At 42.5% G+C, this 72,089-nt stretch overlaps 3 protein-coding genes across 6 annotated transcripts; 1 reads left to right on the forward strand and 2 right to left on the reverse strand.

The window, feature by feature from the left end:
* Positions 1 to 9,886: 9,886 nt before the first annotated feature.
* SLC2A12 (solute carrier family 2 member 12) lies at positions 9,887 to 25,514 on the forward strand (the record flags this gene model as incomplete). Its single annotated transcript, XM_048505438.1, has 4 exons — positions 9,887 to 11,219; positions 18,442 to 18,564; positions 20,794 to 20,926; positions 24,203 to 25,514. Coding segments are annotated over 4 exons (1,677 nt in total), but the record flags the coding sequence as incomplete, so codon positions are not given.
* Positions 25,515 to 26,847: 1,333 nt separating this feature from the next.
* On the reverse strand, positions 26,848 to 39,965 carry TBPL1 (TATA-box binding protein like 1). 4 transcript variants are annotated; one of them, XM_048490302.1, is made up of 7 exons: positions 39,865 to 39,965; positions 34,823 to 35,008; positions 30,090 to 30,172; positions 29,931 to 29,994; positions 29,258 to 29,361; positions 29,070 to 29,164; positions 26,848 to 28,226 (listed from the first exon to the last, which is right to left on the reverse strand). In XM_048490302.1, the coding sequence occupies exons 2-7, from the start codon at positions 34,955 to 34,957 to the stop codon at positions 28,147 to 28,149; spliced, it is 561 nt and encodes a 186-aa protein (XP_048346259.1). In that variant the 5' UTR covers positions 34,958 to 35,008; positions 39,865 to 39,965; the 3' UTR covers positions 26,848 to 28,146. The 4 variants fall into 4 exon arrangements, with proteins under 4 accessions (XP_048346259.1, XP_048346250.1, XP_048346277.1 ...); XM_048490293.1 differs by having other exon boundaries at positions 39,773 to 39,940; XM_048490320.1 differs by lacking the exon at positions 39,865 to 39,965 and adding an exon at positions 39,688 to 39,706.
* Positions 39,966 to 46,778: 6,813 nt separating this feature from the next.
* TCF21 (transcription factor 21) lies at positions 46,779 to 53,505 on the reverse strand. The gene is made up of 2 exons (XM_048490331.1): positions 52,883 to 53,505; positions 46,779 to 50,560 (listed from the first exon to the last, which is right to left on the reverse strand). Exons 1-2 carry the CDS (start codon positions 53,465 to 53,467, stop codon positions 50,471 to 50,473), a joined length of 675 nt encoding a protein of 224 aa, XP_048346288.1. The 5' UTR covers positions 53,468 to 53,505; the 3' UTR covers positions 46,779 to 50,470.
* Between the last annotated feature and the right edge of the window lie 18,584 nt (positions 53,506 to 72,089).

Consider the following 72,089-nt stretch of genomic DNA (forward strand, 5'->3'; position numbering starts at 1 on the left):
GGGGGGGGGTGGGGGGGGGGGGGGGTGGGGGGGGGGGGGGGTGGGGGGGGGGGGGGGTGGGGGGGGGGGGGGGTGGGGGGGGGGGGGGGTGGGGGGGGGGGGGGGTGGGGGGGGGGGGGGGTGGGGGGGGGGGGGGGTGGGGGGGGGGGGGGGTGGGGGGGGGGGGGGGTGGGGGGGGGGGGGGGTGGGGGGGGGGGGGGGTGGGGGGGGGGGGGGGTGGGGGGGGGGGGGGGTGGGGGGGGGGGGGGGTGGGGGGGGGGGGGGGTGGGGGGGGGGGGGGGTGGGGGGGGGGGGGGGTGGGGGGGGGGGGGGGTGGGGGGGGGGGGGGGTGGGGGGGGGGGGGGGTGGGGGGGGGGGGGGGTGGGGGGGGGGGGGGGTGGGGGGGGGGGGGGGTGGGGGGGGGGGGGGGTGGGGGGGGGGGGGGGTGGGGGGGGGGGGGGGTGGGGGGGGGGGGGGGTGGGGGGGGGGGGGGGTGGGGGGGGGGGGGGGTGGGGGGGGGGGGGGGTGGGGGGGGGGGGGGGTGGGGGGGGGGGGGGGTGGGGGGGGGGGGGGGTGGGGGGGGGGGGGGGTGGGGGGGGGGGGGGGTGGGGGGGGGGGGGGGTGGGGGGGGGGGGGGGTGGGGGGGGGGGGGGGTGGGGGGGGGGGGGGGTGGGGGGGGGGGGGTGTGGGGGGGGGGGGGGGTGGGGGGGGGGGGGGGGGGGGGGGGGGGGGGGTGGGGGGGGGGGGGGGTGGGGGGGGGGGGGCGTTGGGGGGGGGGGGCGTTGGGGTGGGGGGGGGCGGTGGGGGGGGGGGGGTGGGGGGGGGGGGGGGGGGGGGGGGGGGGTTCAGGAGGGGGGGGGGGGGGGTGCCCATCAGCCCCTGCCAGCATGGTCAATTGTCCATGCTGGCAGGGGCTGATGGGAATTGTAGTCCATAACATTTGGAGTGCCAAAGGTTTGCCACCACTGGCTTAGTGGGTCCTCAGTTGTATAGGCCTAACCTAGAAAGAGCAACACAGGAGAGGCTTCCCAGAGGCTTTCTGCTGGTAGCTGTTTATTGTGCCTCAAATAAACTGAAGGAAAGCTGCAGGTTCTTTGCCTTTTTATCTCAACCTGATGAGGAGGTGGTTGCAGGGCCTGTGTCTGGTGGTTAATTTGGGATGCAGTCTGGGAGCTGGATCCATTTTTTCACAAGCTGTGCTGCCTGATGGTTCCCATGTTACTGACTTCAGCATTTTGAGGGGCAGGAATGAGGGGGAAGGACTTCCATATGCATAGTACCCAGTTTTTCTCAAGCAGCAGTTTCTTTTCCCAAGAAAATACTGTATTCTGTGTACAAGTGCTGGATCAACAGAGGCTACAGATGTTCAGAGAAACAGGGGGAAAAAGGGGGAGGGGATTCTGCTTCCTGCCACCTTCCTCTTGCACCATCACATGTACTTGTATCTAATTCTGATCACTGCCCATCACCCCACATTTCTGCTGGGCTGTCTGCTTTGCTTCTGGTTGTTTTCAAAGTGCCTGCGTGGTCACCCAATTAAAAGTTCAGCCATTTATAATTTTTATGGTACTTGTTTTTCTACTTCAGAATTTTCTCTGACAATACATGGGTGACGTAGCTTCATGTCTGACATAAAGGCCAACCCGTTAGCACAGTACACATTTTTTGATGGGTACAGAAGGTAGCTTCACAATGAAGACAAGGACCAGCCAGTTAGCACTGTGCAGAGCCAACTTCTCAAAGCAGAAAAACAGGTTCCCCCTCAGTCTCCTTCTGATCAGAAATTCCATATGTATTGCAAATGAAGTGAAATGTCATACATCTCTACACAGTCTTAGATACATTTTTACCTATTAGAGTAGACTGATCAGGTGTAGGGACAGCAGAATGGGGTGAAAGCTGGGATATGCTGGGATATGCAAGGGGCCAATCAAAATTAGTGGGTGAGGGTGGAAGAAGAGGCTGACCAAGTTCAAGCAAAATGCCAGGAAATCTGCATTGGCCAGCTCAGACCCCTGGGTTGAAGATCTCTTCCATTAAACACATACATGCACAATTTACAGTGCTAAGTATGCTAGCTGAGAGTAATTAAAGTGTATTTAGTAGGAAATTGTTGAGAAGCTCATTCACTGTTACTAGGTCCCAAAGGGAAACAAATGATTAATTAATAAAGAACATACATTTCTATCCTGTTGATTGACGCCTTATGGAAAGTCTGGTTAGGCACAAGATGGTAAAAGTTGATCCAGGATCACATTCTTAAAGAGGAATAAATATTTCTGGTAACCAGTCAAAACTCTGATCCCTAGAGCCTTTGTAGACAAAGCATTCTGTTTTGAACAGCTTGTGTCAACTTTTCACATTAAAAATTAAATTAGTGGCAATGTGGACAGTAAAATTACAGACATTTGTTAATTTTCCTCTTATAAAATAGAAATCCCTTTAAGAATGATATATGTTTGGGGCCACACCTCCCCCTCTATGTAGACTTCCCATCACCCATCAGCTGCTGCTCTACCTCCCTCCTGCCCTCCCACCATGCCCATCACCATTCAACAGCTGTCTGACAGTAACTACAGAGAAGGGGTTAAATGATAGATCCAAGGCTCTGCTTAGATGCAGCTACAGCAGCAAGGTTTACAGTGCCACAAATATTAACTACTGAAAAGGTCTCCACAGCTATTGCAAATAGTAACCTTACTAATTATGCCCATGTCTGGTGGAATTACCAAGTAGGCTTGGTTATCTATCCTAGTATATATTAATACATAATAAACTAAGAAAGAAAATACCACCAAGATTTACACTGTACAATGGGTGCATTGTCTCTAGAGCTCATAAACCAAATCTGTGTGCATGAGTATACTGGGCTGCCATTTCACAACAGAAAATTAGGCTTAAAGTTAGGCAGAGTTAGGCTGCCATTTCACAACAAAAAGGCCAGATCTTCTGCTCCCACTCCTGACTTTACCTGGAATGTATAATGTTAGATTTTAAAGGGATAGTTGATTATTTGAATGCTATTTTGTGGAATAAAAATAATAAAAACCAGCATGCTACGTACTAATGATACTACCTTCTTTTTCTATTTTAACTCTGGGGGATAAAACATGTGTCAATAAGGAAGCATTCTGGTAGGCAAAGATCCTAATCCAGTTTTTGTGATGAAAAAATACTGGAGTTTTTAAAATGTCTATTTCATTATAAACTGTTATTAACCAAGAGGGAACAGGCAGACATCCATACTGACAGTGTCCAGACTGTATTCAGTTAGCACAATACGTAATGATTTGTTTAAACTGTGGTTTGTGCAACAAGTTCCACACACTATTGCTGAAAATGTATTATTCCTGATGGTGGTGGGATGTCATCCCCTTTTTTCTTTTGTGTAGAGCTCTAGCATTACTGCGCAGTTACATTTTCAAGCAACAATTCAAAAATGTTTCAGCTTTTATTTCTAATATGAGAACTACCAACCCCAAAGCAACTCCTGGAGTAGGAACCATTACCTGAAGGTGCCCCCCCCATACACAGAGAACCATATTTTCCAGCCAAATTTTATCTGTAGTAAAGCACAATCATTACTGCAGCAGCCCCTGATTACATGCAGCGATTACTCCTAGTACTCCTTTCAGTCACCCCCAGCTTCAAAATTACTCTTGGCCCTAATGTTACATCTGTAGTTCAATATAAAATTGACAACACTGATCCAATCGACCATGCTAATTTGTATCTCTGCATGAATGTTAAGATCGCATGTTCTATGTCAAATTGAAAAAGCTGATCCAATCAACCATGCTAGTTTGTATCTCTGCTTGAATGTTAAGATCACATCTTCCATGTGAAATTGACCAAACTGATCCAATTGACCATGCTAGTTTGTCTCAACATTACATCACTAATTGAATAAGACAAAGAGAAAAAAAATCCTTTTGAAAATGAAGGAGGAGGGAAAGCAGAATTTTGCTGAGTTTGGGTAACTACACAGGGTGTGGATAAGAGCCAGGTATTTGCACAAATTGGAAGTCAATCCCTGCCCACTGGAGTAGGCACCATAAGTTAAAGATACAGAAACACATGGCACTGCCCCCCCCCCATTTTACAGTCAAATCAGAGCTGCAGTAACACACAGTGGTTACTGTGGCAGTCCCTTGTCAATTTCACTCATTCCTAACTTCAGACAGTATATATTTGTCTTAACGTTACATTGCTAATTCACAATGAAATAGACAAAGTTAATACAATTGACCTGGTGTGTCTGTGCCCTAACATTACATCACTAATACAATATGATAAAGAGATTTTTTTTAAAAAAAACTCCTTTCAAAAATAGAGGGTGAGGGGGAGGAGAAAAATGACTGTTTCGACATGATCGTGCACACATGGGAAGCTAGTTCAGAAATGGATTGAAAAAACATGGTAAAAGTGCTTAAGAAAACAAGCAAAAATGAAGCAAAAATGAAAACAAGGAAAAATGAAGCAAAAATGAACCAAGTGGAGGAAAAAAGCTGTGGAATTAAAAGGAAAAAAAAGTAGCATTTGGTGGCAAGGTACATTATAAACAACTTGTGTGGAAAAGCCTAACTGGGGTTTGATCAGACAGTTTGTTGTGACCTGAATCCATCATGAGTTCTCAAGAAACTATGGTGTGTTCCCACAGTTCTCCAAGCCTGTTTCATGGCAGTTATCTGTTTCTCCTATCCTTACTAGATTTACAATGCCATCCTAAGCAGTTCTACTGAGAATCCTTCTCAAGTCCATTCATGGAGATACTCCCAGTGATCTTACTGGGACTGCTGTGTGATCTTAGGATGGTACTGTTACAGAGTCATGCTAAGTATAATCAGTGGGCTTGGACGACAGCAAATAATCTGAAGTCGCTATATAGTCAAGCTCCTTCCAACTTACAGACTGGCTGTTAGGTATGACTTGCATTTCTAGCAAGCAACATCAGCTGACCACCAGGGTCCATCAGCAAGTATTTTTAAGCTACACAAAGCTATGAGCATTCCTAAAACATCACAGCAAAGTATGCTTTGGAAAAATTGCAGGAATGATGAGGGAACCTGTCTTTTACTCTGTGGGTCATTCCTTAGCTGTTCTTTGATATTGGATTTTAATTGCTGAATTTCTTGTTTTAAACTCTTAAAATCTTCCTTCATATTAAGTTCTTATTGGCTTAATTGTAGCGAGATTGACTGAAGCTGTTTAATCATCTCAATTCCAGTAGGTGGCAGCAACTTATCAGAATAAATGCGGGTTTTCAATTGTACACCAATATTGAAAATCTAAAAGTATGTAATGTACCAGAACAAATAAAAGTTATCAGCAAGACTAGAGAGAATGATTTACATTCCTCCAGACCATATTGGCTCAGGGATCATGGATATTTTTCCACTCTTCCTCTGGGAATAGAGCAGGGTCACTGGGGGTGCAGGGGGGAAAGATAGCAGTGAATTTCCTGCATTGTGCAGTGGGTTGGACTAGATGACCCTTGTGGTAAATTTCAGCTCTATGTTTCTGCGAATATGTGCTTGCATTGTGAGCTGCCTTGAGTTCATGTAGGTCAGTGGTGGCGAACCTATGGCACTCCAGATGTTCATGGACTACAATTCCCATCAGCCCCTGCCAGCATGGCCAATTGGTCATGCTGGCAGGGGCTGATGGGAACTGTAGTCTGTGAACATCTGGAGTGCCATAGGTTTGCCACCACGGATGTAGGTAGAAAGGCAGCCAAATAATTTTTTAAAATAAATAAAATAGTACAACCTGATTACTATGTTTGCCAAGTGCTTATTTATGGTAGACAACTCCTGGCAATTTTGGCTGCTGCTCAGTGATCTCAGCTGGTTGGCAGGTGGAAGCAGAGTGACCAAACATGGGGGGAGGGGGCAGTGATCATAATTGCCACACAATGATGTCACTTCCAGTGTGATACTGACCAAATGTAATGATTACTGCAGAAGACAGCTCTGTGATAGGATAAGTCAAAATGGATGTTGATTCCAGCCAAGCCACTGAAAGGGGCCATGCTGTTATCATTTCTCAAATGTCGTCAGATAGAAAGCCTGATAATAGAAGCAGTTTTTTAAAATTGGTTTTTATTTTCTTCATTTACAGCCAGGATGGCTGTATCCCCACTGACCTTGTCCACTGGCACTCCTGTGGCTAGAAGAGACATCCATACCTTTAAAGAGGAGTGCAAGTTGCACTACTGTCCAGAACAGGGTGACTCCATAAACCCTGAGTGACCTTTTGATCCATGAACTGTACTTCTATTATGCAGCAGTTAAAACATGCTATTGTCTAAGAAAAGGAGATTATTGGATTTGTGGTTTTTACTCTTGTGGCTGAAGAATTTCAGTATTTGCTTCTTAGTTTAATGTGACTCTGCTATGGTTGATGCTGAGTCTGATATTGGCATTATTAAGCCTTTTATAATGTTTTTGCTGTTGCTGTGAGCTGCCTTATGGACCCATTTGGACCAAAAGGGAATGCACAAATATTGTGAATGAATCATGACTATAGCAATTAGGAAATGAAGGTTTCTTTAGCCATAAACTGAGAACCCTTCCTTTTCCCTCTACAGGGTCACAGAAATGTGTTTTTAGGGGGGGGGGGGGTTGGTAGAAAATAAGCAGAAAAAATATGGGTTTTGTCTCTTATTATGGGACACCCAGCAACATGCTGGAAAAACATTTAGGCTGATGGAAAGAGAGGGCCTGGTAATAGTAATCAAAAACTATCCATCAAAGAGTGCACAGTAATAAATAAAAATGAACAGTACAAAGAGTGTACTAGAGGCAGAATGTGAGCAGTTACTTCTGTCTTGTGATAATAAACAGTGTCTGCAGCTGTAGAAGGCTGTGTTTATATTGGCAACTTGGAAATAAAATGGCATGTGTTCTCCATTAGGTCTTTTTCACTGGGTAACTCCTAGAAACAAAGATAGTTAACTAAACGGATTAATAATCAAGAGGGCATATGTAAATTGGTCCAAACATGCACTTTACTTGGTAGGACATTATATAACAGTGCTTAACTATTTGATAGAACTCACTAGCACAAGATAACAACTAGCTGAGATGGTAATACAAGTAACTGGGGAAGTATGTGTGTGTAATGTGCCATCAAAATACTTGTGGTGACCCCAGCAAGGGGATTTCAAGGCAAGTGAGAAGCAGAGATGGTTTGCCATTGCATTCCTCTGCAGAGTTTTCCTTGGTGGTTTTCCTTTTAACTACTCATCCTGCTTAGCTTAGCATAGCTTGCAAGATCTGATGAGATTAAGAACATAAGAACATAAGAACTAGCCTGCTGGATCAGACCAGAGTCCATCTAGTCCAGCATTCTGCTACTCGCAGTGGCCCACCAGGTGCCTTTGGGAGCTCACATGCAGGATGTGAAAGCAATGGCCTTCTGCTGCTGCTCCTCCTAAGCACCTGGTCTGCTAAGGCATTTGCAATCTGAGATCAAGGAGGATCAAGATTGGTAGCCATAGATTGACTTCTCCTCCATAAATCTGTCCAAGCCCTTTTTAAAGCTATCCAGGTTAGTGGCCATCACCACCTCCTGTGGCAGCATATTCCAAACACCAATCACACGTTGCATGAAGAAGTGTTTCCTTTTATTAGTCCTAATTCTTCCCCCCAGCATTTTCAATGTATGCCCTATTCCTGGAAGGCAGGAAGGCAGGAAGGGTGGCATGATTTTGCAGCTCTCCAGGGCTCTAGTATTGTGAGAAAGAGAGAAAAATTCCTCTCTGTCAACATTTTCTACCCCATGCATAATTTTATAGACTTCAATCATATCCCCCCTCAGACGTCTCCTCTCCAAACTAAAGAGTCCCAAACGCTGCAGCCTCTCCTCATAAGGAAGGTGCTCCAGATCCTTCAATCACATCCCTCGTTGCCCTTCTTCTGCACTCCTTTTTCTATCTCTCCGATATCCTTTTTTTGAGGATGTGGCGTACTCAGAAGCCTGAACACAGTACTCAGCAAGTTGCTGCGTCGCACCTAAACTGCTTTATATAAGGGCATGACAATCCTTGCAGTTTTATTATCAACTCCTTTCCTAATTATCCCCAGCATAGAGTTTGCCTTTTTCACAGCTGCCATGCTTTGAGTTGACATTCCCATGGAACTATCAACTAAGACGCCCAAATCCCTTTCCTGGTCTGTGACTGATAGCACTGACCCCTGTAGCGTGTATGTGAAGTAGATTGAGCTGTATCATGCTGCCTTGCCTTACCTGGAGAAGTATATATAGGTCCTCTATAGTCATAGTTAAATCAAAGCTCCTGCTTGAAGTGATGTACCTCTGATGCTTGGAACAAAGAATGGAGAATGACCATCACCATTCTGCTCTCCTAGTGAGCTTCCGGAGGAAAGTGGATGACAAATTTTGGAAACAGAATGGTGGACTGCACCAACTATAGTGTGATCTAAAAAGGCAGTTCTTAGGTTCTTCAGTTTCTCTTTCTGAGAACCTAAACCGCAGAGGGCTAGCTATATAAATGGGGCTTGATCCATGCTTTACACAGCCCTGAGCAAGATGCCTTCCAGTGCCCCATTCACCGCAATCAAAACCACTGGCATTGCTTCATGCTCCTCTTCATTCAAATAACACAATAAAAAACTTGAGGACACACACACACGTATACATAGATGTCATGCCTACCAACTTGCCTCTCTGGGTTTGGTCTTGGGAGGGCTAAGTGCTATTCCATTCCCACCAGTGTCTCTGTGACCAGGAAATGGAAGAATATTCTGGAGGTCAATGTAAAGTTTCAAGGGCTTCTTAGGGAATCTCCCATTTCTTCCTGGGAGGTGGGAATGAAACCTTGACTCTTTGATGCTCTTTTAGTCTTGCCACCACTGAAGTACTAAACTAGCAGGAAATAGTAATACATCATTTCTCCTACATATGCCTGTCTTACTTGGAAATGGTAGAACATCCTATATGTAATATTTCAGAATATTTTTCCATTTCCTGACAAGAGAGGTGCATGGGGCTACTAGCAGAATATAGCTGTGATAGAGAACCATAATTCAGTGCCTCCTACAGATGCCCCCTATCAGGAAATAGGAGGTCATTCATGTAACATCGCAGGTGACTACGTGAAATAGTCTATTTCAAAGTGGGAGAAGATGAAATTAGCATCTCTGATCAGTAATGTGCCAGATGCCATTTTGCTAACTGCTGCTTTATTGCTTGCTGGTGCCAAAAGTGCAGCAAGCGGAAATGGGTGCCTGTGGTGGCATTGTGGTGGTGCACTAATGTCACTTCTGGTGAAAACGGAAAGTGACATCTTGAGATGCTCTAGGATTTGAAAAAACTGTATGGTTCCCATCTTTAAATGCCTGGCAATACCTGACCACACCAACTCGGGGTTGCCAGGCCTGGGTGAGAAATACCTGGAGATTTTGGGAGTGGAGCCTGAGGAAGGGAACGTTTGGGGAAGGAGGGGACTTCAATGGGGTATCATGCTATGGAGTCCATTTTCCAAAGCAACAATTTTTTCCAGGTGAACAGGTCTCCATTACCTGGAGGTCATTTTGCTGGAATAATGCTTGATGCATTTTTAAAGAGAGCGATCTGCTCTGGTGCATGTTATACAGATGTGACAGTGTGGGAGTTTGTTGTTTATTTTTCCTCTGGGAGATTGTAAGGCAAGTTTCCACGTTGAAGTTTTCTTGATTGAAAAATATTGTGTGACTAGATAATGCAGCTATTTTGGTTTTGATTTCTGAAATTTCTTTGGAATAAGTATGTATAAGTAATATAAGGACTTCTGTTGGAAATGATACACCTTGTATTGTCGAAGATGTGGTGGCATCACACAATGTTGGCTCCTGATGATGATAGTAATGGTGAACTAACTTGATTATTTTCATTTCTCTTAATTCCAGGCTGTGGAATGCTTACTTTTCTGTCATCAGCCATTGCTGCTATCAGTGGACTTCTTATGGGTTATGAACTTGGAATTATCTCTGGAGCTCTTCTTCAGCTAACTAGCATATTAGCACTTTCATGTCAACAACAGGAAATGGTTGTAAGTGCTCTTCTAATTGGTGCTTTGCTAGCTTCATTGACCGGTGGGTTCCTGATAGACAAATATGGGAGACGAATTACCATTATGATGGCATCTTGTTTACTTATACTAGGCAGTCTAGCCTTGATATTCTCAAATTCATACGGACTACTTATAATAGGACGGCTTGTGATAGGGGTTTCCATTTCATTCTCCTCAATTGCAACATGTGTGTATATCGCAGAGATTGCACCACCATATAGAAGAGGTTTGCTCGTGTCTTTGAATGAACTCATGATTGTACTGGGTGTTCTTTTTGCTTACATTTCAAATTATGCATTTGCCAGCTTTTACCATGGTTGGAAGTATATGTTTGGCCTTGTTATTCCACTGGGGATTTTGCAGGTCATTGCTCTATACTTCCTTGTGCCCAGTCCTCGATTCCTGGTTATGAAAGGCTTTGATGAAGCTGCTAGCAGAGTACTTGGAAAACTGAGGAGAATCTCGGACACTACTGAAGAACTGGCTTTGATCAAATCTTCCCTGAAAGATGAGCACCAATACTGTTTCTTCGATCTATTCCGTGCAAAAGACAACATGAGGGCCCGGATGCTAATAGGAATCACTCTAGTGTTTTTTGTACAGACAACAGGACAGCCTAACATCTTATTCTATGCATCAACTGTTTTGAGGTCAGCTGGATTTCAGACCAATGAGGCAGCTAGTCTGGCCTCCACTGGGGTTGGAGTGGTCAAAGTGATCAGTACAGTCCCAGCTACTTTTTTTGTGGACCACATAGGAAGCAAGACATTTCTCTGTATTGGTTCATCCCTCATGTCTGTGTCCTTAGTCATCATGGGCATGGTGACACTTAACATACACATGAATTTCACTACAGTTTGTAAAAATCAGTCCTTGGAAGATTCTTCATTCCAGAAGGTACAGAAGCTGATCTTCACAAATCAGACTCTTGAGGACCAATTTGCTGGCATGGCTTCATCTGACAGAATTTCACAATGGAAGGTTGAAATTGCTAATACAAGGGAGAGGAACAGGACAGCTATGGTTGGAAATATGGTCTCTGTTACAAGCCAGGCTGAATCCTTTATAAAAACAGGAGCTGTGGAGGTTCCAATAGCACTGAAATGGCTCTCCTTGGCAAGCTTGCTTGTTTATACTGCTGCTTTCTCTGTAAGCCTCGGTCCAAGTAAGTGTTGCAGATATTATTTCTAATTTACTTTCATAAGTTATTTGACTGTGACGAAGCACTTAACATGATTGTACTGGATTCAACTTTTACATCAAAGTTCAACATTTACATCAAAGCCAAAGCAGAAGCAAAAAAATTATGTAGAAGAAGTGAGTCCAACAACAGCTGTAGTGTAGTCCAATTTTGTAATTTTTTAAAGGGCACTTTAAGAGGCTGAAGGAGTGGGGGAAATGTAGTGCTGCCTTTTTGAAGGTGGACATGAGCTCTGCCCTCTTGCCCATGGTGGCTATAGGTAAGTGTCCACATGGATGCTTCACCCACAACCACTCCACTGTTTACTTTGGAGACGAATGAATTGTATATTTTCTCTGGAGTAAATGGGGAAAAATGGAAGCCTGTTGACAATTCCAGCTTGGCAAGGAAATTAGAGATTTGGGGGCAGTGCCTGGGGAGGGCAGAATGTGAGGAGTGGAGGAAGCTCAGCACAAATAGGATGCCATAAAGTTCACCCTCTGAAATAGCCATATCTTCCAGGGGAATGCATTTCCATCACATAGAAAGCAGTTTAATTCTGGGAAAACTCCATGTCCCATCTGAGGTTAGTAAACCTAGCTGAGTCATGCACTGATTGGGCATGATATCAAGTGGAAATCACCCCCCTTTATTGTGGAGGCTTTTTGCTGTCCATCTAGACCAAAATGCTTGTGGGGTAGCAGCCCAGCAGGTAATACCAGGTTGCTGTGATTTGCTACACAGTTTGGATGGAGCTATTGCCTACATAGTTCTATCATTCCAGCGAACCAGTGCAAAAAAATGTTTTTAGCTCTTTAACTATTAGCTTTGTCCCACAGCACAATCCTCTTTCTGTGTTGAGGTTTCACAGAAGCACGATCATAACTCTAACCTTTTAGTTCAGTTTGTGAAGAGGCATTCCTGATGGAGTTTGTTCACTTAAGAACTCTATAGAATAATGCTGTTCAGTGTTGTCTCCACCACTGGAATCAATGGAATCAGTGCTTAAATATGTGCTCGCCATGCCTTCGTACAAAGCATGGACATGTTCATTCAGTTTGTCATATTCAGCTTTGCGGTGTTTAGAATGGGCTTGTTCATCTGCTGTTAACTGCCTTGTTGGACGTAGCATTTACAAATGTATATGTCTGTTAAGAGTGTCTGTTAAGAGTGTCAGAAAGACTGTTCAAGAGAAAGCACAGTTTGAGGAGGGGACAGCTCTCAGCAGGCTCTAAAGCTATAGAACCCACCCTCCAAAGCAGCCATTTTCTCCAGGGGAATTGATTTCTGTGGTTTGGAGATCAGTTGTAATTCCAAATCTTCAGGCCCCACCTAAAGGTCAGACCAAAAGACATTTACACTGTGAGACTCACAACAGAAGGCTGTCTAATCTAAATCAATTTACAGAACAAGTCCCAAGAAAATCATAACCAACCTGATATCATCTTCGCTTACTGATTGGTTCCCCACCCTGGGACATGGACAATATATACCCCACTAAAACATTCCCTTCTCACTGGACACAGTGTTTAACAGACTTCCTTCTGTGATACACCTCTGAAGATGCTAGCCACAGATGCAGGCGAAACGTTAGGAACAAGATCTACCAGACCACAGCCACACAGCCTGGAAAACCCACAACAAACACTTTCACAATTGTTTGCAAGTAGATTTTGCAGTTTTGCACAGTAAAATCCATCTGCAAAGTGGATTGAAAGTGCATTATTCTGCATTTGCAAAAGGGGCCGGAGTGCCTCTTCCTCACCTAGCACAGTTGCACAGGCCCTCGTTGTGGAGAAGGCAGCCACTGAAGCTTTCCTGTACTCATGTGCTGGAGCTTCATTGGGGATTGTCTGGGAGTGATGCTGGCTCATCTTTCCAATTGGTCCTCTTGTTAGGCGGCAGCCAGCATGCATGAACTGGCTCATCCACTGAAGCTTTCCACTCTTGTGTGCTGGAGCCTTGTAAGGGATTGGCTGTGATTGCCACACATTCCAAGCTTATTGAATTGTATCTTACTATGTCTAATTCAAGTATATTATTTTTAGAACTTGTACATTTTCCCAATGTGTCTGTGCTTCTTAGGGCTTCAAAGCAGTGGTGGGATTCAAATAATTTAACGACTGGTTGTTTACAAGCACAATTTTAACAACTGGTTCTGCCGAAGTGGTGCGAACCTGCTGAATCCCACCACTGCTTAAAAGCAACACACATTATGCATATGTGAGGCTTAGCTTTAAGAAGCACAGACACACTGGGAAAATGTTGTTGCTTTTGGATGCAGTTTGTTATTCATACATATGTTTTGTAAATTGTGCAATTATGCACATATTCACTTTATTAATTTTGCACTTTAGTGGCTATGCATTGCCCATAGTAGCGGTATAGCAAAAAACACCCTCTCCCAAACTCAGAGCAATTGTCTTTACTTGCACAAATGCCTTCTGGGAGCTTCTCCCTGTGTGTCACTAACAGCCTCGCTAGAGTTATGTATGTGGTCAAGTGAGGAGGACAGTGAGACTGTACCATCCTGCACCAATGAAACTGCTACTAAAGGGGCAAGGTTGGAGGTGAGTGAATGGGCAAGGAGAAAGGGGATCCCCCCATGTTCCCCCTACCCCTAAAGCAGCAGCGCTGGATGCAGTTGGGTGGATAAGAAGAAGGAGCATCTGCCACCCCATCTTCCCACTACCCCAGATGGAGGGAGAAAAGTAGGCAGACAGGCAGGCAGTGAAAATGACAAGGAGGGAAACTCTTGGTGTGAAAAGGGATGGGGGAAAACCCTTGCACTTAACCTGTAGCTGTTGTTTATCAAGTGTCCTCTGTGTGCAGGCACACAAGTGATCTGTGTAGTCGCCATGCAGCACTGTTCTGAAGACATTATGATGAACAGTGAACTATCCAGGAGGATTTGGGCCCAGAATGGGTGGGGGAGGGGGGAGGATGGGATCCTCCACTATGAATCTTGTAGGTCCCACTTATTCAAACATCTTATTTAAGGCATGAATAATGTTCAAATATTGGTTTTATTAAATTGATGATCGCAGGGGGCAGGGTAAGCAAAATTTCTTCTAACTTATGCCACCTACAACCTACAGTAGTTAGTATCTGTGTTGTTCACATGGCCTTGGACAGAGCGATGGGGAAGAAGGTTGACCTGTTCTGTTGCCTCTATTCCCCCTGTTTGTGAGCTCGTCTAGATTTACAGGAGTTTTTTGGGTCACATAGAACTCACTGATGAATTCATAGCACTCTCCTCATTCTTCCTAGCTTCCACACGTATCACCCATTAATTGCCATTCCGGCTTTTTTTTTAAAAGGGACTGGCAGCACTGTCCACTCACTGCTATGTTTTTATGAGAATACCACATAATGGTATAACTTGGCAGTTAAATTCATCTCCTATGATCACTGGCTGCACTGCAAAGAAATGGGGAGTTCCTTGCTGGAATTCCCCAGTATGTCTCCCTTTATTGTTCAAGGCAGAATGGTTAAGTCAGGACATGCCTGTATTCTCTTCCTTTAGTCTGGACCATCCAGGATTTCTTTACAATAATTAAAACTAAATCATAGTGGCTACGAATATAGTACTACTCAGATATACAGAATCTTTGGTGCCTTCAGGAAAGGCACGGAGAAAAACATCAGACGCCAACAGTGCCCAGTAATAAAAGAGTGGTTTCCCCAAAAAAATATTAATTAGAAGTGCAGGGCTGCTTCTTCCCCATCTGCTCTTCTGTGGCAGCTGTGGCTGTTGCAGGTTTTTCTCCAGCTCAGGTCTGCAAGGAAATAATCAATTTCCTCAGTTAAGCCCGGGCCTTCCCTCTCCTGCTGCAGGCCAGATTGACTGAGAGGGATGTTTTAACCATATTTTGAACCATAACATAATTAACAGCCTGGCAAACGCTTTTTATTCTACTAGGGAAAATTCTAATATGCCATTTCTCCCTTGTTGAGCCCACCACATACTGTAAGGAAATAATTCCCTCAGTCAAGCTCTGGGGCGTCTCTCTCTTGCTGTAGGCTGGATTGACTGGAGGAGGGGGGCTCTTGGGAAAAAATATGATCAAGCTTACCAACTGCACATGTTCAGTAAGCTCTTGTTCCCTAGACCCTAGAGGTCAAACATTTCCCCCTCTCCCCCCAAAAAACAAATATTAAAATGACATGGGTCACACAGATACCAACTGTTTTAAAATTTTTTAATGCTTTTGAAGAAGAAGAGTAAACAGGGAGCCATGCACTTTCCCCCTCATGGTTGGAAGTTCTACATTCTTTAATCATGGGTGTCTGACCCAATCAGAAGTAAAGTGAAGGTTATTATTGACCGGGTGGTTGAGAGTCATCATGAACGCCGTAAAAAGATTGACTGTGCCCCCTTTCACACTACCCAGACCCAATCAAGTAAACAAATAACATGATATGATTTGCCCAGCTCCATGGGGCACCAGGATAGGTCAGCCCCTGGAATCCCCTCTCCCACATAGTCATCTTTAGGAACTACTGCTGTCAACTTGCCTGTGACCATAAATGAACTTACTCTAACAGCAACTAGTTGTATCTTCTGAGTTCCTTTCTCGTAGAGCAGTTTTCCAATGTTTGGTTGTTTTAGTTTAATATATTTGGCAGCCCCCAAGACATTGTGCCTTCACTGCTTGAAGGATAATCCCTTCCCTTATTTTCTTTCAACCTTGCATCACTCCTTAATAATCCATTTTTTCATAGGCTTTTATATCACAGACTTCATTCATTTCTGAACTATAAGTCTGTCTAATCTTTTTTTTGTCGCATATCTTTGAAATCCAACAGTTGTTCAAAATCCTTTGAACTCTACTTTTAGAAATCAGCTTCTAATGGGTTGAATTGGCCGTCACATGAAAGCCGGAAAATGGTTAGTTAAGTTAATGTTTACCATATTATTGAGCTCTCATCTGTGGTGCTGAACTTACAGTGACAAGTGATCGAAAAGAGAAGGTCTTAAAAAGATGTCCATAAAGTTTATTCTGTTCAGGAGTCTTGTATCATCCCGTAACAGCTGGTATACATAGCTGAGTCAAATCAGTGGAGATTTTAGCTCAGCAGACATTAGTTCAGTAGCTGGGGTTTAGTCTCTGCTTTGGAGTTAGTTCTCCAAGTCTATGGAGAAGAACAGTTTGCAGTGTGGTGCATAAGAAGAAAGCCAGAAAACTACATGTAAGAACTGGACTAGACCAAGGCTAGTTAATCAGATCAGAAAGGTTAAGTTAGTTTATTTACAATTATTTGTCACAATATTAGTGCAGTGGTTCCATAGCTGCCCCTCTTAGGAAGATACTACATCCCACCCGAGCTTATTTGACCTAGTAAAGCAATCATATCGTGCAAAGCTAACTATTAAACCAAAGCATAGTAATAGATACTTTTTTATTTTGCCATCAAGTCACATCTGACTTATGATGACCCCTGAGATCTGAAGAGGCTAGCCTTGGCTGTCCAGGTCAGGGTAAATAGATACTAATTCATCCCCTAATCCACTTTCCATATGACATTCTGATATATGGTTAAAAGCATGTAATAGATACTAGTAAATGTTTTTAGTCATAGATCAAAATTTCTTATGGGAATGAATCAAAGTTTGTTTAATCTTGTTCTTAAATAGAGCCTCTGGAATGGAGGTGGAAGGCTTAGATATTGTGACACAGACACATCATCTTCTTTTGTTGAGTGGAGAGCCAGAGACTGGTTGATGCATCTTGGTACAATGAAAAAGAATCATGACAATGCCAAGGAAAAAACAAGAAGAATCTTCTGTGACGTCTGAAACATTTGACTGATAAGGCTGGACTACCAGAATATGTTACTTGTGATTTAAAACAAATTGGAATGATGCAACATCTCAGGTAGTATAGAATAGGATAATAATATTGTGTTATGATATGCCAGCAGAGTACTTATTTTATCCTACCCTAAACATTATTTAATGTAGGCTTTGGTAAATATACTACAAGTTAAGGTAGTGCTATTTTGGCAAATATACAGAAAATATAAATATAAACATATGATGTTGCCTTACACCAACTAGATGTCCATCTAACATCTTGTTCTCTACTGTGACTAAGGCCCTTTCCGCACGGGCCTTCGGGCGCTTCCCCACCGGCAGGAATTCTGCCGGTGGAGGGGGTGGGGGCGAGCACCCCCTGCAGAGGCCGGCGCAGGATCTTCCCCGTCCGTCTCCCACTCACCTCGTCGCCGTTGTCGCCCTGCTGGCCTCCTTAGACCCGCCCACGCTGCCCTCCGACCTCCAGGGGTCAGAGGACAGTGAGGGAGGGTCTTAGGAGGCCAGCAGGGCGACGAGGTGAGTGGGAGAGGGATGGGGAAAACAGCGCATTCCCGGCAGTGCCACCGGGAATGCGCTGTTGTTCCAAAAACCTCCCTCCAGGAGGGAGGTTTTTGGAGGCGGCCTGACGCCGCCCTGGGGGAGTGGGAGGGGAGCCAGGTCTGCGCTGCTGCGTTTTGGCAGCGCCGCCTGTGCGAATGGCTCCCTGGGGACGGCATTTTTGCTGTCCCCAGGGCGCCGTTTATGGCCCGTGCGGAAAGGGCCTAACTGTGACTCTTCAAGGTTTCAGGCAATACCCCCCCCCCCCCCGCCTCCAGCCCTGCTTTCTGAAATCCTTCTAACTGCTGATATCGAGGATGGTACCCAGGGTGGTATCTTCTGCATACAAAGCATGTGCCCTGCCAGGGAACTAAAGTCCTGTTACCAGCAAATGCACAAGCAGCCCCTGTAGTTTGGGATGGTTTTACCTCTAACTTTAAAGTTCAACGCTGGCAACAACACAGGATTGGAGAGACATCATGAGTGTAGGTAGGGTTACCAACTGCCTGAAGAAAAATAATGCCCTGTTCTTTTCATACAGGCTGAAGGGGATGTTATTTACCAGATGATGTTATTTGTCTCTATGCCTTGAAAAACTTTGATTGCCCATTACCACACATTAAGCCTTTATTAAAGGAATAGGGCACTTTTTACCAGGCCTGTTGGCAACCCTAAATAGCCAGACACACATCTCTGTCCAGGCCAGACATAAATTCTGACTCCCACTCTCACATGTGATACCAATCCTGCAAGTAGGCCATCCATAATTTAATGGCACAATCTGGTCTTCTGAAGGATAAACTTGGACTCTTATCACTGAATACTCTTAAGATTTTTTTTGTTTAATTTCAGTGTCCTGGCTGGTATTGAGTGAAATATTTCCAGGTGGAATCAGAGGAAGAGCAATTGCTCTAACCTCTAGTGTGAACTGGGGCGTAAATCTCTTAATCTCATCAACTTTTTTGACTATAACAGGTAAGGCTGGCACATTTTATTTGGACTTCATACAGCTGTGGGTGAGCATGATGAACGTTTCCTGCATATAAATAATAATCCTTTAAAATGCAGAAATAGCGGCATTTGAAATATTAAAGAATCTGGAAGAGACAGGCAGTTGACATGGGAAGAAATGGTTTTTGCCTGGTGATGTAATTGCCTGCAGAATACAGTGGTTGCCTAGCAACCATGGCGTGCTCCCTTCCTTCTTCCAGCTGAAGAAGCTAAAAGTAGGGACAGCTCAACATTTGCCAGCCCTCTGTCTCAGCCATGGTGGCATATGTTTCATGGGTCCAACAGACAGACTTACAGCATGCAAACCCAGGCCAGTTCTTCCAGCAATGAGCCTCCTCTTCAGCCACTTTTTTCAGAGTGCTTTGGTCAGGTCACATTTTTATTTACTTAATTTATAATCTGCATTTCTCACTGAGTATATATGTGTACCTACTGCCTCTGAAACAATGCCAAAAGATGTGGTTCCTTTTTGCCAAGTGTTTGAGGAAAGGACATTTGGCAAAAGAAATGCACCCATGCCTCACATGTTCACAGTACATTTGTAAAACATACCAGTATGAAACTGCTCACAGAGAAGGGGCTCATTCCTGGCCCAGAGGCCTTCTAACTGACGACTTTGTGAGCCTAACAGGGGGCTCATTTATATAATATTAATTTATCAACAGATTCTGCCTTTTCCTGCATTGTCATATTATACTTGCTTCAGATATCTCTAGTTCTAGTGCATTGCTTACGAGATATCTCATCTTATTGATCTTATTAATCTGCTTTGAGTGTCAGTGAGAAATGCAGAGTGTGAAATAAAGGAAGAAAACATGATTTGGAACTCTTGTTGTTGTAATAATCTTGCATACACCGATGTGCCTCACACTAAGTCACATCCTTGATCTATCCAGGTCACTACTGTATACTCAGACTGGCAGCCGCTCTCCAGGGTCTCAGGCAGAGGTCTTTCACATCACCCATTACTTGATCCAGTTAACTGGATGGAACCTGGGACCATCTGCATACAAAGGGGATGCTCTAACACTGACCCATGCCTTACCACTTTTGAAACACAGATCCTGATGGGGAAAATGTATTGCAAGGAGAAAAGTTAAACCAAGGAGCAGCAGTGGCGTAGGAGGTTAAGAGCTCATGTATCTAATCTGGAGGAACCGGGTTTGATTCCCAGCTCTGCCGCCTGAGCTGTGGAGGCTTATCTGGGGAATCCCACACACGCCAGCTGGGTGACCTTGGGCTAGTTACAGCTTCTCAGAGCTCTCTCAGCCCCACCTACCTCACAGGGTGTTTGTTGTGAGGGGGGAAGGGCAAGGAGATTGTAAGCCCCTTTGAGTCTCCTGCAGGAGAGAAAGGGGGAATATAAATCCAAACTCCTCCTCCTCCTCCTAATCAAATACACTGGCATATTTTCATTTAAGTCTATCCATGTTATTGGATGGGGGAAAGGAGTGATTTAAAAAGGAAGTTTGACAGGCATCCTGAATTGTTGTTCATGATCTGTGTGTATGTTTAATTGATGTTTAAAAGCAACCTACGGAAAGTTCTGCCTCCACAATCACAGGTTCCAGCCCATGACTAACTACTTTTATACGATGTGGTCTTATCCTATATATCAGTGATGGCGAACCTATGGCACGGGTGCCAGAGGCGGCACTCAGAGCCCTCTCTGTGGGCACACAGAAACAGAGTTCATCATGTGGGGGGGAAATTGCCCCCCCCCCCACATCTAGGTTGGCCTGGGCCGCTGGGCTCAATTATTAGCATTAAACCTAAGACCTAGTTTTGGGGAAGCAGTATAGGTAACACTGTTAAGCGCTGTTAAACCCCACTGATTTTCATGCAAAGAACTAAAGCATGATCCTTTACCCTGGGGAGTAAAGCTCGATTCCTGGCATGCAGTGTGGCTTTGCTTCTGAGTAAAACTCTCCTACCACAGTCGCATTGAATTCACCCGTTCAAAGAGTTGCATGGTTGCTTCAAAGCACCAAGCACCAAGCTTACTCTTGAGTAATGCACGCCTCGGAGGCAACCATTTTTTCTAAACTAAAACCTCAATATTCAGATTAAATTGCTGTGTTGGCACTTTGCAATAAATAAGTGTGTTTTGGGTTGCCTTTTGGGCACTCGGTCTCCAAAAGGTTCACCATCACTGCTATATATCCTTAATGATAACTTTTCTTTTCTTCTTAGATCTAATTGGCTTACCATGGGTATATTTCATTTATGCTCTGATGAGCCTATCATCATTAGCATTTGTCGTTGCCTTTATACCTGAGACAAAGGGGTGTTCCTTAGAGGAAATATCCATACTACTGGCAAAACAGTAAGTACAGGACAATATTTGAATTGGTACTGACACTGCCTTGGGGTCCTAGTAAGAAAGGATTTTGTTCAAATGTATAGAAACTGCCCAGTACAACTTGTGTTGTTATTTGAAGTTGCAGGTGGGTGGGAAGGGAGGAGGATCACAGGTTCAAAACATCCTCATGTCACAGACTTTCTGAACAATTATATGATACAGCAGAGGCTCATTTCCAGTATGGTGTTTCGTGAGTGGAATAATTTCTGCCCATGGAGAATGACTTTTTCCCTTTCCCTCCCATCGCTGACCAAAATGTCCTCCCAAATGTTATTTCTGGAAGCCCCTCTCATCCATTTCAGGGGACATGCGAGGGGGCAGATGTGACAGTAGGTTGCAACTAAGAAAATGCCATGCTGTAGCCAAGCCTGGACCTTCTCACTGACACTCTGGCTTTTCACATTCAGGATCTTTTATACATGTGTCATCAAGGTTGTTACTGAGATGGGGTGCATTGCTTCAAACAAGCACATGGAAACCAGAAATCCCTTTGACTTTTTCTAAAGCAATGTGCTTTAACTGCTAAACTATGAGGCTGCATTAAAAAAAAGATCAATTTTTTCAATGATCATTCAGTGCAGTTATTACTGTTCTGGCTGAAAGAGGTCAGAAGCTTGTTTATTCCAGGTTTTGGAGAAAACTTTGTGTCCCAGCCAATGATCACTCTGTGTTGTCTTTTAAAACATCATACTAGTTACTCTTAATCAAAATAGTCACCCCTTCTCCTACTTGGCCTGCATTTAAAGATAAAATTCAATTTCTGAAATTCTTACACAATTGCATGATTGAGCCCACTAGCACCTTTAAGACCAACTAAGTTTTATTCTTGGTATAAACACAAATGTCCTGCTGCTTCAAACCAACACAGCTACACACCTGAATCTATCTGCATGAGCCTCAAGATGTCCTAAGCAATTATTTAAAGTTAAAATCTGCAACAGGATAGTATTCAAGAATGTAGTCCCTCCAGACACAATGTTTAATTTTCTTCCTCTATTATGAACAATAAAACCCAATGTTAACAAAGAAGCAACTTGGTAGGCATAACCAAAGCATATGTGCAGACAGGCAGAGTGTGATGGTGCAAGCTTATTATTATCAAAAGAAATTTCCTAAAATTTCCTATAAATAAAAAGTTGATGTAGATGTCATTTGAAAAGGGTGAAAAGGAAGAAACAACAACAAAAATGGCAAAAAGTCAGTACACATGGACTGCCCCCACAGTGGGGGAAACAGCCCCCCATGCCCCTCCTCCCCTGCACTGTGTTACTGAACCAAACTGGTAGGCCCCAGAGAACAGCCTGTACTATTTCATAAGAAAATGTCTAAAGTTATATTACGTTTAAAAATACTGCATGTGATATGTACATGTGATCACACAGCACACACTGAATTGGGGATCTGACATTGTCTGAAAACACAGTTCCAATATACAAGGGCTCTGGGGTACCTCAATTGTTCTTAATTGGTCAAGTAAGTTATATTTTCAATGACTGACAACATTTGGCTTGGACATATTGACACAACAATTCTAAACCACACCTTTTGAACCAAACAGTTTATTTCAGTTCAATCTTCACAACAATATGTTTTGAAATGCCATATTCATTTCCATCATAAATGTTTGGTTATAGTCTTTAGATGACAAGAAAAACTTTACTCCACCTCTGAAATTTCAGCTAAAATAGGGCTGCAAGGTCAGTGAGTGGATGGAGCTGTAAAAAAAAGCAAAATCTGCCATCTAGCGGGCAAATTATATAAGACTCTGAAGTGAGGGCAAAGGAAGTCAGGGCTAGCTATAATTCTAACGTGCAGCACTAGCACAAGCAAAATTTAGGATTCAAGCCATGGTTCTGTCTTGCCCATTTTATACTGATAACAACCCAGTGAGCTTTACAACTAAATGAGGATTTGGTCCTTGACCTCCAAGATCTAGTTTGACACTCTGACCCAGACACTCTATGCCTCATAGAGCTACTTTCACATTTCGTCTCAATCAAGATGGTCACATGACTGAAGTATGCTGAGTCCAATTCCACCAAGCACACACATACACACGCTAAGATGTGACTTAATTTTAAGCATGTTACAATCTTTTGTGCCAGGAGTAAGGGTGAAGACATTCCTTTTATGCCTTCTTGCCTCCTTGGTATGAGGCATAGTAGCTCAAACAAAAGAGTGGAGTGAGATTGCCAGGGTGTCCTAAGGAGAGTAAGTTGTCTGTGGAGAAAGGAAATCATCACCACCCTAGTGTGGCCAGCTTACTCTTTCCTTAGGTGGCTGATGCGGGGGGGGGGGGGCTCTTGCTTGTGATCAGCTTTCTCTTCTCCTGACAGCAACCTGGTGCTGAGATTTGAGCACGTAGGCTATGGCAGGGGTCTGCAACCTTCAGCTCTCCAGATGTTCATGGACTACAATTCCCATCAGCCACTGCCACCAATTGGCCATGCTGGCAGGGGCTGATGGAAATTGTAGTCCATGAACATCTGGAGAGCCGCAGGTTGCAGACCCCCGGGCTATGGGGAAGGGTGTTGTCAATGCTGTTGAAAAGGCCTTTACTTCCAACCCTGGTCCACAGATCAGGGAGACTGGCTGCTTACCTGTCCTTCAAGCTTTGCAGTGCTTCCTGGTGGCAACCACAAGCCCTACCATGCAATGGCCATACCTACTGTTCTAAAACATGGGGCAGATTCCACACTGGGGAGCATTCAGAAGAGCCACATATGTCTCCTGAGACATGGAGTATCACTACTGTAACAGAATACATTGGCTCCCTCTCAGCCTGTACTTTGACTAGGACTTTGGAATTTTTACACAGAGATCATCATCATTATAGCACATAGCTCACCACTATGGAGAATATTGCTATAATAAATAGCTTGTACAGGATAGTTTAACAAATCCTCTGTTGAATTGAAAGTTTAACAGTAACCAATGTTTTAGACATATTCTCTGTCACTTTAATAACTGCTTGCCCAGTTCTCCTGGTCATCCCATCTTTGATGATAAGTATACATTTCATTCAAGTTAAATTCTATTCCACTGAATAAATGATAATAGCTACTGGCTCAGACCTATTTAAGGAACTACTACTGTACTTCTTCCTAGTGTTGTCCCACTAATGCAGGGTCCACTGTATTTAAGGAACTACTGTCTGAAGTTATGACTAACATTGTTACCCAAAGGTCAGAAATTGTTTTAGCGAATACATATTACTTTGATATGCTTACTTTTTTCCAGAAAGCATAGAAAGAATACCTTTTGCAGAATGAGCCAGCACCAGGATCAGCTGATGTCTATAGAACTTTCGAACAGAGAACTCCATTAACAATTCTACTAGAGAGTGGCAGATGTACGTAAACAAGGACAGAAGAACTGTTTTCTGAAGAGGACAAAATGGTTCAGAGCTCACATGTACTGTCACTGTGTTCACGTGCTTATCATAAATACGTTTTTTCTGTTTCATTTTACTAGAGGCCTTTTTTTGGTCAGTAGCAATTACAAAAGTACTGTAAACAATGTTTTGCACATCACAGTCAATTATGTTGCAAGTCACAGGCTTGCAACTTGAGTTACCTAAGATGGAGATACTGGGACCTATTCTAAAGTCTTATTCCACCACAGCCTTTTGTACCTCCACAAATCAGAGTGAGTTAAGACTACTATATCTAGCCAAAATGTTGAGGATGGGCTTCACAGTCTACACATTTGAAACATTATGCAAATGTTATGGCTGCAGGAACATTTAGCAGTGCTTTCACAACCAGTAAGATTTCCTGTATTTACCTAACTCATTTGTTCTAAAAATGGTCAGCTATGCTTTTCTTTACTGGCCCCAAAATTACCAATCCTATCAAGTGTTAGATGCTACGTGGGCCATGGGCCCAATTAGTATCTTGGTGGGAAGCAGCTGTGGTGGTGGAGGGGGAAGGAATGTGATGTCCATTAGAAGGACAGACCCACACTTTGGATAGTATAAATATAGCAGGTACACAGTGTGGGTCAGTAACATTTAATGGGGCCTTTGTCCATTGTCACTGCTTACCAGCACTGTATCTCCAGCTGCTTTTCTAGACCATGTTAGTAATATTAATACCTGCAAATCAAATCTAATACAGAAATATTGGCTAGTATCTGTGCATGGAAGGCACAGAGAGATTGTGTGCATTTCTCTCCATTCCAACAACTCTTCCTTCACACCAGCCCTTCTCTCCCACCCACCCACTCTCCCCCCCCAGTATTTCTCTGTGCAAGTCCTATGAATAATATTTCCAGCAGGTGGAAAGGCTACAAGAACAATGAGAAATGCAGAAAAATCCATGCATGGTGTGGAGGAATAGATTTCATTTCCATTATAGCTGCTTATTGACATTTAAACAAGACTTATTTAAAAATGGCACTTTATTCTCAAAAGCTGAAATAACTTTTCTTGAATTTTTGTAATTTTTACTCTCAATTGTCTAATTACACTCAACATACACTTTGACATCATAAATGAACATTCTAGAAAACTGTCAAGCATTCCTAAAATAAAGGTCTTTGTCAAACTATATTTAATTCAGAATGTTATTATTTTTAAAGTTTTACTACACCCATATTATGTAAGAATACATTCAAATTGCCAGCCCCACTGATATTGCACAGAGCTAAGGGGTTTCGAATAGCATTTCCCCCCCCCCCCCCGATTGCCTGAAAAGCTGCTGCAGCTACTAAGGTAGCTATTAATGTGTTCTAAATAAACATACAAAATGTACCAGTAACTTTTCATTTTTTTATTTACTTATTTGCCTTTACTAGCTAACCATGCCCTACCTTTCTATAGCAAGTGCCTACATACTTTCTTTTTCACCCAAACAGCCTCAAGAGTTCTCAGGGCCATGTCTTCATGAAGGTAACATATGGCATGAAACCAAGTGTTAGGCGTAAGGCTTGGACCAATAAAGTTGGACAGTTGAAGGAAAAGCATGGTGCATGGGTTGATGGCTGCAGGCATATACAATTCTTGCTATTGTTGGAAACACTTCTTCCCACTGTCACCATTCCAATTGCTACTGGCTAGATTCGAATAAAGCTAACTTGATCACACAATGCTATTCATTTTAGTACTTACTGGGCCTCCTCCTGATTTAGTTCCTGGAACATGAAATGAGCTCTGAAGTCTTCAGGCTCCTCTATACACACCCACACACAGGGAATCTTCTCCAATGTGCAGTTGCCTGTTAGAGAACTCAGCCTTCCCTGACACCTCAGGCAGACATGGTGCCTCTGTGAATACAAACTGCATGCACACGTGCTCCACTCCTGCAACTGGAAACATTCAAACAGCTTCTGGTCTTGCAGCCAGATTCTATACAGTTTGTACTCAAGTAGGCACTGGGCCCACGCAAGAAAAACAGGTGTAGGGCGAGGCAGCCACCCAGCATGGACAGTACTCACTCCCAGTACTCACTCTTCATACATTGATCTTCTGCATACTCTTCATGTGAAAACATGTTAAGTGCTAGAAAAAATTACTTTAGAGCCAAAAGGAGAATGATACAGGTCATCTTTCACAGGGCAACACATGGCAGGAAGGATAGACTACAGTAGTTCCCATATAATCAGGGCTCAGGTGGGGGAAAGTGAAATTATAACATAATTTAAGTCACTCTTGTCAAAAAGTAGGACACAAACATGAAAAAACAAATGACTGAAATTACACAAGGACTACTGGGATATTGCCTGAAAAGAAAAACACAGTGTACAAACATTACTACAGGAATGTATGTTGGGAGCTGGGGTTAACACTGTCATTCTGTTTATATGAGCAGTCTCCTCCATTCATGCAATTTTAGCATTTTCTTCACAACATTTTTTAAGAATATACAGCACCTTAGAAAATTCCATACTTTCACCAAAATTTTATTTACTTTGCTCAACTGAACAGATTTCAATGTGAAGTGCAAAACCAAGACCTGAATGCATGTTACTTACAGTATTTATATACTCATGCAGTACTCTTCCTGAGGCTTAGACATGTGAAAGAGACATCAGTGCAGTTTTACATATTTATTGTAGATGGCAAGAACAGCATTTTCATTATGATTTACCTCTCATCTGTTCCATATGCAAATGTACTGAGTAATTCAATATTGGCTTTTCAGTCTCAAGATTACATGTCAAAGCCGAGCTTTCGTGCTTGTTAGCAATTTTTTAACTGCATAACAGTACTATAGTAACATTTGGCAAATACGTGGACAGTTGTTTAGAAGTAGATTAAGATTGAACAAATGCAAAAGACGGTCTTTCCTGAAAATCAAGATCAGTCAGTGGAAGTAGGTTCATAGCATGGCTCCAAAAAGCAAAAACAGAACTCGCATTTGGAATGCAGACAGGGAGAGCTGATTTTACAACCACAAGTGCTTCAGAATGAAAGCTTCTCTCTTCATTAATCACATTCTTCACTATAGTCCATTATGACGCACAGTACATTCTCATTTAGCAAGGCAGGAAGGCAATCCTCCAAATTCTGCATTTAGTTAGATGAAAAAAAAAATACAGCAAGCCAAATTCTGCCCTTGGAACTTAAATCTGCCAGTTTCTGTCTAGTTTGCTACCGATACTTTACATACACACTAGAACTGGAACAAAATATAAACAAAAGATTACACGTACAGAATTCTAAAGCTACTTTGCCAATATACAATGGTTAACAGAAAAGGAAGAAGGAATGTAACAGAACAGGTATGAAGAGAGATTTTGAAGACCTTTATTTGTGCATGTTTGACAGGTGAAAAAGGGTAATGTCTACAGCTTCTTTGGTGCCCAACAGTCAGCGTACAAAAATGTAAAAGACTATTCACAAATAAAACACAAGCTCAAACTAAAGAAATGTTCAAAGTTAGTGCATATCGTGACAATTCTGCTTATGAACACACAGAAATTACTGCAGAAATAAATAGAATGTCTTGTAAAAAGCAGCAATTTCATCTCTTGTAAACTTTGTTTTTACAATACAGCACTGTTCAAAACAAAATCCAAAAAGGACTGGAGTTTATCACTGTGGCCAAAAGCTTGCACCTCCTCAGCTGTGTTGGTCCAGTTGTCCTTTCCCCACCCCCACCCTCTTGTTTTTGCTTTCAGTCCAAAATGCAGCAGTCTTATTGAAGGTGCTTGGTTAGGTTGCCTGAACACGAAGTGGCAAGTTATAGAATTTCTTTCCTGCTTTCAAACACAAATGGATAGATCTGTTCCACTGCAGTGGCAACAGCCTTTACATTTGGTCCTGAGGGTAAATAAAAACAGAACATGAGAAAGAGTCAACCTACACATGAAAGCAGAATTCCCCTCTAAATAATGGACTATCTATTTGTAAATTTTTTATGCTGCCCATCCACCCAGTTCAGGGTTCTCCAAGGTAGTGAACGTTTGCCTTCACCGGCTTGTAATGGAGGGGGGGGGGGGGGAAACAAATCTCCCTGGGGAGAGAGAATTCAATATTGTGAAATTATTTTAAGCAGTACTAACTAAAGTAGCAAATCCTTCTGGGGTATATCAGCATTCATTCATGTCATTTCCACTAGGACACACCTCACTCTTTCACTTCCTGAGCTGATCTCCAATAGAACCAATTGAAAACCAAGGAGTAGTGGATTAATAATGAGATCTATACAACACAGGACCATACGGTTCTTGAAATGATATTTTCCCCCCAAGGAATGCTTCCCACTCTGCATTTTAAAAGCAGTGGCTGAGATATTCCCAGGTAATCACTGGCAAATATAAATGCACCCCACAATCCAATCCAAGAATTTAAGCTTTTGTTGGCTGTAGCAGATGGAAATCAGTAGAAATCCGAGTACTTGGGTATAAGTTTGTAGGATCCATTTGCCAGTATGTTGGTTCATCCCATTTACAGACCACAAAACAGTATGTTGTATTTTCATTTGCAGTTTTTGGCCTATTAAACTTTAATGTACTATTGTAGTTCCTGTCACAGCCAGATGGCATCATTCATACCAGAATGGTGACCATTTTAAATGACCCCCACATATGCTGATGCCTTCTAGAAAGCATTTAATTATGTAGACTCCCGCACAAAGTTTCTTGTGAACAAGTAAATGAATACCTGTAACTGTGATACTTCCCGTTGAAAAAATCTGTAATGTAGCTCTGAGAGATTTTATTCTGTAGCACACTGCAGGATGAAGCTCAGGTTCATAACTAAAAAGTTTTAAAAAAGCAACTCTCACTAAAACAGTTATGAGAACAGTTGTGGAAAACAAAAAGCAAGAAAGGATTTCAAGTCTACTCTACCTCGCATGAGGCCTGTTGTTTTTTGTGAATTCTGGCAATCTGATTTCAAAGGGCATGCTGCAGACGGCTAAAACATTGACAACTTTAAAATCTGTAAAAATCACCTTTGATAAGGAAAGAACAAGAGGAAGTGTTAGAGTTTCAATCTGAAGATCAACTGCTCACATTTTTGCTTTCTCATCATGTTTAAAGCCACCTACTACAATACTGAATAAAATCCAACTTTTTAAAATCATGATAGGTTTCATAGCAAAAATGTTAGGCACAGCCCAAGCAAAGTTGAGCAAGTATCATTGATTTCAATGGGAGAGAAGGTTATGGCAGTAGCCAATGCATAACGGGACCCAGAAATGCTCAACTTAGAATTTGTCCTGTGATTTTAAAAAAAGACTTTTCAGGAAGAATGTCATAATTTCAGCATCACTGAAATGTACTAACAGTAGTTGATGTAATCAGTGAGGTGTAATTCATTCTAATTGTTGAAATGGCAGTCAAAAATCACCAGGGCTACTGAATATAATGCCTGCTTAAGCCTCTTCTTTCCCTTCATTCTCCTTTGTGGTTTTCTGGAAGGAAATGTGTTTGCTAGAAGCAAATTTACTCAATTCAGATGTAGCAGGTACACGACAACCAATAAGCCAACTAATTTTTTTCCCGCTGGAATACATATTACCTGAAAACCTAGTTTTTGCAGACTACGAGCTAATCGTCTGGCACCAAATTTAGCTTCTTCTTCGCTAGAGTTGAAAAAATAAATGAGCGACTGGTTAGAAAGTTACAGAGCTGTTCAAATTCAAGAAGAAATAGGTAATAAGAAGAACATGAACTGTACCTTGTAGCCCCTGTGCAAATTACTTTCCCTGAGGACCAAATTGTTGCTGTAATTCTGGGCTTCCTAAGCTTCATTAATACTTTCTAAAATAATCCAAAAAAAAAAAAAAAAAGAAAGCTGATTTCAGACTGAAAAGTTCCAAACATAAAAGCAGAGCAAAACATTTAATGATAAGTCTTAATAGTATTGGAGCTCATCACAATAATTTATTGTTATGATTAAGTTAATGCTATGTTATGAAACTTGCTGCACACTCTTTCTAGATAGGCGATCAAAACTTCAGTAAATGCTTACCTGAAAGATTAACAGTCCAAACCAGAGTAAGGGGGCTAAAGGGAGTTGTGGAGGTAGCACAACACTGCGTCAGTGGAAATGCCCTCCCTTGGGCACTTAACCCAGTGGAAGGGTGAATCTGCCAACAGGTGAGCAGCCGTGGTGGCCTCCTAACGTCCTGTCAGTACCCATCCTGCCAACACAGCACAGGTGTTCTGGAGGTTTGGCAGCAGCAGAGCCACCCTTTTGGAGGAACAGATCCATAGAGCCTTAAGTAGGGCTTTTCATCTACTGCTCATTATTTGTTAACTGATATTATGGGCCATATTTGATTATGCACAAAATGAATCCTGTTTAAGTAATCTATGTAACACAAATAATTAACTACGAGGACAAATGATTAATCACCTTAGACCAGAATCATTTTAAATTATGTGAAGGACAGTGGCAATCGTTATAGGTTTTTGAATAATTCCCAAGCCAGTGTAAGTGTAACATCCTGTCAAAACTCCTATATGTTTCTCCCCTTGTTAAAAAACAAAACAAAAACTATTTGGCTCTCTCTGGCCTTTTCTACATGAGTTGTTTATAATGTATCTTTCCACTAAATGCTATACTTTTTTCCTTCTAATTCTACATTATTTTTCTTCCATTTGGTTCCAGAAATGTTTTTCCTTCATTTTTCCTCCGTTGTTTTCCTGAGCATTTTTACCACAATATTTTTTCTATTCTGTGATGTTGTTTAGTTTCTGGGCTTTATGGCCATGTTCTAGCAGCATTTTCTCCTGACGTTTCGCCTGCATTCAGAGGATCCTCTGAAGATGCCAGCCCCAGAAACCACACAACACCTCAGTGATTCTGGCCGTGAAAGTCTTTGACAATACATTTTTTCTATTCCATTTCAGAGGCAGCTTCCCTTGAGCATGCAATCATGTTGAAATGGTCTTTATTTCTCCACCGCACCAAACACATGGCCCTTACTCACGCCCTATATAATTGCCAACCTCCCCTTCGCCCATTTTCTCGTCTTCCATTTTCAAAAGGATTTAATTTTTTTCTCTCTTTGTCATATCACATTAGCAATGTAAATTAGGGCATAGAAATAAGCCAGGTCCACTGTATCAGTGTTGTTGGTTTCATCTTGAATTAGCGATGTACCACTAAGGCAAAGATACACTTTGTCCACAGTAAGAAGCAAATGAAACTGACAAGGGACTGCCACAGTAACAACTGTGTGTGACTGCAGCTCTAATCTGCCCCCAAAATGTGGTTTTTTAAGGGGAGGGGGAGGCTACATGTTTCTGTTCCTTCAGGTAATGATGCCTGCTCCAGTAGATTTTTTTTTGCCTCCATTCTGCACAAACATTTGGCCCTTATTTCCACTGGTGTAGTTGCCCAATCTTCCTTTTAGCCATGTTCTCCTCCCACTCCTCCTTTTTCAAAAGGAATTTTAATTAATTAATTAATTAATTAGATTTACACCCCATCCTCCCTCGTAGGGCTCAGGGCTGCTAACAAAAATTATCTTTGTCATACTGAACTAGTGATGTAACACTGAGTTAGAGATACAAACCATCACGCTCAACTGAATCAGCTTTGTCAATTTCACATAGAACATGTACTCTTAACATTCAGGCAGAGATATAAACTACCACAGTCAAGTGGATCATCTTTGTCAATTTCATATGGAGCTACTGATGTAAAGTTAGGGCAGAGATCAATTTTGATGGTGGGGATTAGAAAAGTACTAGAGGTAATTGCTGAAAAGAGTGCTAGAGGTAATCAATGCATGTAATTGGGAATTGCTGAAGTAATGATTGCATGTTACTGCAGATCATATATGTCTGAAAAATGTGGTTCTTTGTGTATGGTTCTTTGAGTGTTTCTTCAGGTAACAGTGTGTGCTCCAGGAGTTATTTGGGCTTCCATTTTGGGTTCGTAGTTCTCAAAAGTAAAAATTGTGGCTGAGACATTTTTACTTCAAAATGTAAAGACTCAGCAACACTAGAGCATCTGTGCAAAAGAAAAAAAGGGGAGAGGGTTGTTTTTCTGTATCTTGGAGGACATCCCACTACCATCAGAAATAATGGGTTTACAGCAGCAGCATGTGGAATAAATGCAACTGAATAAACGGGGGGGGGGGGGGATCCAAACCAAAGGAGGTATGTGGAATGATCTCACAGAAAACGTTTCCAAAACACATGGTTTGTCCTCTGGAAAAATCTGTGATCAGCTGTGCATATAAAAAAGGCCTTTGGGTTTCACTGACTCCCAGTTTTACCAATATGCTGTGTATGTCAGTACCATGTTCCCCTCAAAGCATTATATATAATGTATTATTGTAATAACTCACAAAGAAAACAAAAGACTGCCTTCACCCACAAGAAAAGGCAAGAGATAAACACTGAAATAAATTTCTATATAGATCAGGACCACAATAAATAGAAACTAAGCTTTCTCTGTCTCTCACAGTATTACAAATTACTTCTATGCTTGTATTTTGTTTCAGATGATGATATTGCTTAATCCAGCAAATTTGCCCAAAGACTCCTAAGTAAACTTAGCAGTGATGGGATAAGGGGCAGGTCCTCTTATGGATTAAAAGTTGGCTAATGACAGGAAGCAAAGTGCAGTAATAAATGGACAGTTCTCATAGTAAGAAGCAGTCAACAATGTGGCAGATTAAGTTCAGTGTTGCTACGTGTAAAGTGATGCACCTTGGAACAAGAACTCCCAAGTTTAAGTGTATGCTAATAAGAGTCTGAACTTGCTATGATTGACAAGTTGTAGTAAACAGCTGAATGAACTTGTCAACCAGTTTGCTGCAGCAGTGAAAAATGCAAACTCTATGTTGGGGAATATTAGAAAAGGGACTGAAAATAAAACAGCCAATATTATAGTACTTCTGTTTAGATTTATGGTGTGGTATCATTTGGAATACTGTATACAGTTCTGGTCCCCATATCTCAAAAGGACATCACAGAGCTGGAAAAAATACACAAAACAGCAATTAAGATTATTAGGGGGTTTGAGCACTTTCTCTATAAGGAAAAGCTGAAGAATCTGGGACTTTTCAGCTTAGAAAAGAGAAGAGGGCACATGATAAAGGTGTATAAAATTATACACAGGGTGGATAGCTGACAAAGATAACTTTTTCTCCCTCTCCCTAAAATACTAGAATTTGAGGAAATCCACTGAAGTTGATGGGCGGCAGATTTGTGGCAGCAAAAGGAATACTTCTTTATACAACAAGTGCTTAAAATGTGGAACTTGCTGTCAACAAATGTAGTGATGACCATAGGCATAGATGGCTTTAAGAATTAGACAGATTAATGGAGGATAGGCTTATTAGTAGCTACTAGTCTGTAATGATTTTAGTGTTCTTGTGACTTTAAACTGAGAGCTGAGTTGGAGAGAGAAGGGGGGGTGAGAGGGTGATGATTGGTTGATTCTAGACTGTGCATGGGGGAAGGCTATGCTGAACTAGCAGAAGGTGACAGGATTTCAGAGTGAAAGCACTGGAAGTGTCAAAACTCTAATCAGAGAGAGTTAAAGCTCTGTGTGAGCATTTTGAATGAAATGACTGAATGAGTAAAAGCTCTATGGGAGCAAGTCAAAGTATGCCCAAGCTTTGTGCAAGCAAATGCTAGTGAGAAATCATGGAATGTCAAAGCTTTGTGAGAGTTAGTCAGAAAGTCAGAGAGTACTCAGAGAGCCTCAATAAACTAAGACAAAATAAAACAGAAAGTCAGAGAAAAGCTGTCAGAAAATGTCAGAGTGAATTTATGTTGATTGAAGTCCTCAAAATATTTGTTGCCTCAGTTTGATTTTATTTTGTAAATATTTTGCTTGAAACCTTGAAGTTATCTATTGGTTATAAATAAAATCTTACTTTGAAGAAACAGCAGAATCCCACCCTATTTTCCTTAGAACCATGTAGGCCATCCACTTTGTCCTATAAGTTTGTATACACTACCAGGAGATAAAGGGTTTTTTTAAAAAATGTATATTCCTAGTGGCAGCTACCATATGGGGAAGAATTAAAGAAACAAATACTAGGTGGCACTTATTATATCATTTTATTTCGAAAGAAAAAAAGAGTGGGCATCACTTTCGATGGCATGTAGAAGGGTCATCACATAGCCATGGTGACTAAAGGGAATCGCCCTGTTCAAAGACAGTAAACACCTGAATACTGGTGAAAGGAGGTAACACCAGCAGAAAGCTTCAGCCTCAATGGCCTGTTGTTGAACTTCCAGAGGAAATAGGTGTCACTGTAAGACAGGATACTGGACCAGATGAACCAATTGATCTGATCCAACAGGGCTCTTCTTATGCTGACAGAAGCCCTGCTTATAATTCATAGCACAATACTGTTATGCATAGAAATGAAGTGACACAGACTATGCCCAATAAGCACAATGGCTTGTTAACTCCCAATGGTGAAATTAATCACTTACCCCAACATCACGCTTGTATATTACATTTGCTCCTTCCAAAGCAATCTTTCGCAAGTTTAAATGACATCTTGTTCGGAAGACACATACTACATTTGTGATTAAAATGTCCAATGCAACATCACTCTCTGCATCCATTGGGGTAATTTAAAACTCAGCTTTCCACCACAACACCATGAAGATCACATCCTAGAAAAGAAAGAAAAAAAATACAGATCAAAGAACTACCTGGAAAACCAGTCTGTGTGCCTCAATCAAAACAATGAATATACCACGTGCACAGAATATATAAAATGTTGATGAAAATATCACACATCTTTAAAATCCAAATACAAACTTTGTTAAAAGTATTTTAATATAAGCACATTTTTGGTCCAAGGTAGTGTGGCATAATAAAACTAATAAGATTGGGTTTCCGTTGTACACACACAGTTATCTTCTGAATTTCATTCCCTCTGAATGTCTTCTTAGGAACAAATTGTGCAAATGACCAACTACATACTGCATGGTATTTTCCATGTTTAATTAAGCATAGATCAACATTTGTCATATTCTGTGTCTCTGAGGAAGCCTGTAGACAAGAACTAACTCCTGAAAAAACTATGCCTGAAGCAAAGAAACTTGATCAATGGCAGTCAGGGTGAAGTACACCGCTGTGGCTTGTTTCTGATCTAAAGAGCTCTCGGAACGTTACCAAGAAACAGAAAAACACCATCTTGAGAAAGTTCTTCGTGAGTCTGTTTCTGATTAATATAAAGCATACAGATTTATGAATGGTAAGCTTCACAAACCCCAGAGAACTGCTATCAGAAAAGCCACAAGGAAAGACAGGACCTAAATATTTTAATAAATAAAGCAGTAAACTGATCATGTATTCCTGTTCCTCTAGGTCACAAACCTATTCCAGTACTTTTGGTACTAGCTAAATTATGTTCGCAGCTGATGGTGTGATGCTCCAAAACAGCAGTACAGACAGGAGAAATAGCAGCACATTGACAAGGATGGCATCATGTTCCTCTGGAAATTAATGTTCCTCAGCATACTTGTGGGTAATACATTTATAACTACCATCTCATCTCTGATTATTCAGAATGTTTTATTAACCAATAGCACCCAGAGGGAAAGCTCCTCCCCATGAGCCACTATGCCCCTATGTCTTTGGGGCCATGGGTTCCCTTCTTCTGCCTCTTCAACTGACCACCTTGAAACCTCTGGCTGTTACCAGGCTTCTGATCACTGGCACTTCTGATATCCCCTTCAGGTATCTCCTTCCTTCTCAGCTTACATCCAATTGCTGGAAATCAGCTCTGAAAAAAGGGCTCCTGGGTCTGCTTGTCTGTATACTGGACAGTATAATTCTGTAGCTGAAGGGAAACTGTTCCACCAGGTGTTCCCAGGGGGTCAGCCTTTGCACTGCAGGTGCAAATTTCCCCAAATGCAGAAAACTCAACTGCATAATCTGTGATATTCCCAGTGGAGTGAGAGTTGGTCCCTGCAGATTTCCCGGGAAGGGACAGACCAAAGAAAGAAGCATGATTATCTAGAATACAATTATTTGTTAACCAGCTCCTATTACTGTATTATGGCAGCTTAGTAATAGCTAGCAAGGATTGCTTAAATTACTTCCATTTACATACCCTATAGGAGAATGCAGTGTCATTTTGAAATATTGACCATTTTCCTTCACCACCATAATCTTCTAAGGTTCAATTTCAAATAACTGTTCCCCAGCAAGAAATAACTTGTCTAAGCACTAGGAATTCTGGCAACATGCAGTAGTATGCATAAATGATAGGTCACTACATCTTTATGGCTGAATCTATACATGAGTGAAAGAATTAGCACTGTTTCTGTTATCAGTTCAAAAATGGAAACTCAGAGAAATGCAAAATATTCCTCTCATTCTTTAAAAGGCTCCCCCAAAAGCTCACAAATTACAGCTTGCAACCCAGTCTGACAACTAGAAACAAAGCAAAAAACTTTTTATACTTATTTTCCTTTGGGAGAACGTGATTAAAAGTATTTTGTGGGAAATGTACAAGAAAAAAATTTCAACTAGGGTGTGCATTCCACAAAGTCAAACTGAAGAAAACACCCCAAAAGGTGGAGATTTAAGGGAGCTGAAAACAGATCCAGAAAAAAGCCAATTTTTCCAGTATTATTCAGGCTGCTTTGGCCCTTTTGACTTTTCTGCTGGCTGGGTCTTGGGGCCATCAGATGGCACAGAGCTGAAGGCTGGGCTCTCTTAGAGCCCAGCCTTCACCTCTGCCCTACCTACCGCCTCTAAGCCCACATGCAATTCGCAAGAAGATGGAATTTTGTGGGGTTGGGTTAATAGACCCAAAATGTTTTGACTTCCCCCCAAAAGCTGGTATAGGGATTCGGCTTTTTTCAGGGTTTTCCAAAATTTCCAGGATTATTAAACTTGAAAAACAGTGGAAAACAACTTGATTCTCAACTTCTTCTGATAAACCAATGACAGATGAACTTCAGCATATCAGAAGAACAATGCTTCCATTGTCCTATGTTAGTGGAAGTTCATTTAAAATGTGGCATCCAATACCTGAGTTTTTAAAATGTTAGAACAATGTTTTCTGATTCACATGACTTGCAATGTGCACACAGTAATAGTTCTTGATAATTATTTCTGAAACTACTCACTATTTTCACTTTGAATATCACTACCAAAAAATTCAAAGCAGGCTGCAATGAGTGAAAGTTATTTAAGGCAACTAGAAAAATAACCTTGTACATTGGGAGGATTTTTGAAAACGTATTTTCTGGCCACCAACATGTCACGGATGAGTAGAAGAGGTGGGCAGGCAATAAAAAACATTTCTGGGTTAGTAATTTTGAGGAATTATCTGCATGGCAGTACAGAAAAACAGGCCCTGTACCATATGGTGTTTTACTGTAGAATTAATATTTAATAAAACTACATAATTAGGGTATGGGGAAGTAATCAACTAGATATGGCATCAGAATCTGAAAGTATGAGGTCAGCCACCAGACTTCCTGCTCACTCTAGCTTGCTCTGTCTTTAACAGTAGTCCCTCTTTGGTTCCTCCCTTGTTCACACTCAAACAACCATTTCCTCTTTCTTCTTTGCATTCCTTTCTTTCTCTTCCTACAAAGAAACTTTTTTGCAGTCAGCACTTTAAATTCTAGCAAAGAGGAGCTAAGGAACACAGGCAGCCCCATCCATGAGTCGGGTGCCCAGACACGGCACCCTGCCTCTTCCAAAGAGATTTCCTGGAGGTGTGGGGAGGCCTTGAATGTGTGTAAGCCTCCCCATAGCCAAGGAGTCCCCATTGAGCTTAACACAATTACACCACTCAAAAGGGTTTTGTGTATAGCCCAGGCAACTGGTGTAATGAGCCCAGTGGCTGGAAGGGAGCTGACTAACGATTGCTCCTCTCTGGCCATGCACCCTTGCTACACTGACGGAGGTGGCATGGGTGTGGAAATGCTGGTGCTGCAGTCAACACCATATCCCAGCGCCTGGGGAAGGCAGCAACATCCGGACGCTGGCAAATTCACCCTTCTATTGGGGTAAATGCCCTGGGGAGGGTAAATCCACCATCCTACTACTCCCACAGTGGATTTCCTTTGGATGGGGCTCAGAATTTTAATCTAATATGAGTATGTCACACACGTTATGGACCTGGAAGACCACAGACATGGCTTTAAGGGTAAAGTACACTGCAAGATGTAATTATAGGTAGATGCAGAGGCAACCACAGTTCCATGGCATGATGAAGTTGACAAAAGTTGGAGAAGTTTTGCCTAAGCCTACACCTGTTCTGCCTTAGAAATGGAATCAGATGATATATACAACAGTGATACTCAGTCCTGGTTCACAAAGAACTGAATTTCATTCCACTGTCGCAACTGATGAATAGGTAAGTAATCATCTGTGTAACCTCTTTCCATAAAAGCTGTCTTAAATGTGAAATTGTAATATATTAAATGAAAAAAGACCAAGACTAGTACAATCATGCAGAATTTTCCCTGATTTTTTTTAGCTCAAACCATGAAGCTCGGTAATATTTCCTATAGCCAAGTGATATACTTTTAAGTTTTCAAATCATGCAGCCTTTTGTGGAGAGAGGAAGGGAAAAGGTGTTTGTAAGCCCCTTTGAGTCTCCTTAAACTAGATAAAGAGGGTGGTAGTTTAAATCCAAACTCTTCTCTTCTTCTTTCATCCAGAGGATCATTTCAGAAGAGATGACAAAATTCAATAACCCCCCAAATGCAAATTTCCTTTAAAAATTACTGCTTGACATCCACTGAAAACACATCGATTAACTGATCTATTACACAATGCAATTAGACAGGAGTAGCTTGTAATTGACAAAAAAAATTTCAATAAGTCAACAGGAACCAAAACGGGATCAGCTTGTCCTGCCCTCCTACCTATTTTCACAACTGCAAATGTGTCTTTTAAAAATGGATGGTAATGAAAGAGCAGACCGTTATTCCCAAACTGCATGCAGTTTAAGTCACTGTGGTTGCCAGGAAACGGACATCTGGGGTTATTGGGAAAGAATGTAGACTACCTGTCCGTCTATCTATCTATCTACCTCCGTCCCTCCCATTCTTTTATCCAGGAACATAGCCTCGCATTTACACTCTTCGCGTGTAAGCAAACCCGTGAAAGAAGGAGAAAGGGGGAGTGGAGGAAAGACAGACGAGCAAGTCTCTTTCTGTGCCTAAACTGAGAAGCACTATTTCGAGAACGGGGTGATCAGGCACAAACCAGCCTTTCGCTCCCACGCCGACGGATTTAGCTCCTTTCCGGAAACAGGATGTTTGGATAAAGAGTATCCACCCGGGGCCCCCTCTCCTCGCCCAAACCCACCCCTCACCCCAGCGAAGAACGGTTGCGAACGCCAAGACCGTTATGACCGCGCGACCCAACGGCTGACTCGGCCGGGGTTCTCTCCTCCTCACCGGGTTCCAGCGGGCTCACGCCCCCACCCCGCGCGACCCTGCCGCTGCAACCCGCCACCGTCGCCGTCGCCGCCGCCGCCGCCTCCGCTTACTGTTCCGGGTCCCCAGGCCGCCCGGATCTCCGCGACACAATAAAACATCACCAATCGCACACCCTTTGCTGCCTCCTAGAGCGTCAACCGGATATTCTCGCTAGTCACACTGTACTTCCGTCTTGAGGGCAAGTGTGCTAGAATGCTGTTTTGCACGTTGGAGGTTTGAACGTACAGTGGAGGGGACGTGGCCATGAAGGAGCTGGATGGAATTAGATCTACGTATTTCAGGCGTTGGAATCCCGTGGCAGAGTAAACTAAATGAGCTGGTGGATTCTCCGCCGTGTAGGGAACAGTCGCATAAAGATCATTGCGAACTGTCAGGCTAGGTATCGAGACTAGGCACTTCCAACGCCCGGAATTGGGTGCATGCCGAATTGCAAGCCGTGCTGTTTGAAAATGATGCATTATAAAATGTTTCCGTGAAATTAGGGTGCATGAATCTTTAAAAAGCTAAGGCACTTTCCACATTACCTGTTAACAATAGTGTACACCCTGGTGTGCCTTCTCTTAGTAAGGCTTCTCCAGATGACCTCAGGACCTGAACATGTTGACAGGTGTGTAAATAGTACTTCATGTAACAGTATAACTATATTTCTATACTCCTACTGATACAGCCCAGAATGCACACTCTTTGCTGCCGCCTAGAGCAACAACCAGATATTCTCGCTAGGCACATTGTACTTCAGCTTGAGGGTCACTAATAAAAAAAACTGAATAGCACTGGGCCCAGGAAAAAACCCTGTGACACCCCACTAGTCACTTTTCTCCAGGATGAACATTAGCCATTGGTGAGCACCCTTTAGGTTCGATCAGTCAACCAATTACAAATCCATCTAACAGTAGCATTGTCTAGCCCACATTTTATCAGCTTGCTTGCAAGAATATCATGGAGCACCTTGTCAAAGGCCTTACTGAAGTCAAATAATGCTACGTTCACTTCATTCCCTTTGTCTACAAAGCTTGTCATTCTGTCAAAAAAAGATAAGATTAGACTGGGATGATTTTGTTTGTGAGAAACTGATGTTGACTTTAAACATGATCTATAATCATGTCTTAGTCTATAGGCAGCACTACAAAAATCAAACATCCATTGCTTGATGACATTGCAATTGCACATAAACCTAGTTCCAAAACACAGATCTCCATGGATACTTAGGATTTTAACCTTTGGTCACCCCAAACTCACCACAAAATCACATATAATCTTTATGTCCACAGAGTACAACACAAATACAATCCATTAATGTGGTACTTCAACAGCATAAAAACATGGTTCCAAAGTATGGATCTAGGCAACTGCCTCATTATCCTGGATGGTCTTCCCCCACTCTCTCCCCACTTTTACAACACATTTGCAAATGCCTCTGCTACAAGTATCTTTCTATGTCATGTCCAAGGATGTAGGTAAGGGTGGTGGGTTTCTCGGGTTCAAACCCCCCCATTCATGTCCGAAGCTCCGCCCAACCGTTTGTGGGTTTTAAAAACATTTTTAGTGTTTTTCGGTTTTTGGCCTGCAGGGGGTGTATTGTTTAGGCTAGCAGCACCAAACTTTCAGGGATTGTTTGGGGGACTCTCCTAATGATACTACCCAGGTTTGGTGAGGTTTGGTTCAGGGGGTCCAAAGTTATGGACTCCCAAAGAGAGTGCCCCCATCCTCCATTGTTTCCAATAGGAGCTAATAGAAGATGGGGGCTACACCTTTGAGGGTCCATAACTTTGGACCCCCTGAACCAAACTTCACCAAACCTGGGTGGTATCATTAGGAGAGTCTCCTAATGAAACCCTAAAAGTTTGGTGCTGCTAGCTTAACAATTGCACCGCTGAAAACAGGCACCCCCCCCCCCCAAATTTCCCCAGATTCTCCTTTTAAATCCACCCCCTTTGGCATGGATTTAAAGGGAGAATCTGAGGTCCTCAGTTTAGAAGAAGAAGAAGAGTTTGGATTTATATCCTTTCTTTCTCTCCTGTAGGAGACTCAAAGGAGCTTATAATCTCCTTGACCTTCCCTGCTCACAAGAAACACCCTGTGAGGTGGGTGGGGCTGAGAGAGCTCTGAAAAGCTGTGACTAGCTGGCATGTGTGGGAGTGCACAGGTTAATCTGAATTCCCCGCCCCCTAGGGGTGGTGGGGGTGTGGCCCCGCCCCCGAACCCCCCCATAAAAAATCTATACCTACGTCCCTGGTCATGTCTGAAATCCACCTAGCTTCTCTCTGTACAAGCTGGATTTCTTTCTGCATCTTCCAACCCTACACTTTAAGGTACACAATCTTGCCTCTCTGTTTCATTCCCTTTCTCACTCTCCTTGTTCAGGGGGAATCAATAATTGCCTTCAGTCCCCATCTTCAGCTGGGAATCACATGGTTGATCATTACAAAATGTTTGTTGGTCATTACAAAATGTTGCTTGCAAGTGAGTAGGTGTGGGGAAAAGCCAGCATTTGATTCAGGGCAGGCAAAAAAGAAAATAGTTCAAACCATGAATAAATAACTTGCATTCACTTCAAGATGAGGTGATGGCCACTGGTTTAGATGCCTTTTCAGGAGGATTAGATTCATTGGCAAGAATTCTATCACCAGCTAAAGGCCACTGCTGCTAAATGGAACATCCACATTCAGAGGCAGTATACTTTCAAATGCCAATTTCCATTTTGCTGTTTTTTCAGCCCTCTTCAAATGACTTCCATCTAGCCCTTTGATGGATCACCAAGGCCCCTTCCGCACACGCAAAATAATGCGTTTTCAAACCACTTTCACAACTGTTTGCAAGTGGATTTTGCCATTCCGCACAGCTTCAAAGAGCACTGAAAGCAGTTTGAAAGTGCATTATTCTGCATGTGCGGAATGAGCCCAAGTCTTCTTTTATTTATTGTGGGTGGGGGGCCAATTCAAACTACAACAGAGGGCCAATTCAAACTTACAACATAATGAAGTGGTAAAGCTTTTTCTCCACTTCCAACAGGAGGGTTGCTTGTATAAAATGGGAAAAACTCACACTCAAATATGGAAAAAGAACATGTCAGGAAGCTGTTTCAAATTGTACCCTGATACATTACTTCACCATGTGTAAGGTATTTTTCCCAGTGGAGGGGCAATTCAGATTGCAAACCGACTGATTTGTTGTTCAGTGTGATAACCCAGGGTAAGCTTTACAACTTGATGCTGCTTACTGTATGAACTTTCCTTAATTTACCATCACTATTGGAGCCCATTGTCCTCATCAAGACCAGAAAAAACGCAGTGATCGATTCACATAACTTTTACTTCACCTTCTTCAAGGAGCTCAGGCCAGTGTGGATTGGTCTGCCCTCCTCCTTTTTATTCTTACAACGAACCTGTCAGGTAGGTTAGTCTAAGAGAGAGAGAGTCTGATTGACTAAGGTGAACTTTGTGTCAGAGTGGGGATTGGAACCTAATTAATATCTGTAAACGAATTAATATCTGTAATGGGTAGAGAGTCAAAGGGCCATCAATTTCAGTGTTACATTAGGGGCTGTGGATCATAGGCAGGACAATGCTGCTGCAGTTGTCTTGTTTGTGACCTTCCGAGAAACAGCTGGTTGACCACCAGACTGTTAGACTTGATGGCCCTTGGTCTGATCCAACATGACTTTTCTTATGTTCTTAAGGATTCACAAGGATCCAAGTATTTAATACAGTCTTAATTCACAGCAGTGCCACAAAGACTAGGAATTGTGGGTTTTGAGCCATGAAGGTACCAAGAAGAGGTGGGCCACTGCTTTTTTTGGTGGAATCTGTCACCATGGAAGTGGTATGTAGTTTGTTGGTGATCCTACATAAAAACCGTTAGGATCCATGGGGATCCATGCTTTGGTGCCAGGAAGCAATGGATCCATGATTTTGCGGTACAGGCTGTAGGTAAAGGCATGATATGTGATTTGATGGTGATTTTGGGGTCACCCACCCCTCTGAGGATCCGTGCTTGGAAACCATGTTTTTGTGCCATGGCAACTCCACAAAACGGTTGATGTGTGATTTTTTTTAATGCAATCTTTGGCAATAGACATGATATGTGATTTGATTATAAGTTTGGGGTGACACAATACAAAATCTTGAGAATTAACAACAATTTGTTCTTTAGAACCATATTTTTGTGCCATGATGGTGCCACGAAGTGGTGGATATGAGACTTTTGTGGTGCAGTATGTGGTTATGAACATAGATTGTGATTTGATGGTGAGTTTGGGGCGACCCAATGTAAAAAAACACACATGAGGATCCATTCTTTGGAACCTTGTTTTTGTGCCATCATGGTACCACAATGCAATCGCTCTTTGATTTTGTGGTACTGCCTACAGCACCATTTGTTAGTGAACTCCATTCTGGATAGAAAATGGAGAGCTGGGTTCTCTATTCTAATCTAACTGGATGATGAGAGTTGCTGCATCTCTCTCCACACATGGAGGGGGTGTGCAAGAATGGTGGTATATGGAGGAAAAGCAGGAAGGAAGGAAGTTCCCTGTGAATAGCAATCTACACATTAAAAGGTGCCCAGTGTCTTTACCCCCTCTAACTACCTTGACTCACTGATAAGTCCACATCTGTCATTGAGGCAGGAAACAGCGTAAAATCCTTCACTTCCAACAGAACATACACCACCAAAAATGATGGCACAGCCCAATATACTGCATACTGCACTTTCATGGAGGTAGGGGGAACGTTGCTGGTGGGTTGATGAATGTGGCACACCAAGCCTTTTAGGTGGTGGTGCTGCTGTGCTGTGGCTTTGACCTCCTCGGCTATATCACAGCTACCCCCTTTCCCCGACTGCACGGCCCAACGTGATCTACAATATGATGATATTTTGCTTCTGCATAAAAATCATATGAATCTACGAGGATCCATTTAAAGTCATTTAGATCTGACTTTTACCCAGTCCTGCTTCTACAATACAAGATACATTTATGTTGTAACTTACCCTTAGATATATTTGAATGGCGGGATAGAAATCAACTAACTAACTAAATTTATCAATCATTATTTTTGTTTTTGTTCTGTGACTGGTGATTTTTGGCATTTTCAATTTTATTTCACATCTGTAGAGATAAAGTTTTCTGTCAAATTGCTGAGCCTCTTATACCAGGAATCGTATACCAGACGCAGCTTAAGCCAGGTTTAAATGATGTGAAATCATTTCTTTCTCAATCATTTCCTTCTTTCTCAATCTCTCACTGGCTATAGTACAACTATTAAGTAAAACAAGACCATTTGGGTAAATTTGCTTTCTTTTAATTTGGGGCTGCCTTAAAACAATGTGGATTATTTTAGATTAAAGTGTATGCAGTACTGCTGACTTTTTGATAAAGAATTTTTGTTGCAAAGAACATTCAAAACAAAAGCATTTGAAGGTTCCGGGTAACACATCATCAGCTTGAATTCAGAAGGACTGCCACCTTGTGGCCCATAATAGGAATAGAATATTGTTAGAAGCACTGAAGGAAATCACAGAACACAAAAATTCTAATTGCATTTGTGGTGGTGAAAAGTGCAGTCAAGTCACAGCTGACTTTTGGCAACCCCAATAGGTTTTCAAGGCAAGAGATGTTCAAAGGTGGCTTGCCATAGCCTGGCTTTACATGGGCTGAGTGACATTTGACAGAACTCTAATTGGCCAAATTGGCCAGCAGGCTTCATCTGGAGCAGCGGGGAATCGAACCGGGTTCTACAGATCAGAGTCTGCTGCTCTAGACCATGCTGGCTCTCGAGTATCAAATAATTTGGAACATTGCTATTTGCATAGTATTGCATAAAGCACACATGCCAACCTAACAAAATTCTGTTTTCAGAACAGAACTTTCCAACATTCTTTTCTTTCACTGCTGCGTTTACTGAAATTCAGCTCCTGTGGGTTAGTGGTCACTCATACAATGGAAAGGGTCCTTAAGGTTGAAGCTAATGTATTTACAATTCTGAAAATGCTTAGAAAATATGCTGTTTGGCATGTATATGTTTGTTTTAGTTAATTTTGTTCTTTTTAAAATTATCACATCAAAGATAACTGGAGCCACTTTTTTTAGCTCAGTTCTGGAGGAAAAAAGTGTGACTAGCGTGCTATGAGCATACTTCTGAATGTTTTCACTGTTTGTTGTTTCTGTCTTCCCATTCAGTAGCTCTAGAGAACACTGTGTAAACATGGTGAGCTTATGTATATCTAGGATCGGGCTTCTAAGACTGTAGTCCTAAATGCACTTACCAGGAACTAAGATCCAATGGGTTCACTGATACTTATGAAGAATGCTGCACAAATTATGCCTTGAAAATCTACATACATGCACAGGATCACTTTGTACAAATACGTTACCCAATGACACCCTTTAACCATGGGGTGATATATAAGCTTAGGATTCATATTGGTATTCATGAGTATGGAGTTAACACAAGGTAGAAGGGTGACTTACCATACAGGCTGCCAGATATGCATTCTGCCAAATTCACATTATCATACACTTTGTCTTAATTAAACCAGAATAATAGCTATCTCTTAGATCACTAGTAAAACTTAGAATCTCCATTCTGGGTAACAAATTCCCATAGGAAGAACCACATGGGAATTATTTAGCAAATTTGAAACTGTGGAATGTGGTCTCAACAAATTTAACTGACTCAAGCTCCACAGAAAGTAATTACCCTTCTTTAGCTGTTTATTTACATTAATGATCTTACTATACCAATTTGTCACTACAGGCCGCTAGCAAAGAGTAGCTTTTATCTATACTGATTAAATCTGCATAATACTATGAAACACATGCAACAACCTCTTGCATTTCTTGACTATTGTAGAAAAAAATCCCCCTTCTCTCGCTACTGAGGTATATATATCTACCATATTAATACATCTAATGATGTGGGCCTGAGAATAAATTTATTTTTATGCCAGAATAAATTTGTCAGTCTTTAAATGCCACATGACTTTTTGTTGCTTTTATTGTTTGGTGACCTTATATGAGATGACCTTAAGCATATCACCCCCAACATTACCATGTCTTTAACAAACTTCCATTATTCATGTGCATAACCTGAACTGAATTTGGTACAATTCAAAGTTAGACTTTCCTTTTCAAAGGGATTTCTCCTGCAAAGCTGTTATTCTGCCCCCCACCCCACATTTTCCTAAAGCAAAAACGCAATAAAATACCTGGGCACCTAATTGAACAGAACACCCCCACTCCACCTCAATCTATATTGAAAGAGCAATTGAGATGGAAATTTAAAGCCCCTCTGCTGATAATAACAGTATAAATAACTGAAGACATCTTGTAAACAGTGCGGTCATAACCTTGAAACATTAAACAGTTCTCTGGGATCTGGCGCATCAGCTGCCTCTGGACTAAGCTAGTTCAGGGGAAAGAGTCCAGTGCTTTCTGTTTATCTCTCAGTTTAATCTTCCACCGAGTAACAAATCAGATCAATAGAAAGATGTTTAAACTAAGAACCCAAGGCAGCATAAGGCTGGACTGTTCAGGGGGATCTTCCCATTAAAATAGCTGCATTTTTCTAGTTTTGCTCAAGTTCTCTCTTGATACTTTCCTGTCCATCACCATATAATATAATCATGCTGCCTTGTGAAATTTTTGCAGCAAGCTTTTTGTCACCAGTAGGCCAAGCTGTAGTCAACTTGCTCCTCACCAAGGCTTGTCCCAAAACATGGTTTCACTACCAGGACTCAGTACTGAAACAGTTGATGTAAAAAATAAAGAAAAAAGTGCATTTCAGCACGTACAGAAAAATGTTACAAATACTCATCTGAGATTAGGGAAAAAGGATTTGAGGTCATGGCTTGCAGATAAGATGGAGTCCCAGAAACTTTAAGACATTAAGCACATTAAAATGCAGTAAAACACAGAGAGGCACTCTAGGGTTGTGCTTAACGTGTTATCGACTAGGACTGGGGAAATAAAAGTTCAAACCAAATTATTTGTGAAACTCTGGTTGATTTTTTTGGTCAACTTCATCAAGTTTAAGGGACTGTCATGAAAATAAATGAAGAAAAGTACCATGCATGTTATCCTAAACTCCTTGGATGAAAGGCAACTTACAGATTTAGTTCTGCCTTTCCTCCAAGATCATGTTGAGATGCATGGTGCTCTTCCTCAACCCCATATACTCTCACAACAACAGCATTATTCTGATTTTGTTGCTACTACTGTTAGTGATAGTGGATTTACAATATACTAGTGACCATAAATTTTTGTTTCACCGCAGTTTTATGGCTTGTATTGCTGTATTGGTTTTAAATGATTTTTTAATTCAAGATTGTAAGATACTTTGAGTGTTTTGTATTGAATGGTGGGGCAAAAAGAAATGAATAAATTATGCTAAATGAAGGCTTGTTCATGTATATATCAGAATGGCTAAAGAGTTATCTGATAACACAGGGAAAGTTGAAAACATTTGATAAACAAATAATACAACTCATCTTGATGGTTAGAAAAATCTGAAAATGAGACATTGTTACACTTCTTGCCCAAAATGTATGATACGAAGCCTACTTTATAATTGTAGTCAGCTCTCCATGAGACAATAAAATGAGTCACAACTTGACAGAACACAACAGTGAGCACGACTCTCCCCTTTTGCAGGCTTCAGTAATCCTCATACGAAGATGAAACAGATTTTCAGTGGCAAACGGGAAAGTATTCTATGAGTTCAGCAGGCAAACAGTATTTATGTGTGTGTGTAAACTATAGCAAGTTGCTAAATAAAACTATAATTTTTTAAATTTAGATTTATTGCTTGCCCAAACCCATATCTCAAGTGAATGGCAAGCATAACCAAAACAACTAGCATTTTTTTTCAAATGTATCCATCCTTTCCTTAGCTGAGTTCCAAAGACCAATTCAAACAGGTAGGATTTGCAGTACTTCCAAAAGATGCTCAAGGGTACACAAGTGGATACCAAATCCACTTCCTTTCTTCTTTAATTCTGACGCATAAATGGTATAGTAAAAGTGCTGCTGGCTGATTTCAGAGACAATGTATTCACTATGAAGCCATCACCTACTACCTCAATAAATTGCTGTCATGAATTGCATCCTCTTAGGATCCAAAATCTCATTCAATATAACTCTTCTTAGTGTGCTTTAATCACATACAATATCTATAATACAGTATTTTATATTTTGTTTTACAAAGAGCAAGAAACAGAGAGCCAGATCCTCAGCTCAGCTAAGCCAGGAAGTTGGGATATACACTAAATTCAGTTGGATTTACTCACAACTAGTGGCCTGATCTAAACACTTTCTGGGAACGTTAATTCCACTGAAAATGATGCCTACTTTCCAGCAGAGATATTTAAGGCCAGAATATAAATCCCACTGAAGCAATGCAACCATAGACACATAGACAGCTGTGTGACCCACTGAAATCAATGGGATAATTTCAAACTGGAGTCAGTCATAGAAATACATACTTACATGAGAATCATAGAAAGAAATGGGACCTTCTATCCAGCTCACTTCAATTATCTATTCTATTTTACCAACATTGGGAAGGGATGTTCCATGCCAAAAGGTGGCTCCTTCCCCCCTCCCCCATTATCTTTTTACTGCTTTGCTGCCATTTTAACTGTTTTTGAACAGTTCTCTTACACTGGCCTTCCATGATGCATATTCATTTTAACTGATTGCAAATTGAGGTTAGAAAGGCAGAAAAGAAATGGTTTAAACAATTTAAATAAATACGTACAGATTATTTAAAGTAATTTTGGGGACTTATTCCATATTAAGAGTGTCCGTAATTCTTAGACTGAAAGGCATTCTTAGTTATCAAGTGTGAAAATACACCAAAATCCAGTTCCTTTGCATTAACCAGTTTATGGGTTAGGCTACTACCTTTACAAGCTGTCCAATGAAACTTTGCTGATACATGCTTTTGAAACTTTTTTTCTCTCTGCTGGAGAAGAGCTCGGCAGTCATTGGTTATTTTTTCCTAAACCACCCACTCTCCCCCAAAAGGACATGGCCCACCTCTTCTTAATTAGGAAAATAAACATTTTATAATCTGAGGTCAAAAGGTTTGGCATCATGATGCATCATTTCATTTTAAGATTAACTTGCTTGTAGGTGAATCGACAATACCACAGTCTTTCAGCAACAAAATCCTCTTTAAAAAATAGTGTCTTATTGTTCTTTCCTGTTAAGTGTTTCTCTTTTTTATTAAAAAATATAGCAAAACCTATTTGAAGAAAATATATCCATAGGGTATCTTCTAACAGTTCTTTTAGAAATATGTGATTATCAGAATCGATTCTAGGAATCACCATCTTTCACGACATAAAGGATAAAAAGGCACAGAGTGTCAGTCTGGTTGAATCCAGTGAACAGCGCTTGAACCAGCAAGGCCTTGGGGCAGAATGCTCAAATATTTACAAGTTAATGGTGTTAAATACATGTTCTTCAGGGTGCTGAATCTGGCTTTTTGCATGGTGCATTTGGTCTTCTTTTCAGCTTTACTGCTCTTTCCCGGTGAGATAATCTTGTTGTCTCCCTCTTAAATTTCATTCCTCCCATTCATACTTACGCACACATACACCCACATCAGCATGTAGACGTTGGAGACTGGCATTCACATGCTTGAAAATCCAGGGTCAGGATGCTGTAGGACCACACAACCGACTTGTGTTCACTGCTTCTTTCAGCTCATTATCTGGTTTGCCAGCAACCATAAAGGGCCAGGTCTATAGCCATGGAGAAAAACAAAGTACAGGGGGAAGGGCGGGGGGGGGGGGGGGGAGAGAACAACCAGAGATCAGTATGTTTCAAATGGTGCAGCACTTGAATTGTGATAAAGCAGAACCAACTGCCAGAATTTCATAGACTACCCAGGTGTTCTTTTTAAACAGTAAGGAGAAGTGGTGAGGCTGGACAGTTTCAGCTACTGAGCATAGCCAGCTCTAAAATGGCTCCACCGTATTGCACAGAGTTGATCTGCAATCTTAAAATGTTTCACAGCACAAAGGCATTTGTCTGTCTTTTCTTTCTCTCTCCCTCCTCCTCCTCATAATTCTCTGTAATCCTCAAGATGATGGGGTCGTGCTTTATTCATCCTAGATACCACCATGTGTCAGATATGATAGGAACGATAATGTTTTCCTAAATGTGTAATTAACACAAGTCACAAAAGGCAGACTGTGGCAGACTGATTAAAAAAAAAAACCTGTCCAATCTCTACTGGGAAATGTCAAGACACGGCTCCTCTCCACTGTGGCTTTGTTTTGAAAATGATAACCGTTTTATCTGTTTCTAAATGTGCTTGGACAAAGACATTCAGTTTCTCTTATACTAAGTTGTTTGGATTTCTGTTCTGTTGCAGGCAAGAGACTTTGAGATGATCACATCAAATTTACAATTTTATAATTGAAAAATTCCATCTCAATTCATCTTTGAAGGAAAAGCAGCCCAATTGCTTCATATTGTTAGAAATTGTACAAATGGTTATTTCAAAAGCTTGTTCAGTCAATCTACTGGTCTAATAATTCATAGAAAAGTTATTTATAATAAATTGTATGATTAAAAATGTGTGTACAATCAAAATGATCATCATAGCCCAGCCATTTCATGTAATAAAAAAACATATGTTTGGCATAACATGTTTGCTTTCAATTATTTGACATTTTCTAATACATCAGAAATATATGTAATAAATAAGTAGTATCAGCAACAATACTTTCCCATATATTTATCATAGTATTATTGGCATTAATGTATTTAATGTTATTATTATTATTATACACGCTGTTATTAATAACAAAGCAAAAACAAGAGCCCCACCCAGATCACTGGCAACTCTGAGGCTGTCCCTTCGCCTCCTTAAAAAGCTTCATTTTATTTTCAAGAAAGAAAAAATAATTTTTCAAATGAAATAATTCAATTCAAATGAAAAGGAATGAAATATAGACTCACGGTGTCACTTATTGGACTATACATAGAGTATATACATATTTATGGTTTCAGTGGCACTAACTTGGTATTTATTACTAGAACAGGATGCTTGAGATGTTATGGGCTGTCTCCCAAACATACATAAAATTTTGAATCCCAATCTTAATACTAACCAGCAAAGGTGCAGACCCCAGTTCCACCCCATCCCAAATACGGAGTGTAACCCCTGCTTCTGAAACCGGATTAAAATGATGAAAGATTCTCCCCTTTTGCAGGCTCATTTTCAATTGGGCAAGACTGTCTATGAATTCCCACGCACACCCCCTTCCGTGGAACTATAATGTAGAAAAGGTTTTGAAGACAAAAAGGGGCAGTTACGAGCCGCTAGTTAATTTTTTTTAATTCAGTTTGTTGTTTCTGAAATGCGTGGAAAACGACCGAATCGTTTGCGAATTAACCAAGCGTCTTTGGGTGAGTTAGAAGTACCACGACACCGCCTTGCAAGTCTTCTGTGGCACACGGTCTATTTGCAAACCCGAAGCTTTTAAATACTGTGGACCTGTTTCTGCGATCCTTGGTTTCATGACGCGGTAAAGGAAGAAAAAAAGCAAACACGGACCAATATTTGTGCTCGTTTTAAAAGCGGATCGAACGTCGAAAGGACTAAATCAAAACAGTCCCCCACGTTCAGATGCGAAGCAGTGGCGAATTAAGGCGAGAGGAGCGCAACCGGCCAGCAATGCCGCACAATCCACTTTCCCACCAAACTTCTGGGCAGCGGCTCAGCCCACCCGGCCTCTTTCCCTCTCCCGGCCACACAAATCCATGGACATCTCAGTGTCGAAGAAGCCCCCAGCCTCGCTCTCTTTTCATTACTCCCACCTGTCCCCCGAGTCCCACAAGAGGCAACGAGCCACGACGGTATCTCTCTCTGGAGAGGGCAGAGAAAGCCTGCCAAGGGAGCCCCTCGCCCAAAGCCCCTTCAGAACGACGCCTCCGCTGCCGTCCTGCCAGCGCGGCGTTTCCCGCTTTCTTATTCCCCGGTGCGACAACCCCGCGAGGTAGGCCGGGCTGCGACGCCGGGGTTGCCCCAGATCCCACCCGGCGCTGCGACTTACCAGGTTGACGGGGTGGATGTAGCCGTTCTCGTACTTGTCGCTGGCCAGGATCTGCCGCAGGTGGGCGATGTAGCTGGAGGCCAGGCGGAGGGTGTCCAGCTTGGAGAGCTTGGTGTCGGGCGGCACCCAGGGCAGGGTGGTCTTGAGGCGGGAGAAGGCTTTGCTCAGCACTCGCATCCGAGCCCTCTCGCGGGCGTTGGCCGCGTTCCTCTGGCCCTGCTTGCCCTCCTGGCCCGCGCCGCTCAGGGGGCTCTTCTTGCCCGGCCCTTTCCTCCTCTTGCCCGCGGCTGCCCCCCTGGCCTTGGCCGGAGAGGCCAGCTGGCCCATTGCGCCCGCCTCGGAGGGGCTCTGGCGGGGGCCGGCGGGGGGCGAGCGGGCGTCCCTCTTCGGAGCGTCGCCGTCCAGCATCTCCCCCTCGGCCAAGTCTTCTGCATCGCTCAGGGAGCCCGTGGACATGGTCCCCCGGCGGGGAGGGGGACGGCCAGAGGGAGGGAGGGAGGGCGAACCCACCGCGCGGATCCCCTCCGGAGCCCGGAGTGGACGAGCGAGCCGAGAGGAATTTGGCCAGGAGGACACCGGAGGCATTTATCTGGGGGGTGGGGGGAGGTAGGAGGCGCCGGCGACAGCCCCGGGGAGGGGCTTTCCAGAGGCAGCTCCCTGCGGCTTTCCCCGCCAGTTCGTTGCACACCGGACGGGAGGGACGCTGCAGCAGGAGAGCCTCTCCAGCAGGGTTCCCCCCCCCCCCGCCCCCTCCGGGTTCTCCCGCTTGGCCTTCGTGTGACCCAGCCCAGGGCCTGGCGTACACGTGCCGCGTGCTGAGGCGGTAAAGTTTGCTCGCCTTAATAATCTCCCTTAAGTGGAAAAACCGGCATCTCTTGTGAAAAGTAATAATGGTGGAGAACCTATGGCACTCCAGATGTTCATGGACTACAATTCCCCTCAGCCCCTGCCAGCATGGTCAATTGGCAGGAGCTGATGGGAATTGTAGTCCATGAACATCTGGAGTGCCATAGGTTCGCCACAACTAGCTGCTATGTTAATGTCGTGTTTGAAGGAAGTTTTCACCTGGGAGAAATGGTTCTCCCCCCTACGCTCTCAAGTGGTACAGTTCTGGCTGCCGCCTCAGAATTCTGCCACCTCCTTAAGCAGCATGTAGGCAGGAGGCCTACACTACAGGTATCCCAAATGAGATTTCTTATTTTAGCAGGTCTGGCTTCTGGACTGGCTCTCTCATGTTTCAGACACATTTTATTAGTGGTTTCAGTGCTGATCTTATTTTTATCCAAGGCATGTGCAAACACTGATAGTTTTTAAACAGTAGTTCTCACAGTAATTACAACAATCTTGTTAGGAAGACTGATCTTATTCCTATATTATAGTAAATTATGAGAAAAAAAAAAAAAAAAAAAATTTGCCGCAAAGTTTGTGGAAGAGTTCCTACTTAAGCTTTGAACCATGATCTTCCAGCTCATCTTACTACTTAGGACATAGAATACAGGATACTTCTGACAGTCAAGTTGTTACAACAAAGTGGTATGAGGAATCTCTTTATCTACGATTAGGACTGTTGGTCCCAAGGAACAAGTTGTTTAATTAGAAGATCACCCTCAGAAAGAAGCTGTAACTCAGTGGTAGAGTATCTGCTTGGCATACAGAATATCCCAGGTTCAAGGCCTGGTACCTCCAGTTAAGAAGACCAGGTGGTAGGTGATGTGAAATGCCTAAACCTGAGAACCTGGACAGCTACTGCCAGTCTGATCAGACAATACTTGAGAGACTGATGGTCTGGTTCAGTATAGGACAGCTTCGTGTGACTTTGTAGAACTGTGTAGACAAGGTTTAAGTCTGAGCACTCCAGTATTGCAGTAAGCTAAAGGCATGTTGCATTGGTGCTTTGTATATCGTGTACATTTTATTTATTTATTTATTTATTTTATTAAACTTATAGGCCGCCTATCCCCGAAGGGCTCAAGGCGGCTTCCAACATGGCTGTTACATAGACAGCAATCAACAACTTGTAAAATACTAAAATCATTGGAAACCTAAGAACTAAGCAGCAGTTTACTACAGAATATATAAGTTTAGCAGCCCAGTTCATAAATTAGAACTAAGACAAACGCCCTTGAAGGCCATGATAAAGAAAGAAAAGGGGAGGGAGGGAGTAAGTAGAGACTGGGATGGAATTTATAAGTAAGACAGGTAGCTTTAATAGAATGGAGCGGCAGTCTCGGTTTTGTTTTCAATTCCAGTGTCGTTATAGGGGGCAGTAGATCCACGGCCGGCCTCCCCGAAAGCCCGGTGGAAAAGCTCTGTCTTGCAGGCCCTGCGGAACTCATTAAGGTCCCGCAGGGCCCGCTGCTTTTAAGGCATTCCACCAGGCGGGGGGCCAGAGCCGTAAAGGCTCTGGCGAGGTTAAGGCCAACGATATCATTGCAGGACCAGGGGTCACCAGTAGATCTGCCGTTGCGGCGCGCAGCGACCTATAATGGGACATAAGGGGTGATGCGGTCCACTTGGTATGTGGAGCCCCATGCCGCGTAAGGCCTTAAAGGTTAAAACCAGCACCTTGAAAGCGATCCGGAACTCCACGGGAAGCCAGTGCAGGCAGCACAGCAACTGGGGTGATATGATCTGAATAACCACCACCTGTTAGAAGCCGTGCAGCTGCATTCTGGACCAGCTGGCTTCCGGATCGGTCGCATGAGAAGGCCAGCGTGAAGCGAGTTACAATAATCAAGCCTGCGAGGTGACCCGTCGCATGGATCACAGTGGCCAAGGTCGGACACAGAGAGATAGGGAGCCAGCCGCCGTGCCTGGCGAAGGTGGAAGAACGCAACCTGGGTAACATGGGCCACCTGGTTCTCCATAGATAATGAAGAGTCCAGGCGGACCCCCAGGCTGCGAGCCAGAGATGTTGGGGCCAACATGACCCCCTCCAGATTTGGTGGCTGAAATTCCCTCGGTCTCTCCCCCCGGCCCAGCCAAAGGACCTCCATGCTACATGCTAATCTGGTGCTCCTTTCTCCTACAAGTTATAAAGTGATTTTTTTTACAGTGGATGTAATTTTCCAATTCTCAGATAAGGAAAAGCACAGATGGACCAATAGCCAGTAAACTCACAGTCCCTGTCTTCAGGCCTTTTTTGGAAGCAAGCCTGAATATAAATGACCTCTGAGCAGTGATGACAGTGAATTATATGAGAGATGATGATATAAGAATGGTTGCCAACTAATTCCTTTGGCACAAAATGCTGTTTTAAACAGTTAAAGCTCTCAAAAGAGACAGGAAGAGCCTTTTGGTGCTGATTCACCAGATCTGCCCACTACTTCAATAGAGCACTTTGACCATTATCATCCATGCCTTTGTCATTTTCAAATTAGGCTGCTATAATGCACTGTATCTGGGTTTGCCCTTGAAGGCTGTCCGGGAATTTGAATCTGCCCAAAATCTTTTTAACAAGACAGCACATACTAGTGGTACTAACATTTCACTGGCTATTCTTAAATCCCAAAATGGGGAGAAAAACAGAACAGGAACTCAATAAATACATTTATTTCCTGGCTCAGTTAGAAATCCTGGTTTCAGCCTTTAAAGCTGTAGGATTTGGCATTAGAATAGGCAAGAAAACATCTGCTCCCCAGTCTGGCTTTTGGAGTTCTCTTGTGGCGCTCCTTCTCCAACTACCATTACAAGCTGATGCTAGACTGGGGGGTCATCAAGAGCAGGAGCCTTTTCAGTAGTCACCCCAACACTATAGAACTCACACTCTTTGGAGGCTAGAAAGCAGCACTGTTTTACTTTTCAGGAGATGTTTTCATGATAGTTTTCATACTTGTAGCTTGTAGACGGCATGCAGAAGGTTCCAGGTTCAATCCCCAGCATCTCCACTTGAAAGGACCAAGCAGTGCGTGATGTGAAGCAACTCAGCCTGACACCCTGGAGAGCTGCTGCCAGTCAGAGAAGACACTACTGACTTGATAGATCAAGGGTCTGATTCAGTATACATTCGTGCGTCCAGTGTGCTGTAGTGGTTAAGAGTGGTGGATTATAAACTGCTTTGAGACTCCTTACAGGAGAGAAAGGTGAGGTATAAATCCAAGTTCTTCTTCCACATGTGCTTCATTCCACAAATTCTTGATTGTCATTTCTTCTCTTGCACATTTTGAGTAGTTTTGAACATAAAAGCTTTCTGGAAATAAAGAATGATAATTTAAATCAGTGAGACAAACAAAAGCTTTGCTGGATCAGACAATGCTCCATCTGGTATGTTTCCAACAGTAGCCAACCAGATGCCTCTCAGAAGCTTATATATAGGGCATGAAGATATTAGCCAGCTGCTGGTGCCTTCCCCCAGACTCTTGTTAATCAAAGGCAGACTGCCTCTGAACAAGGAGGCTCCATTTTGGTCTCATTTCAGTCCTGCTGGGAATCATGGTGGAAGCCTGAAGAGAAAAAAAAAGGCTGCAAATCCTGAACATTGACACTCATAGACAGTGAATCCAATTGCATTGGGACGGTGGGATTTACTTTTAAAGAAGCAAGCATGGGATCTGTCTCTCTCTACCTGATTATTAGAGAATGCGTCTCTCCTAGATTATGAGCATGTTCACAGGGAAGTTTGAAACACAGAAGGCTTCTTGACTTGAGATTAAGCCCTACAGTGTGGAGCCAAGGGATCTGGATTCTGTTTTCAGTTCTGCTATGGACTTCCTGTGTGACCTTTGGCAAGTCAGTTTAACCTCTCAAGAGTTTGAGTTTCCACATCTGTGAAATGGGAATGATAGATACTGGAGTGTCTCTTATTCACAGCTGTGGTGTGAGATGCAATTAATCACTGCTTTGCTGAAAACGCTTGCTGATGGTGTAAAATTTAAAACCAACTTTTCTTGGTTCTAAATATTTTTTAACATTTTTTTCTTTATGATTAAATAAAATTCTAAAAACAGATCATGTGAAAGATTGTGTTATAAGCTATTAAATCAAATATTCATGTTGAGCAACAGTTTCCAATACTTATAGATTGATATATTTATCTATTTCCTTTTTATGCCTGGAGTCATCCACAGTCATCCACAGGAACTAATGTGCATTCTGTGGGGAGATGCTTGAATGATCAAATACTGGTGCAGCATCCTTGAATACAAGGGACATCAGGATCCTGTTTGCCCCAACCTTCTTCCATGACATGAATACAATCAATGTAATAGCCCGCTGCTGGGGATGGAAAACCAGTATTCACTGTCCATATCCCAGTGGAATCATCTGCTTGGTCACAGAATGCAGCATGTGTAGACCTCCTATCACCTAGGATGGCCTGGCATGTTGCTTCTGGCTTGGTGGTGCCCACACATTGCTGGGACAGGGCTGTGCCCTACAAGAATGCCTCCAGTGCCAGACACTGCATCTGTGGAACCTCTGATGGATTCCATAGCATACAGGCATTGTTGCTGAGAGTCATCATGGGTCACCAGATTTCCTTTGCGCTCCCAAACTGTGATTGTGCAGACCCAACCCAGGCATCATATGACAACAAGTAACATGACTTCCTGACTTGAAGGCCCTCAGGGTGATCAGAGCCCCTATTGCCTAGCTTTGCTAGCCTTCTCCCCAGCAGCTGTGTACACAGTGAATTCTAAACAACCTCTAGAAAGCATTTAGATATTGCAGCAAACTTTGCTCTCATTTCAATTAATAATATATAGTCTGCATGTAAGTACTACATAGATCCTGTGTCATTATTCATATCCCTTGGTCACAAGCAACCAGTAACATCTTTCTCTGGGTTCCATTTTATTGGGGAGCTAGATTCTCTTCTACATGGAGATGAGTCTCCTCTGTTACTGCCCAGTAACTTCCCAGGACTTTTGGAACGATCTCCCTGAAAAAATACACCTGTTATTTTATTGCCTTGTTTTCCACAACAGTTAAAAACAAATTTAATCAATGTGGTTGTGTTAATTGACATTTTTATATTTCTTTAAATTGCTTTGAGGATTTTAGCAAAAAAAGTGTATATAAACAAATAAATCAAATACAGTTCAGTATCATGGACTGCACATTTTGAATGCACATGCTGAAAACTTTTCACTGAATTCCTTTGTTTGCATGGAGGAGAATGGAAGAGTTTGGCGTATTAATTGGAATTTCTGCATCCATAAGTGATAACTGTTTTTGGCAATTGGGTAGTGAATAGTTTGACTGATAAACCATTTTCCCAACTAAAAAAAATCCTATATCTAAATGGAAATGTGCATTTGGATACATCTGAGTCAAAAATATACATGAAAAATATCTTATAGACGCTTTCTGGGTATATTCAGTAGCCCAAATATATTCAGGAATTTTTCTGGAAACAAAAAAAAGTCTCCTGAATAATCCCAGAAGTATTCGGGACTTGCCAGGAAGATTGGGAACTAACATTTGCATGATCTCGGGGACTATTCCCCCCCCCCCCCCCGCCTTTCCCCTACGTTGAGTTTCCACTGTAGAGATTTCGTTTGACATTATATCCTGTTCAGAATCAAGATGACATGAAATTTGTGAATTCATCTGCCATTCCTGGACTGTCTTTGTTCTCGAATGTTCTGACTGGGTCCCAGTGCCTTCGGGCAGAACAAGGTAGGCAGTAGGACCCAAGTGGAAAATTCTAGAACAAAGACCATCCAGAAAATGGTGGATGAATTCACAAATCTCCTGTCTCTATCCTGAACAGGATTTGCACTGTCAGAGTGCCCTGGGTTCTGCTGGGCATCTGTAAATTACAACTGGTTCTGCTGGGTTTGCAGACATGTCCCCTCCCCCTTCCCCATGCTTAAGATAGTTGTCCTGTGCTTGAGTGGATTGCCTATGGTTGTGTTCAACAAAACCCAAACCCTGTTGGGATTCTCTGGTTTGACCTTGGTTCTGTTGGACTTGCAGAGTTTGTTGTGCTGGGATTCTCATTTTGGCATCTGTTTTGATTGGCTTGCCACATTGATTTGTGATTCTGCTGGGATTCCTGGTTTGTTTTTTGGTTCTGTTCATTCTTGGCAAAGGATGCATTGACTGGAGGTTTCTACAGGCATGCCTCTTTGCTTTTGCCCTGGGGGAAAAAAGGCTTTGGTTGTGGTGCAGATTGCAAATGGCTGCCCTGAGAAGTGTGTTACTTGGCCGCACTCCCCTTTCCCCCCCAGTCCCCGCCTTTCTGGCCATTTCTGTACAGTAGCAGGAAATGGCTCTCCACCAGTATAATTCATGCCGGTGGATGCACGAGACCGTTCGGATAGTCTCATGTGGGCAGCGCTGAGGCTGCAGCGCCTTGACCTGTAGATGCGGCTCCGTATGGAGCCATCCGCGGGTCATCTTGTTCACCTATCTCTCCTCCCTGCACAGCTCTGGACGACTTGAGGGACATGCCCATGCTGCCCTCCGACCTCCAGGGATTGGAGGACAGCGTGGGCATGTCCCTCCAGCCATTCAGAGCTGTGCAGGGAGGAGAGGTAGGTTAATGGGAAACTGGAGGAGCCAAAAGCGGTGCCCTCACACCAGTGCACTTTGCACCACGCCAGTGGGAAGGTGCCGCTTTTGAAAAACCTCACTCAGAGCAAGTTTCAAAAGCGTTTTCTTCATGCCACTTGCGGGGGGGGGGGGGGGAATGGCTGTGCAAAAAGCGGCCCAAGAATGGTATTTTCACCATCCCTAGGGCACTGTTTTCTGCCCGTGCGGAAACAGCCTCTGCTGTGAAGCTATGTAGGGACACAGGGATGGCAGCATTGCTGTGGAGGTCCACACCTGCTTGGCCTTGTAGCTACAGAGCGGAGGGAGGTGAGTGGAAAAAAACCATGCACCTCCATGCGAAGGTGCAACAGCAACCTGCATTGCTTCCACGGGCTCCGTTCACTGCCTGCACGGAGACATGTGAACACCCCAACAGCAATGTGTGTTACGTTACCCCGACTACAACCCATTGTACTTTGCCTATGCAGAAAGGGCTTCTGATTCTCAAGCATCTACATCTTGTATGGTCTGAGGTCCTAAAGAAACGTCCTATCTCAATTGTCCTAAATCCCTTTTGCAACTTCAAGTGCCTGAAGTAGCCAAAGACCCAAACAGCTGAATGTACTGGTGACTTTAGTAACCACTGTATTTCATAGGTTTTCTGATTTTGAAGGCAGCCAGAGAAACAGGGTGAAGCTGGGCTAGGCCATTGCTTGACATGCTGTATGTCTTGCCAAGTCCAAATTCAGTCCCCTTAATCACAGAATGGAATCATAGAATTGGAATGGGTCATACAGGCCATTTAAGCCAGGGCCTGGCTCAATTCAGGATCAGTCTAGAGCAGTGATGGTGAACCTTTTTGAGACCGAGTGCCCAAACTGCAACCCAAAACCCACTTATTTATTGCAGTGTGCCAACACGGCAGTTTAACCTGAATACTGAGGTTTTCGTTTAGAAAAAACGGTTGGCTCCGAGGCGTGCGTTACTCAGGAGTAAGCTTGGTGGTAGTCAGTGGCTTTGCTTTGAAGCAACCATGCATCTCTTCCAACGGGTGAATCACGACCCTAGGAGGGTTTACTCAGAAGCAAGCCCCATTGCCAGCAACCGAGCTTACTCCCAGGTAAAAGATTGCACTTTTGTTCTTTGCATGAAAATCAGTGGGGTTTAACAGTGCTTAAGAGGGTTACCTACACTGCTTCCCCAAAATTTGGTCTTAGGTTTAATGCTAATAATCGAGCCCAGCGGCCCAGGCCAGCCTAGATGTGGGGGGGGGGGCACTCCGTTGGCGCATGCCCACAGAGAGGGCTCTGAGTGCCACCTCTGGCACCCGTGCCATTGGTTCGCCATCACTGGTCTAGAGCATCCCAGGTAAGTGTTTGTCCTGCTACTGCTTAAAAACTGTTACTGAGGGGGACCTCATCAGCCCCCTGGGTAGCTGATTCCATTGTTGCACAACTCCTACTATAATTTTTTTCCTCGTATCCAGTCAGAACCTTTCTGCACAAAACTTAAACCCATTATTGTGAGTCCTATTCTCTGCTGCCAACAAAAACAATAGTCATTCAAATACTTAAAAGACAGCAATTGCCTCTTCCCAAGGACTTCAGCCTTTCTTCATAGGGCTTGGTCTCCAGGCCCCTGATCATCCTTGTCGCTCTTCTCTGCACCCGCTCCATTTTGTCCTTATCCTTTTTAAAGTGAGGCCTTTAAGTGGAGTACATAGTACTCCATGTGAGGCCTGACTAATGTGGTATATACATTGGAACTATAACATTTAACGATTGGGATGTTATGCCTCCCGAGATTGTATTAGCCTTTTTTTGCCACTACATCACACTAGCTGTGCATATTTAACTTACTGCTAATAACTGGATGGTCATATTTATTTCCAACCATCTACATAGCAATCTCATGTGCCGCTGTTTTTAATAGGATACCTCCTACATCAGTCAGATTCTATTTCTTTGTCCTTCCCAGACACTGTCCTTGTTGTAGCTCTTCTAGGAAGTTGCCTTGGTTCTTGAATGTTGCCAGGCGCACAAATTATGCCTCTTGTGGTTTGTCCCATGAGTTAGATTAAGCACAACTTCTTTCTCCCCAACAAAATAATGTGAAATTAGGGGTTACAGAACAAATTTTCCCCTGAATCAATCTTTCCTATATCACTGAGAAGTGGAAATAAAAATACATTCATAGGTAAAATGTTGTATTACATGGCCATCATCCCATGGGTGCTACATCGGCATCCCAATTCAAAGGGTGTGTGTGTGTAGAGCAGCTGCCAGGGACAGCAGGTGTGCTGCCTCCAAAAGGGTTTCAGGCATTATGGGAACAGGGAAAAACAGACAAACCTTGCACATGAAAACCCCATAGGGAAGCCTGACTTATGCCACACATTTTGGTGGCATAAGTTGGCTGATGCTGTGAGGGGTTTTCTCAGACTGAAAACCCATTGGAAGCTGACTAAAGTTGGCTCCGCCTCTGGAATGACCCCCCACAATGCAGGTGCAGGCAATCGCTTAAGTTTTCAAGCTCAACAGGAGATTGTAGCTGACGAAGTAAGCTCTGGTCTACAGAAGTTTTTGCTAAAATAAAGCATTATCTTTCTTTAAAGTGCCACTAGATGCCTCTTTATTGTTGCTATAGCAGGTCAACTTACCCCCTCCCACAGAGTAATTTTCCTAGAACAATGACTGTTAAATAAATAAAAATGCTGATACTAATTACATTTTATAATTTGAATAGTATGACCAGATCCAACATCCCAGGGGGGTTAATAAGTGCCATAGAAGGGAAATGTCCAGTAGATGCAGCTTATGTCATTGTGGCTCTGCTGTTGGACATGTTGCACAATCAAGTTCTCACTTCTATAAATATTCTAAAGACACAGGAATTCTCAGGATAAGGAAGTGACAAATTACTGGGAATTTTTAGAGTGCCAGCTTTCACCTTTTTAAAAAAATATATATCCAACCCACAGGATAAGATTTTGTGTGTGTCCCAAACGCAAGTATTAAATTAGCCAGAAGAGTTTAAAACATATCCTATTTTGGACAGCCCACAGCCTTGCACAAAGCTAATTGATATAGTGTTTCCCAAGTTGTCTCTTAATAAATTAAGCCATTGAAACTTCCTGTAATCCTATAATGCCTACTCACAGTGGAGACCCTTGCCTCCTTTTAGCCAGCCTCTGCAGATAATTCTGCCTGATCTTTTAGCGGAAGATGACCCCTGAAGGGCATCAGAATGTATCGTTGATTTTAATTCAGAAACAAATATTTTGGTTGCCACTGCCAGAAATTTGCAACAGAGTTCACTGGAGAAAGTGGGGGAAGAAGCACAAATGGGTCTAAATTACCTTTTATGAGCAGCTTGCATAGACCCGAAAGCCATTTTGTGGGCAAAGAAAAGTAACAACCTGAAGGCAGAGGGGGTTGGGTGTGCAGGCTGGCTCACCTGCTGCTCAGATGTCTCTGAGCAAGTATACCGATAGGGGAGAAGAGTACCAGTGCAATACATTACTGGGAATAGACAACGGATCCTTTTCCATTTCAAAGGCTGAAGGGGCTTTTTGGTTGGCATGCTTCTGTCAATTAAGTTTCTTATTGAAAAGCCAAAAATAATACCAAGGACTGTTTGGACTGTTAGGGGTTGCCTTTCATAGAGGTTTAATGTATAGAAATGAGCAGCCAAAGCTTTCCTTAGCATGGAGGTAAATGACATCACCTGGTAAATAACATCCCACTAAGCTTCTGTTTAAGGCACTGGATATTTTTTTTCCTCCAGGCAGTTGGCAACCTACCTGTAGTACCCTAAAATCTATCTTTGTTAAGGGAATAGCTGATTATCAGAATCCATCCAGATTCATTTGGTAGTGAAATAACGTAACACCTGTTGTTTACCTTTTTTTTAACAGAAGGAGGGGGCAAATACATTCTGGATGATTTATAAAACCAAATCTCAAATGAAAAACATTCTGGTTGTGGTGGGTTTTCCGGGCTGTGTGGACGTGGTCTGGTAGATCTGCCTGACCAAGGCCACACAGCCTGGAAAACCCACCACAACCAGTTGAAACTGGCTGTGAAAGCCTTCGACAACACATTGAAAAACATTCTGTTCTTGGGAGAAAGGTTGTTTTATTTTATTGACTCCCCCCCCACCCCGTCTTAGTAATAACTAATGGAAGTCTTTCTGTCTACATTTGACTCATTCAGCTCTAGAAAGCTGAAGAAGCAAGAAACTAAACTCTATCTAACGCCATAGATATGTATATTAAGAAAGCACATCTACAGCCCTTATGCCCCACTAGAATTCACTGTCCTTCATTTCATGTTATGTTAACTGTGTCCTGTTTGTGTTCTCTGCAGCGTAAACTAAACAAATTGTCAACATTACAAGTTTAATTAATTATTTGGTCTTGTTGCTTTAGCCTATCCCTTGTTACAGATCCCCAAAATTACTAATTATCTGGTCCGAGATTTATAGACTTTTTATTTTTTTTGTGCCCAATTGTTGTTTGCGCAGGTGGACTTCTGTGGCTTTCTGTAGCAAAGATTTATGGTCCCAATGAATGATGCTATAAACTTGAGCAAGGAGTATCTCCTGGCTTGAGGGTGATAGAAATATCTAGTCAAAATTTTTCATGATATTGAACAAGAGTGACTAGCCTGGTATGCACTAAGCATGAGGTATGATCAGAACTTTAATCGTGGTGTAGAGATGAAAGGCCAATTCCGCACGGCACAATTATACCAGGTTACAATGAGTATTTTACAATCCAGGTCTATTTTATCCCGGTTTCTCCCTTCACATGGCTGCCCATTTCTGTGAAGGAATCGAGTGAAGACCAGGAGGAAATACTCCAGTTTGTTTTGCATGAGCCCGGGTCTTTTGTATTTACATTGCAAGCATATCCATGCACGCACAAACATCCCCAGTGTCCTGCATTCTGATTGGCTGTTGTTTTGGGGCTGCTGACCTCTCCTTAATACAGAAGTCAAACTGGCTGTTTCCCACCCAAGGTCCACCCCCACAAAAAGGCTATGCTTCTGATTGGTTGACACACAGCGAGCGGGGGGAAATGAAGCCACCCCCTTTTCCAGTTCTGGTTAGGGCCTGGCACAGGCCTCAACATGGCAAGCAGCAGCAAAAAAGCAATGGGGCACAGCATCACATCACATTCCCACTCATGTTGTCATATTTTTGTGGAAAATGAGATACACCCCCCCCCGTGATATGCCCACTAACATTCGGCCCAAAGTGCACATCTCCCTACCCATGTGCTCCAAGCAACCAGTACATGTACAGAAAAGAAAATGGGGACATTTGGGGATTCCATTCCTGATTAACCCAGGCGAAATGGCACCTGATTGATACAATGAGCAGAAAACGTGCTTGGGGGAATGTTTTGGGAAGGGTCAGCAGCTCAGCAGAGTTGAAAATTGACATGTCATCAAGTGGGTAGATCGGGGGGTGAGTGGGTGGCAGGGTGGGGAGATCAGGCTGCTGTGTGGGGTAGAATCAGGGGAGAGTGGGGTTTGGAGAGGGGAGAGAACTTAGCAGGATGTAGTGCCATACAGCCCACCCTCCAATAAGGAGAAAACAACGGTAACAATACTGGCTAAAATAATTAAATATACGTTTATATTTAAACTAACAATCGCTGCTACAAACAACCCAAATGTAATGAGGTCACAGGAGCAACATTTTGTACAAACTGTGTTTATAAACAATACAAACTGAGCTTATTGACTAGAAGCTTGAGAGGTCTGTAGTCAGTAATGATTTACAACTTTTTATCAATAATAGCTCAAAGTTAAATATGACAAAAGCAACATTTTTCACAAAATGAGTTTAAAGTAATCTTTTATCCCAAAGCTTGTAGTCAGTAACAACTTGCAACTTCTTATCTGCAGAATCCTAAAGATAAACAATGACATAAGCTTATGAGCTATCCAGTGCAGGCTTGTTTCATTTAGCAAACACTTTCTCAGAACTTCTTTAGTGCTTTTTAGTTTAAATACCATCCATAACCTGAATGTTGTCCAAAAGGCTCCCTGTGATAGGACCTGTGGCAGATCATATAAAACATTGCTCCTTAACCTCATCCCATTGGGATCATTTGTAACTGTGATTATTGGTGTAAGGGAATAATTAAATGAATATGAAATTATTTTAGCCAGCATTGTTACAGTTGGTTTCACTTTATTGTTTGTGCTTCTGTATAACTGTTTCTCTCAGTAAGTTTATTAATATAGTCCAAAACAGTCATTTTCTCCAGGGAAACTTATATCTCTCTGGAGACCAGTTTTAATTCTGCGAGAATTAAACGATGGCAATCCTGAGGGAAGAAATGGGGATAAAGGAATGGCAGATCATGAAAGGAAGAGAGCAAAATGAATGATAAATTATGGGAAAGAGTTAGAGAAATTAAGGACAAGACAAAGGTTTTTCTGCTTTGCTGCCATACTTTAACAGGACTACTTTCAGCAGGTGCATAACGAGGGTGGGGCAAGCCAGGGCATGTGCCCCGACCAGCCCTTTGTAAAGAATCCTGGCTAGCCTCTGCCTCCCTGCATTGCCCATCTGCCTGTACCGTAGCTTGGAAGAGGCCTGCTAGGGAGAGGTCTGTACCTCCAAAAGCCAATGGCAAGGGGCAAGGTGGAACCATGAACTGGCAAGGGCCTGCTCTGCCCCCCCCCCCAACTCAGAAAGCAGCAGCAGGGCACAGCAGTTCCAGCGGGGCCAGATGGTCAGGCTGCTGCTGTCACCACCTCTTCCCGGGCTCAGAGGCATCCTGCCGAGGAGAGCCACATGCCTCAAAAAAACTGACCGCAGGGGATGGGGGAGGAGCTATGAGCAGGCAAGGGCCTTCTGTGTCCCTGCCCAGCCCAGAGACTAGCAGTAACCTCCAAGTGCAGCAGCAGCAAGGTGCAGTTACTCCAGCCCAGCTAGTCCTTGGCTGCTGCTACCACCGCCAGCTGCCTGCCTCTTTCTGGGCTCAGAGGGACCTTGCTATGGAAAACATCACACCTCCAAAAACGGATGGAAGAAGAGGGCACAGAGCTGCAAACAGGTGAGGGGCCCCCATCCTTACCCAGTGTGGGCAGCAGCTGCAGAATTATTCAATAGCTTAATAATTTTTGTTTTATCTGGAAGAGACACAAATTCTGCAGGGAATAATGCAACCAAATCAGATGTAAGATTGTTATGTTTAGGACAATGAAGAAAACTCAATGTTGCTTACAAACTCCTTTCCCTCCTCCTCTCACAACAAACACCCTGTGAGGTAGGTAAGGCTGAGAGAGCTCCAAAGAACTGTGACTAGCCCAAGGTCACCCAGCTGGCATGTGCTGGAGTGCACAAGCTAATCTAGTTCACCAGAGAAGCCTCCACAGCTCAAGTGGCAGAGCAAGGAATCAAACCTGGTTCTCTAGATTAGAGTGCGTCTGCTCTTAAGGACTACACCACACTGGCCCACTATACCACACTAGCAGAATATGAACAAGGGAGTCAACAATGTGAAGACAAAACAGACAGCAATGCTCAGGATGAAAAATGTTAGAGAAGCGACCTTGAAGTAAAGCTGAGGGGAAGGAGTTACGTCTTGCTCTAGTCATGACCTACCTAGGTTTATGATTTACTAATTGGTCCAGATAGGTGGCAGGGCGAAATTGCTGGGGAGTAATCCCAAAGAACAATGGAGAACAAGAACTCTTAGCTTTACTCAAGAGAAACTGATGTTGCTGTTCAAACAATATAGCTTTTAATTGGTGAAATATCTCTTGGGCAGCAAGCATAAGACTCCCAGGTGAAACCCAAAAGAGGATGTTAGCTTCAATATTAAGCCACCAATCAGAGAGTTGAAGCTCACACATCGCTAGCTAAGTCAAACTGCAAGGATCTGTGTGAAAACAAAGGCAAACCCAGAATTTAAAAGTTACAATCCATGCCCTAGATTCCAAAAGATGTTCCCCCAACTCCAAACATAGGACAGCATGTGGGACACAATGGGGAACACTAAAGATCTTATACAAAAAGTTGGATTGAATCCATTCAATGATTGGCCTCTAGGCCAATGGATCCAAATAAGAACACCATACAAAAGGTATTTAACCTTTGTGTTAAATACTTTTAACGCTGCCAGAATATACTTGCCACCGTTAAAGTTTAAAAACTTCAAAACAGCTGTAGACAAACTTTTGCAGCCCTTCAAAGCATTATCTCTGTGGTTAGACCAATTTGACTTGTAATGAAAAACTACTTCAAGGTAAAGAATTTAACTTGTTCTATATTCACTCCTTGAATGGACCATCTCAAAGGTGTATATATTTTAGAAAATGACACTACCTTTGACTTAATAGGTAGTCTTTTGGCCATACAGTATTCATTACATTTAAGAAATAAATTTTTAAGACCAGTCCTCGAGCGAGACAGCAAAACTGTGTCATCGGCATAGAGAAGAGTTGGAGTAAGAATACCATTCAAATAAGTGAGCGAGAGTTAATGCTGTTCAGAGTAGAAGCAAAATCAGACAAAAAGAGATTGAATAGCACAGGTGCTAGCACACAGCCCTGCTTGACACCCTGTGATACCAGGATTTTAGAAGTTAACGGACCCAATAAGTTGCTTCTCACCTGGCAGGCAGGATTTCTGTAGAGGGACATGATTAGCAAAAGGAGCCTGGGTTCAGTGTCGTGATTCTTTAGTTTGTGATTTCTATCTACAGGATTGAAGGCCCCTTTAAGGTCTATGAATGCTACAAATAGGCTAGATTTGCACTTTTGTGAGATAAGCATTTTCAACATCAAACAATGGTCCAAGGTACCAATCTGTTCAATACCAATGGGCTTTTTAATTGAAATCCGGGTAAAGAGGATGATTAAGTAGGAATTTAGCATACAATTTTCCTGAGATTGACAGAAGGCTCATTGGTCTATAGTTAGAGGGAGAATTATGGTCTCTTTTTTAAAAATAAAGGAATAATAATGGCATTAGACCAAACTGAGGGATCTAGAGTTGTTCACCATTGTTAATAAGGTGGCTAATAGAGGGGACCACCAGTTAGAACATGATTTAAATATTTCTGTTAGAACGCTGTCTAGTCCTGGAGCTTTGTTGTATTTAAGATCTTTGATTAATACCTCAATTTCATCCTCTGTAACAGGAGGCCACCTAGAAACATTATCGAGCAAAGGGAACTTGAAATTAATTTTACCACTGGACCAATTGTTGAAAAGATTATAAAAATAACTAAACCAGATTGGGGGATCAATAGTGGAAATGGTGGAAGATGAGGCACGTGACCCATTGGCAATTAAACACCAGAATCTTCTGGTGTCATTAGACTGAGCCGTCTGTATAATAGCCTTCCATTTCTCATTGATTTGGCAATGGAGGCTTTCACGAAGAGCATGAAAGAGGTGATTCTTCAGCAAAAAATACTCCGCAGGGAGATTGATGGAAACTTGCTGCCTAAATTTACAGAAAATTGTCCGCACTTGCTTTTTTAATGTCCTGCAATCCTCAGCGAAATTAGTCTCGGAATGTGTCGCACGATGGCTGCCAGCTTTAACTGGGACTGCAAGAGCATCAACCAATTTGATAGCCAGGTCATAGTCATTTTAAATGTGATTTAAATGTGATAAATCTTATAAATAAAGAGCTCAACAGCCATAGAGACTGATAGAAATTGTTCCGTCTACATTTTTTATGAATTCTTCTGTAAACGGAACAGGAGCTCATAAAAAACAAGGAGTTGTTTGATTTCTGCCTATTTCTCTTCCCCACTGTAGCTTCTCCTATGCTGAACTGTACTGCCCCCAAGGCCTTTTAATGTTTAGTACCAGATTTTTTTTTGGGGGGGGGGTGCAGGAGCTTTGTAGAAAGAAGGGGAAGATATCAAAGATCCTTCTCATTCAAGTAATTCAATAATAAAAATCAATGGTACCTATAACATTAGGTATCTAAACATGTCATCATATTGGAATATAGGAAAGAACTCTGTTTTAGACAAGTAAGTTATCATTTGTTAATGGCTCTAGGAATTTCAGTTGATTAGCTTGGAAAAAAGATCCAAGGTACAGCAATTAAGTTGTGACAGATTAAACACTGATCAAGTATAAACTGCCAATAATTGACATAGATATTATTGTAGAGATAATGTTAGAGATAAAAATACTGAAGTAATTAAAATGCTTTTGGTATTGGTAAATAACTAGGGAAAGTGGGTCATATAGTTGAATAGACATTTCTTATGAAACAATAAACATACACTTAGAATAACATAGGATTATCTGTGGGAATGGGGCAATTAGAAACTAAAGTTACATCTCAGGAAAGGGAGAGATCGGTACATGGTGATCTGTGTACTAACCAAAGGAAACTGAAACATAGGCTCATCTCACAATTTGCCCCAGCTGTCAAAGGAACCTGCTACATATTTGTTTGGGTTAGTGGAGAAACTCCCAGGCTGCAGAAAAATATACCAAACTATTAGATGGGACTGGAATTCTTCATCAAGATGCTCATATCAAAGGGATACCCTCTTCAGTGTGCCAAGATGTTCTACCTATTTCTAATAGGGAGAATTCTGAGGCTCTGTTGTAAGTGCAGTCTGTACTGAAAAACAGTATTTTAGGCCTAAGTTTGATTGGTAGACCACTTGTATTTTGGTAGACCTTAGGCTAAAACAGACTAGCATATATGTGTATAGTGTAGGCTTGTAATAATTTGCACATTTAGCAAAGGCTCATGAGGTATGCTGTTGAAATGATCACTACAACACTAAAAGATGGTCTAAAGCAGAACTGGGCTAATAAGAGCGGGTGGACTGAGAAGCCCAAAGTCAGTGTTCTCTAAAGGGCAGAACAGAAAGAGCTGAATTTGTTAGCTGGAAGAACTGAACAATCTTCCAAGAAAACTGCAGTACCAGGAAAGAGCTGAAAAATTCTTCTTCAGCGCAGCTGTGACTGAAAAGAGGAATGAACAGGACTTGCCATAGCTGAACTCATGAAGAATGGCACTGAAGCACCCAAGCACAGAGCTGCCCCACCTTGTCTTGTCAAGTTGAGTTGAGTTGGACTGCTCCTAGGGCAACTACCAAGTTTGAAGACTCATCTGGTGTCTTTCCAAGAAGAGGTCCTGCTGTGGCAAGAAGGATTTTTTGGGACTTTGTTCCAGATTTGGTCTCAAGAAGAACACACAGTGCTATCTGCAAATAACTGTGAAGAGGATTCTACTATAAGACAATGCTTAGTGAACCAGTGTTAATCTTTTTGGGAATGTTTTCACAAATGTTTTCAGTTGTATTTTAATAAATTGGATTTATATTTTGAGTTTATTAGAATTACAGTAGATTGGGAACTTGTCCATTGGGACTCAAGGAGCTACACAAGTATAGGATTTTTTAGCAAGATAAGTTTTCTAATATTCTGCCTGACTAGTCTCGCTATGTTCTAAACTATGCTCTCTAGGAGTTATGTTTTATTATTAAAGAGTCATTTTACTCATGATCTTGGAGTATGAGCTAATTTCATATTAGTCCTACACATGTTCATGGAAGGCTGCTTTGCTTTGCTGCTTGGATTGAGCTGATCCTGAAGGACAGTACAAAATAAGCTGATACATACAGGATAGGATGTGAAGAGACCCAGTCCACAGAGCTTGGTTTCCATCACACACATGCTCATTACCCCTACCCCACCCACACCACCCATCCAACCACACACAC

The sequence above is a fragment of the Sphaerodactylus townsendi genome, linkage group LG01 (genome assembly GCF_021028975.2).
Source record: "Sphaerodactylus townsendi isolate TG3544 linkage group LG01, MPM_Stown_v2.3, whole genome shotgun sequence".
Lineage (NCBI taxonomy): Eukaryota > Metazoa > Chordata > Lepidosauria > Squamata > Sphaerodactylidae > Sphaerodactylus > Sphaerodactylus townsendi.

Coding starts and splice junctions, on each gene's coding strand:
- TCF21 (XM_048490331.1), bottom strand. CDS start 53,467: ATGCCTCCGGTGTCCTCCTGGCCAAATTCCTCTCGGCTCGCTCGTCCA. Junction 50,561..52,882: donor ACATCCACCCCGTCAACCTG/GTAAGTCGCAGC, acceptor CCATGGCTATAG/ACCTGGCCCTTTATGGTTGC.
- TBPL1 (XM_048490302.1), bottom strand. CDS start 34,957: ATGGATGCAGAGAGTGATGTTGCATTGGACATTTTAATCACAAATGTA. Junction 30,173..34,822: donor TATACAAGCGTGATGTTGGG/GTAAGTGATTAA, acceptor GGATTATTTTAG/AAAGTATTAATGAAGCTTAG. Junction 29,165..29,257: donor AACAACAGGCCTCATGCGAG/GTAGAGTAGACT, acceptor AAAACTTTTTAG/TTATGAACCTGAGCTTCATC.